We start from the raw sequence: 72,089 nt of genomic DNA, 5'->3' as shown, positions 1-72,089 counted from the left end.
ATTCGCGCTAAGCGCGAATATCTCCAAAAAGTAACACCTGCCCTGAGCAGTTCTTAGCCATGTTATCCAATGGGAGGTGGATAACGTGGCTAAGAGCATTAGCTCGGTAATGTATGAATATCGCTGAGTTTTTAGCGATATTCATGCATTGCGGCCGTTTATTATCGCATTTGTGATAAACCTTGATAATAGCAAGGTTTATCTTCGATAATTTCTGACGATGCTTAGCGGTAAAAAATTCGTTGGTAAGCATCGTTAGCGATAAATATCGCTTAACTTTGGTAATATGCCCCAACGTCTGTTAACGTTCGATTCGAAGGAAATGAGGAAGTGTTGAAAAACATTGTCTGCGCCATCTTGCCTTTTTTGAAATGCCACACTTTTGTCGTGCACGGCAGCCATTTTAGATGTCTTGACCAGACCCACTCTCTGCACGCTGTCGATTCGTAGCATGGCTCCTCACCCTCGCAAGCATCTTCCCCAGGCACTGGTCACCCCCGCTCTCTGTCTTATGCATGGGCAATAAACCTCCCCCCATCTGCGCTGCTCTTCCCTGAGAATCACACTCTGTGCCCGCCCGACACCTCCCTTTCGCCCTATTCACTACCGCACCCTCTGACACTCCTCTTCCTCTGTGTCCGATTGTCCAGGCTATCAGCTAGCCCTGCAGATGTAGTTTATGGCCCCAGCTGTAAAGAATCACCCCTCTTCAAAGGAGTTATAGTAGATCAAGGCCCACACCCGATGAGATCCGTCACACCACACGTGTTCCTACTATCTGAAAACTATCCTGTATTGTGATTGGGGAGGGGACCGAGCCTGAAGCGGAAGATTCCAGGAATGACTCTTTGTACATCAAAGTTTTTACAATTATGTGTCACATTAAAAATATATAGCACTCCAACAAAGTAGTAGGAATATAAAACTTTAATAACATATAAATATATACAACAAAACAAAATCAGTAAAAACATTTAAACAACGAAGAGACCGTGGCAATTTCTTTTGAATTATCCAATAGATTTATTGAAATTGACAGCACCAATAATGAAATATTCTTGTCAGTAGCGGTCTGTTGTGCGAATAGTTCCAAGGCAGCAGAACGCGCTGAAATCTAGATGGCACGAAAGTGATGTCTAGCAAGTTGCCGCCCAGCACATAACGGCGTGGGGCGCCGCGGGGGTGAGTGAGTCCAGTAGGCACCACAGCTATTCTTACCGGCATTGCAGAATTACTGCTGGGGACAATGCCTGTGCTGTAGCAGGGTCACAGCAGAAACAAAAAGGATTCTGTTGAAGATGTTGTTGGTTTTCAATTTGAAAACAGTTCTGGTGTCAACTGCTATGCTAATGTAGTGGTTAATGTTTTGTTTTCTCTAGAAAATGTAAAAGAGGGGGAGGCAGTCCAAAGTTCCGTTAAAAGGGCAAAGGAAAGGATCGGTGGTTTGAACTATCAGTCAAGAAGGGGAGGGGGTGCAACAATTTTTCCTACCGGGTCACACTGTGCTTTCACCGGAAGTGAGGTCTGCAGGATTCTAGTAATTCAAAGTGAGGCTGGCGCCGACGTCCCGCGGATACAGTTTCGTCACTCCACGGGTGATCATGGCAGTCATTCCCCATCGGGGGTCGGAGACTCCCGCGGCTCCTCTAGAATCTTCAAGGTCGTGGAGGACTACGGTGGTGGAGTCAACCAGTGACCGGGCCATTTCTTTATGCTGGGCCCGCTCTTGCCAGGTCGACCGCCATTTTGAGAGTTCGGTAGCTACGGGCGATCGCGGGGTCAAATGAGCGGACGGGCTCCACCCTGCCGGGCAAGACGTTGCAGCATGGCCACAGTGGAAGAACTCTTTTCCGGGCGCCTGGAGCGCTGAGGGTGCAGCTGGGAAGCCTCCACTGGGGAGGCGGGAGAGGCCTGTTCGCACCGTCTCTCCCTCCCAGTGCACCCCACGGCGTCTCGCTTGATATTTGTTATGGCCGGACCAGGCGATGAGGACGAGGGGGGGGGGTCGGAGGCATGTGCAAGACATCCCCCCCCAGGGTTGTTGCAGCAATTATACAAGAAAGAAGAAGTGTCCCGTCCGTCTTCGGGCCGGGCTTCCGGTAGATGTCGGCCGGACGCCCCTGGCTCTGGCCCCATGAACGGGTTTCTTGGTTTATCGGCTGCAGCCGGATCCCGTCGGCCTCGGCCCCCCGACCGTTGGTCGCCGGACCGGAAGAGCATGTGGCGGGACTACCTGCAACTCTCAAGGGCCACCGCGGCCGGACTGGGAGAGAGAGGGGAGGGTCGAGGAGACATTCCCCCCCCCCGCAACTGTTCAGCGTTGTAAAGGCAATCCCCTGGCCGGGTCCCGCTGGTCTCGGCCTCTCCTCCGGCTACACCCTACGTTAGGATCTCCTGGCCGAGGCGTGGCAGCAGGACCTGCCTTATATGGGCTGCTCCCGGCTGGGCGTAGCCGGAACCCTGCCCCACCTTGGAAGTTTCCAGAGTGGGGGCGGATGTTCTACTGACTTGCATTTTCCCTAGTCTATCGATTTTTTTGGCGTGGCAGGCGGTGGGACAGCGAGGGGTGATTTGGTTTCTCTTACTGTTTTTCTGGTCTCTCACCAATGGCATATTTTAACGTTTTCTTGTTTCTAGGACATTAATAGGTTTTATCATTACGTTATGTTATCGTTTCTTTGTTCGTTGTTTAATAAAAGTTCATGTTCATCAGTGGCCTACTGATTTTCGTTTTCCTATTCTTTTCTTTCCAGGTTGTTTCATGCTAAAGTTTCTGTTAACAGGATACAGTGATCACTTCGTTATTATTACATATGTCCTTTTCACTAGGGGTGCTCTCTGGTCGGGCCAGATGACGTATGTCTAGTAAATGGTCCGGGTGAAACAGGTGCATCAATCAGTGGGGAGTAGATAGGCATGACAGATTACAACGGGGGAGAAAGGTCCGCATTACGTACCCTTTCACTACTTGCAAAGATTTTCCTACGTTTATTTGCAAACAGGGAATACCTCCAAAAAGAACTAATTCCCAAACAGTCAATGTTCGGACAATCAATCAATCAATGAGGAATGAAATAGGTACGACGTGTTAAAGGCTTGCGTTACCTACCCTTCACTATCTGCAAAGGGAGAGAGAATATTCCTATTCTTCCTCGTTTGCAGGCAGAGAAGATCCTTAAGAGAACCAACTTCGAACAATTCAATGCTCGATTCAAACAATCAACAAGGGGTACTGTGAACACAAATGAACGCCGCTTATGTACATACGCATTGCTATTTTCAACAGGTTGTTCCTAATGTTTCTATTTTAGCGAGGTCAAAAAGAGATCCCATTAGTGGCCTACTGATTTTGCTCGATTCCTTTTGTTTTTTTACACGGTTTTTCGCTATCTGCAAAGACTAAACAGAGTTTTGCGACTCTGTGCTTGTTTGTAAATAGAGAATGAACCAAAGAGAACAATCAATCAAATGGAGAGAGAAGCAGGCACGACGGATTACAAAGGGGGCAAAGGGCTGCGTTAACTACCCTTCACTATCTGCAAAGAGAGAGTACTCCTAATAGAAATGAGGGGTGGGGGGCAGCATTCAAAGCAGATCAGTGTGCATAAACACGAAAATGTTTTTACTTACCACGTACTTGACATTCGACAGCTTATGATATTTGCTATTAAAAAACCATTGAAATTCACTGAAAAAACCATAGGTTATAGACCATATATAGTTAGGAATTAGCATTTACAAAACCTTGAAAATTCACTGAAAAAACCATAGGTTATAGACCATATATAGTTAGGAATTAGCATTTACAAAACCTTGAAAATTCACTGCAAAAACCATAGGTTAGAGACCATATATAGTTAGCTGGACATTTTATTGACATAAAACCAATGAAATTCCATATATAGTTAGTTGCACTAACTATATATCGCGCACCCGCAATCCACTGCTGATGATGTCACATATTACATCATTCATGACATGGTCAGTGACATCACTGATGACATCACTGATGACATCTCAAATGACATCACTGATGACATCACTGATGACATCTCATTTGACATCAATGACCACATCACTGATGATATCATTCATGTGACAATACAATGCATCTCCTCACATTTTAATATAACCTCTGTTTCACCCAGTGTTAAAAAGAGTATAATTTTTGAAACCATTGACACACCAATACTAGTTACTACATACGCACTCACTGATTGCTACGTCTACACACACCTTCACTCATTCACCCATACAATCATTCATACATACAATCACTCATCTTTACAACACTATCATATGCACTCATACACCTATACAGACACTCACAGTCTGCCACTCATCCATGGAGTTACTTACACACCTAGTCAGTCCTGTAAAGAATCAATGAGACTTCCATTTTCTTGTCTATACAGTTAAACATAGAGCACCTTACATTTTCAAACATGTACTAACACATACTTACTTTCTTATACAATCATTGATACAAGTACAGATTGATCTGCACAGAGTCACACACCTCCCAGCTAGCCACACACACACTCAGTCTCCCATACAAATACTTGGGCAATCAATCAATAACCCATATAGTTACTCATATAGCTACTGATCAACACATGCAGCAGTTTACAGAACAACAGACATAATGATGCACAAATTAAGACAGTTTAGTCACTAACCCATGCACTCAGTGAGACACATTTAATCAGTCACTCATACATTCAGTCATGCACCTACTAAATCCTTCGTCCAGACACTTATACATCCACTCATTGTTCAATATGTAAGACATATTTTAACTTTACAGAATTATACAGTCACTGGATGTTGTCATCAGTGATGTCATCAGTGATGTCATTTGAGATGTCATCAGTGATGTCATCAGTGATGTCATTTGAGATGTCATCAGTGATGTCATCAGTGATGTCACTGACCATGTCATGAATGATGTAATATGTGACATCATCAGCAGTGGATTGCGGGTGCGCGATATATAGTTAGTGCAACTAACTATATATGGAATTTCATTGGTTTTATGTCAATAAAATGTCCAGCTAACTATATATGGTCTCTAACCTATGGTTTTTGCAGTGAATTTTCAAGGTTTTGTAAATGCTAATTCCTAACTATATATGGTCTATAACCTATGTTTTTTTCAGTGAATTTTCAAGGTTTTGTAAATGCTAATTCCTAACTATATATGGTCTATAACCTATGGTTTTTTCAGTGAATATATATATATATATATATTTTCACTGAAAGACAATAGGTTTCTGGGACGTTATAGTTAGAAATTTGCATTTAAAAACCATAGAAATTCACTGAAAAAACTATAGGTTTCAGGGACATTATAGTTAGTTGGACATTTCACTTGTACAAAACCAAAGAAATTCGGCGGTTATAGTTAGTTGAGCTAACTATAACTTATGCCCCTGCAATGCACTGTTCATGACGTCACATATTACATCATTCATGACATGGTCAGTGACATCACTGATGACATCACTGATGGCAGCATCCATTGAATGTGTGTTTCTGTAAAGTGTAAATATGTTATTTACACTTTACAGAAACACACATTCACTGGATGACTATATTGGTCATGTGATCAAGGCTCCTTGGAGACAAAACATTATGGCGACAGAAAAAGCACTAATAAAATAATTAGCATCGGAAACCTGTGGTCCGTGTCCGTACCTGTGTGCTGATGGCGAAGAATGAGCGGCATGGCATAAGCGACGGAGCTTTCCATATATATACATATATATATATATTACCTACTGGCGGTTGCCAGTAGGTAGTTATAGTTAGGACCTATTTTCCACAGGAAATCCGCAACATTCTATTTGGAATAACTTTGGCGCTAGTTGACGAATCTTCGCAAAATTTTCAAAACTAGTGGGTCGCTCCGGTCCGCTCCTATCCTGAAAGTCTTGGGGTTATTCGTGAAGCGGGGGCCGAGAAAAAAGAGGGTTCCAAAACGGGATTTCTCCATGCAATTATCCATTGGAACCGTTCATCGCGGCTACAGCCTGAACTGCTGAATGGAATTACTCCAAATTTGGCAAAGAGGTAGTCCTTGGTTCAGACTCGTGCCTTTTGCTTAAATGGTGTAAATCCGTTCAATAGTTCCTGAGAAAATCACAATTAAAAGTACATATATATCTATGGCCGCGGTGGATCCGCGGATGCTGAGCGCATCCTAAACGCACCGTCCAAATCACGCGCTGAATGCTAATTGGCTGTCAAGTGGTTGTCAACATTCGAAACCAGGAAGTGTTGGCAGCCATTTTGTGCCTTGGTAGAAGCGAGGGTCTAGCAATTAGTGGAATAAGTATTCAAAACTTATAAAGGGGCAGGTTAGAAATATTTTGACCCTCTAGACCTGCTCAGCGGGTCACACAAAGACCCCTAGGGCCCCCAATTTTCTTTTTTTTTTTAAAACAGAGAAATGTACGCTGGGTGCATGGATCTGCTGTTAAAAAAATAAGAAATAAGCCCGGGCTCCTGGTTCCTGTGCTTGTTTAAAAATTAGCTGCCTGGGGGGTCCAAATCCCGCGGTTTAAAATATTAAATTTGATGGGGGTACCTAGGGGCCCTGTATCCGGGGACCGCCATCCATTGGTGCTACAAAATCAACGGGTGGGGAGGCACAAAGGTACTCCCCCAGTAAAATACTTGGGTAGTGGGGGCTTAAATGTAGGCCTGGGCGGTATATTCCGTTCGCGGAATTTGGGTAATTTTGCGTTCCACGGAGAATGCAAAATTGCCCAAAATTCGGCGTTCCGCGAGTTCCTGAAATTTTTAGCTTGATCGCGTTCTCAAATGCGTGTTCGCGAGATATTTCCCCCCTGAGCATGCAAACAACGATTGCGAACAGTAAAAAAGCATCGCGAACAAGCAGTTCTGCGTGTTCGCGGAATTTCTGCGTGTTCGTGGAGATTTTTTACCATTTCGCGGAAATGTGCGTAGCGCGATTATGCAAATTCTGCCCACCCCTACTTAAAGGCCCTCTCAAGCCCCGGGGACTGCTACTCTTTGGGGCTTTCAAATACATTGATGGGGGGGCTCAAAGGTCCCTCTAAGCTCCGGGGATCACCACCCTCTGGGGCTTTTTAAATTGTGGGAGGGGGGTCGCGTGGCTCGCATTCTGGAGCAGTCGAGGGCCCTGGGGAACACTACCCCCCAGGACCGGCTCCTGCTGTGTCTCGGGGTGCATACGGGGTGCGTACCACCAGGACACTGCTGTTTGGTATGGCAGGATGGGAGTCGAGGTTCCCGCTCTGTCATAGCAAACTTGAGGGCATATTAACAAGGGCCATTTCGCCGCATTTAAAAAAAAAAGGCAAACATTATATTGCCTTGTTTATTGTTTAGACGTATATACAAAGTTGGGGACCGTCGGTGGAGCCCCAATGTCTCTATGGTCCTAGCCACCTCCCCGCGTCCTTCTGAAGCCGTCATCACTTTTCTACATGGGGACCTGCTAATATGCAGCTCCCCGTGGGGAAAAGCAATCTGCTTGGCATTTTGAAAGAGTGAGCAGGTTTACCTGTTCTCTCTTTCAAAATCCATACCAAGTTTGCTATGGCAGGGTGGGAGCTTCGGCTCACACCCTGCCATAGCAAATAGCAGTGCACAAAAAAATCTTCCGGTAAGACAACAAAGGATTTTCAAGTACATTATCGCCGTTTTAGCGGCAGTTTGCTGCCGCTAAAGCGGCGATGATTTTAACTCCGTCCTTGTAAATATGCCCCTACGTTTTGGAATGTCGACAATCCCATATTCCTTTTAAATAGCCACAAAGTATTGAGTGAAGTGCATACTGTGAAACGTGAAGCAGCAGTGTGTGATTGAGATCGATAAAGAATTGCTCATTGTTGAGTATAGAGTAGGCAATTGTATATGGGGTTTTGTAACGCCAGTGGCTATTGCTCGCATCCTCTCTTGAGGTTAATTTGAAGAGTTGTGTATTTCTTTTCCTCCTAATGTACACAGTGTTCTGTCGTCTCTGCTTTGTGCTGTGTTATGTAGAGAACTTTGAGTAAAAATGACTGTTTCTGTACAGCCAGCACCTTTGAACACTACCCCCAAACTGCTTCCTGCTTGTTACCATAGTAACAGTTCAAGGAACACTCAACTGAGCTTACAGGTCACAAGTTCAGCACACAATGTTGCTAATCCAAATAGTAAGTGTGCTGTATTTAAAAAAAATGTCCATAGGAACCGTTGATCGCAGCTACAGCCTCTGGTAAAGAGTTGGTAAAGAGTTAGCCTCGGTATTACACTTCTAGTTATAAACTTCATTCTTTTCTTAGTACAACTTTGAGCCCCGTCAGTTATTCTTTTACAAATTAAGGGGTATAATTTTAACGGCTTCCATGTAAACATGCCCCCAAATACTGTGCTAATGTCACATGTGAATTGGGCACGGAAGGGTACAGAGACGTTTTGTAGACTAGGAGACGGCCACCTTCCAGAGAATTATTTACTAATTGTTCGAGGAGTTCGAGGCAACTTAAGTCCGGGAATTGTCATACTCAGGATCTTTATTTTAATATGCAGGGTGTTACTTGGCAGTCTCTGAAGCCTCGGTGGTGCTAGGCAGTGCCTTATTTGTTTTGTAATCAGAAGGACAGTACTTATGCTGTTATAAAGTGATACACTCCTAGAACTCTTGCAGTTGTATAATTACTCAGGATTTATGTGCCTAAGAGTAACTTACATTATTTTTTGTAGGTGCACTGTAATGTTAAATAGTTTTCATTTTAAAATCTTTTCTAAGCAGATGATTATCACATTAAATAATAGTCAAATGTTTTCAGAAAAAGAAGACGTATACACTCATATTCTTTTTAAATGAACTTTTATTAAAACAGAAATAAACAAATAGAAACATAACTTTAATATAAGAGTATAATAAACAGAGAGATGGACTCCAGTGGTAGCAGCGTAGGTAACCTGCAAAACAAAAATGAAACATAAGTCCTTAAAATTAGATTGATGTATTTGAATGAGGTGAGAGATTACATCATTACGAAAGGCAAGATCTTTTTTTTCACATGCACACTGAGGGTAGGGCACCTCACCCTCCCGCAGAATCACCCTCAACAGGAGTCTGTAGGGCAGCGCTGCTTATAGGCTTATGCCTATGTTATGGTATAGATGGTATTTAAAATGAGACAGAGATGTGACTGAATGAGGTCAAAGATCACAGATTAACATAACACTTGGCAATATTGCTTATTTGCATGTGTGCAGTGTGCTTGATACATCCCACCCCTCTCGTAGGCCCGCGCTGAAGAGGTGTCTGTAGGGAAGTGCCTGCTGGCTCAGATCTACAGTATGGTCCAACAGGTCCTTAAAATGATTCAGAGATGAGACAGAATGAGGTGAGAGATCACGTCATTATGCAGGACAATATTGTTTGTTCGCAGCGAGTTTAATTGGAGGCATTGTGTATCTAGGCCGTTCTGCTTACCTTTTGCAAACATTGCTTTTAGCACAGGTCACAACTTGAATTCTGCTTTGATTTATTTATATGCAGTGTGAACAGCAGTGTTCATAACTTGAAAAGAGAAAGAGAAACAGTGTGAAAGAGAGGGAGAGAGAGAAAGAGAGAAAGAAAGACATTGAAAGTGTGAGAGAGAGAAAGTAATAGATGGAGCAAGAGAGGTAATGTTGATACTGGAGAAAATCTTCGGAGCTCACCTGTTTGCCTCCGGTGTGTGTCCAACCAGGTGCCCGTTCATAGTGTACCCTCCAGTTTAGTGATCTGAAAGATAGTATAGAATTAGTAATTGCAGAGTACATACAACTGCACATGTATATTTCTGCGTTACGCCTTTGCACACCTAAGGTACTGTATTACATCAACTACCACTGCAAGGAGGTGTCTGTGTGCTCTTTTCCTCCCAGGGTGCTATACCCCATACACTCCCACTGCATAGCGGTGAGTTCTCATTACTGCGCACCTGGACTGCTGCACCCCATTGACTCCCAGTGTCCGGAGGTGAGTCCCCTTTCCTGCGGATCCAGCCTGTTGCAACCTATCCACTCCCACTGCCCGTAGGTGATTGTACAATCCCACGCACTTAAGTTGCTGCACACTATCCACTCTCTCCGCTCACAGGTGACTTCTCGTTGATTCGACAACAAGCTTCTCTGCTCACCCTGTGCCATTGGCGTGTTTCAAAGAGGGGTCCACCACATGTCAAAGCAACCTTCCTACACGTTGTTACGATGGCCACGCATCATTTTGTGAAACACAATAGGGGTGGGTGGCGGCGGAACGGAATGCATCTTCATTGATAATATGCAAGGCAGGATTCTTTCTGGCACGATGCTCCTATCACAAAAATTAAAGCTCAACAGAAAGCACTTACAGATATAAATAAAGCAGATGCCCGAGTTTAAGCTCAAATTCAGTAACTCATTAATCAGCCCAAAAAATCGTGAGCTTTGTCGAGGCTAGGAACGTGTGCTTTCTTCCCATATCTACCGTCGAAAATTAGCTTGATGGAGGCCTTTGCATCCTTGACGTTCACACGCGCAAACCCCGTGCAGCTTCTGTGACAAGGAGCTTCTTTCTCCTCATCTACTGCTCTGATTGGTCTCTGACCTTTTATAAACACAAGAGAGGCATGTGCACTCGCAAAGAAGCCACGCCCCCGAAATCTCCGAGAGCACTCTAAATTCCGCGTGTTAGCGGAGATTTTTTTGCCGTTTCGCGACATTTTGTGAAAGGCAATTTCGCAAATTCCGTCCACCCCTGAAACACAACCTGTGAGATAAAAAGGAAGATAAGATTGTGCGTCATTTGTTTATCAAAGGAGAGAGGAAGTTAGAGAGTGACTGAAAAGAATATTCGCAGCTCACCTTTCCGTCACAGTGCACCCTGAAGCTCCACATCTAAAATATAGTAACAGAAAGATGCTATGATTGGTAATTGCCACTATCTTAATATGGAGTAGAATAACATCGCCCTTTCACACACCTTCCCTCCCCATTAAAAATTCAACCATTTGTACGGTTCCAACTTGTTTAATGGGATTTGACTTATGAACAATTAGTAGAGCAGTATTGTTTGCCATCCTGTTATAGAAAACAAGTGGTGCGCAGTCATACACATGATTTCAATCATCACGCCCGTGTCTGGGCACGATAATTGAAACCTCATGTGCTATTGGAGTCTATTACGCGCAGCAAGCACGTAATAGATACCAATAGGCCATGGACGGAGCAATGCGCCCGTCTCTGGCCAATTGCGCGCAGTCTTTTAGAATAAGTCGCACACAAAGGCCAATGGTTTAGCACGGAAGGAAACAGACACGCACGAGCGTGTGCGATTTGTAGGTTAGGTTCATATCCCTGTTTTTCCATATAGAAAATGTCTCGCGCTGCGGGAGCAGTGCTGTGAACTCCAACAAAGGCACGAGTTGTACTGCGCACAGCAATGAAGGTGCGAGTGCTAAATGAATTGAGAAAGGAAAGGTTGTCAAAATAAGATGATACATTTTAGTGTACATAGTATAAAAAATAAATACTCATCTAGTTCGCTACGCATGTGGGAGCGACGGACATTTGACTGACTATAAAAACTTTCCTGCTATAGGAAAAAAAATACAAATGCAATAAGGTAGGGTATGTAGGACTATGTACGCCTAAATCGCTGCCTCGCTTTTTTGTATCCAGTCTTCTGTATCGCATCTACTCCCTCTGGTTCGCACCCAGGAATAACTGCTCACCTTTTTGCGTACAAGGCACCTTCTACATCAAGCAGTCCCGATCTGCAACCAAGAAGTCTCACATTTGTTGCTGAGTCTTGATATTGCTATGGCAAAGGACATACTCGTGCAGCCATCATCATCGCAGGTTCCTCACCTGCCCAGTGCTTGCAGTACCACTAACTCAGTGACCAAAGAGGCCACGCACGTGGTGGTGGGCCCCCCTTTTCAGTAGTTTGGGCCTACATGAGGCGTCCGAACCACCAGGTCGGGACATCACAGCGCTTGTGATGGGAGCAACTCTAAAATGGCGTATAGCATGTGCACCCGGTCTTTTTTATTGGTAGGGTCATGTGTGTTGTGATGCCTGTGCTGGATGGGTGTGGTGTGGGTGTATACCAGCCATGAGGGAGTGTGTGTGTGTGTGTGTGTGTGTGCCGTTCTGACAACTAGATCTGGAACTAAGAAATCACTACAATGTAAATCTGGGCCATGTAGCATTGTTGTGTTTTCCTGGAAGTGTAAGTGGAGTGGGCTGGCCTGACGTATGCCAGTGCTGCGCGAGGCTGTGAACAATGACTCCGGAGCTATGGCCGTGGTTTCGTCGTGAGTTATATGAGAAATCAACTGATTCGGGTGTCTGTGTTGTAGTGCTGTCGTCACCCGGGTCTAAAACACAAATGTGTCATTATGTCTGTGAAGTCTCACAACATGGCCAACATGGAAGGTACGGGGAATCACTGATCCTACATTCCTCCATAGTTCTACACATAAAAGATAGTGGACATGACGCATTTCTGCGTATATGAATGTTTGGTGTACATTCAGTGGAGTGTTGTAGCTGGAGTAATACAGGTATATGAAAGCTTTAGGTTGCAGTTTTTGGCACGTGAAGGGCTGCTAATATATATACGTATGTGGTCATTCGGGTATACTGTCGAACTTGGTGCTGGAAATCAGTGTTCGAGCTTCGTAGTCGCGTCCACATTCTGTTATTGTAGACAAATGACGTAATCTACGCTTGCCTGAAAATGTACTGTAGATAGGGTGCTCATGTAAATCGCTGACATAGTTTTGGGTCGACTTTGCGCTATATTAATATGCTACAAAAAAAAGCTCGAGTAATAGCACACACATATACATTTACTATACACTTTGCTTGCAGTATTGTAATGATCCAGTTTCTGAGTTTGCATTTGCAGAATGAGCGAGAGAAAGTTATATAACCGAAGTTTTTGTTACTGCCAGAGGTAAGATGGGTGCATAGGCTGTTTACAGCACAATATAATATGGTAGGGCCCAGGAGCAGCATTTTACAAACATGATGAATACACAGACACAGATAGATAGATGAAGTGGGTACGGGCACATGCGCTCGACTCCATTTTATTACGTTGTTGTTGGTAACAAGTACAATAGTAATCATCATATCATACACAGATATTCCATCATAAACGGTTTATGACTTCTGCTGTACAAAGGTAGGAGCACTACATGTGAAATTATACACAGAAGATTCAATTGTAAAGGGTTCATGAGGTGTGGTGCACTGAGGTAGGGGCGGTTTGTGTGGAGCCTGCGATGATGCGTGCTCCACCCAAACCACACTGGTAGCAATGTCTTTTGCCTACTGAATTGTGCCTTAATAAGGCTACGATGATTTATGGTGCACTGAGTTAGTAGTACCTTTGGCACTTACCGTGTACATACCCTGCGATGATGCGTGGTTGGGGGGGGCACAGTAATTGACTAATGTTTTTTGTCTATTGCATCAATTCGATTTAAAAGTGATAGTATGCCTCATTGATGACATAAAACTGTTCACTCTTCTTTGCGATGATTTATGGTGCACTGAGTTAGTAGTATCTTTGGCGTTGAGCTTTTACGTACCCTGCAATAATGCGTGGTCCAGCGGGGCCGCATTCGGACCAATGTCTTTTGTCTGTTGAATTCTGCATGAATACGGGCATGTGGGGATGACTTATGGTGCACTGAGTTAGTAGTACCTTTGGCACTGAGCGTGTACATTGAGGAATGTTTTTTGTCACATCCATGAAAAAAATCTGAGTACAATTGTTTCTGCCTTATATAAAGCAAGGCTGAATTTTATGCTGTCTGTAGTGTAGATCCAAAGCTGAATTCAAGTTGTTAACCCCGCGATCCACAGTGTAGATGAAAGGCAGTAGTCAGCACAGACATCGAGGAATGCTTTTTGTCACATCCTTTAACAAAATCTGAAGACATATAGTACAATTGTCTCTGCATTAAATACAGAAAGGCTTAATTCAATGTTGTCTGTAGTGTAGCTCCAAATCTGAATTCAAGTTGTGAACCCCGTTGTCCGCAGTGTAGATCGAAGGCAGTAGTAGATACAGACATAAGTCTGCGGTGCTGTGGCGCTGAGTTCGCAATGGGCCTGTATCGAGGAGGCACGTGGGTATGGCGGCAGCCACGTGGCAGGGTGAGGACCTTTGCTGTGGCAGAGTCTTTTGTCTTCGCACAAGTGAACTACGCCCAAGGCGTAGCCTATGTATTTATACTCTTACGCTGGAGTTGCATACGTTGGACCAGCCTACGATGCTTCTGCTTCAAGGGGGGGGACAACACAGCTACATGACCAAGATATTCGTCAGTGTCTGAGATAATATGGTTGTGTCCACTGCGTAGTACACTACACGTATCAATTCTATATCTTCACATGAAAAAGTTTTTGGTTTGTATAGTGAGTTGTGTAGAGCATATCACCGGTAGTCTTGGCATTGTGTAAATTATTGTTGATGTGCGAGTTCCCTCGCTTATACATAGTTGGTTGCCACATCTCTGAACATTCAGTTAGTGTGCTGTTGAGGGGATATATTATTTTGGGAAGGTTTGTTGTCCTGTTTTGCGCTGCCTCTGAGGTAGTAGAGGGGAAGGGGTTCAGGAGGGGTGGTTTTAGTGGGGGTGGCGCTGGGTGTTGTGATTTTGTTGGGTGTCGGAGGTACATAATTAGTACCTCTATCACACATTCGTCTTTAAATATGGGTGTGAGTTGGATGTAATTCACGCAGTACATAGTCGACCTCCTTACACTAGTTAAATGTTAATGTTAATTTGTTAGTGGTAAGTGGAACTATCGCCTGTTTTTTTAGGTAGCATTGCACATTAGTTGTGGTTCTGATTTGTGGCGATTTTGTTGGCGGAAGGTATCAACAAAAGAGTGGTGATATTTGCAGTTTTTACTAGGTTGAGAATGGGATGATAATTAAAATAGACAGAAAAAAACAGATATGCTTAATGAACATTATAATTAGAAATTAGTGTTTAAGAAACCTTTGAAATTCACTGAAAAAAACCATAGGTTTCAGGTATGTTATAGTTAGGAATAATCATTTAAAAAACCTTAGAAATTCACTGAAAAAACAGGTTTCAGGGGTGTTATAGTTAGCTGGACATTTTTACTCATACAAAACCATTGAAATTCCTCCGTTATAGCTAGTTTTACTAACTGTAACTCGCGCACCCGCAATCCACTGCAGATGATGTCACATATTACATCATTCATGACATGGTCAGTGACATCACTAATGACATCACTGGGGACATCTCAAATGACATCACTGATGACATCATCCATTTGACAATCAGATACACCTCATCATACACTAGTATAACATTTTATCACTCACTGTAAAATACAGAGTACCATATTTGAATCCATTGATACACCAATACAAGTTTCTAAAAACCCACTCAGTGATTCCTAGATCTACACACACATCTAATCACTTACCTGTAGATTCACTCATACATGCTATCAATGATCAATAGAACACTATCAAATATACTTTTTTTTTTGGAGTTCAAAAAATCTTTATTGTCGTGACTTAGGCATGGTTGACACAGCTTTTGGCCTACAACCCTGGGGCCGGCCGCAATTTATAGAATCACAGCATCAATAAGTAACACAGCCTGTCAGCTGGCAACCCGGGGGTCCAGCGGCGTACTTGAACAACACAACATTGACATATCCTAGTTGTGTGGGGCCAGCTAAGTGCTACAGTATATTCAACTCCTTTTTCTTGGGGGTGTGTGGTTCCCCCTTTATTTTTGATTTGTAATAGAACATTCAAAACAATAAACTAGGGAACTCCTAGGCAATTCTACACTCTGACATCCTCCGTGCGAGGTACGATATATGTGCGTTAAATACAGGTTTATGTTGTTGAGCATTGTGAATGACATACCAAACCCATTGTTTCAAGGGCTAATCGCATAAGGTCATGCCGATCTATTCCTCCGCTTCATCCCTCTCCATGGTCAATAGATAGTCTGTTAAATAACACCAATAGTTCTTTGAACGTGAGTTTCTGGGCAATTCCTCTTCATAGGTTAGCAGCCTATCCCTACAGTATGTCAAATCTGCTAGCCATGCTTTAGAATCAGGGACTCTTTTTCCTTCCCAGCACCTGGAAACTTGTCGTTTAGCGAGCAGCAGCGCTACAGCACAGAACTTACGTTTACCCTCTTTAACATTGGGCAAGAGACCCAATAGGCAATTTTTCATAGAACACTCCACCTCGACCCTCACCATTTTGCTCAGATTGGTTGTGATCATGCTCCAGTATGCATTGATCTTTTGACAGTACCACGCTAAATGGACAAAATCTGCCCCGTCATATCCACACCGTTTGCACCTGGCATCCTCCCGCAGTCCAAATTTATGCAACCTCTGCGGTGTATGGTATGTTTGATGTAGGTATTTAAGGTGTGTAATGCGCAGGTTGCCGTTTGAAGTAAGTAATTTGAGGAGTGTACAAGCAATAGACCAGTCACGCTCTGTAAGTGCGTCCGGTAACGATTCATTCCATCTCTGCAGGGCCCTGCTAGTGTTATGTGGGAGCTCGTTTTGCGCCACCCTGTATAGTCTGGAGACCAGATGGGATGTGTTGGAAGAGGTGATTATAAATTGTAGTGAGTGTAAAGTGGGTGATTCTTCTGGGTAATTTGGATATAATTCCTGAATTGCCCTTTGTAATCTATAGTGTGTAAACCTGAAAAGCTGGGTTGGGTTGCTGACATATGTTAGATCGTCTGTTGTGCAAAAAGTCCCCTCATGGTATAATTCCCCAAATGTGTCTAGTCCTATACTTTTTAGTATGCCCATTCCAACTTTTTCGTTGGTCACGGATATGCTCGGGTGAAAATGCAGTGGGAGTGCCGGGGCATAGAGCGGTAGCTTGTGTGCCATCCTCCCTAGTGTTGTCCATGCGCGAGCCGTGGTGTCAACCGTGTTGATATCTTTTGAATGTAGCGGCGGTCGTTTATGCAACACTATCGCGTTCAATGGAACCGGTGCTGCATCCCCTTCTTCCACCGCTGTATGTGTAAGATATGGGGTAGGGTGATACCAGTATGCTGCGTATTGGGCCTGTGCGCAGAGATAGTAGAGCCGGAAGTCCGGTACACAAAATCCACCCTTCTCATAGGGTAGTGTAAGTGTGTGTAGGTCTATGCGTGCCGTCTTGCCTGCCCATATAAGCTTAAGCACCAGGGATGTTATATGTGTGAAGACTGCCTTGGGCGGTGTGATTGGGATAATATTGAAGAGATACAACAACTTCGGTAGGATATTCATCTTAACTATAGCAATTCTGTCTCCCAATGATAGTGGTAGCTGTATCCATCTAGCCACCTTCCCTTCCAATTCTGCGAGTACCCTCCCATAGTTAGTCCTGATCACTTCTTTGGGGTCTCGACTGTACCATATACCTAGGTAGCGTGTGGGGTCAGTCTGCCAGTCCAGCAGAAAGTCAGGGGAATGCGGTGTGGTGGAATCAGTGAGAGGAATGATTAGTGATTTTTCCCAGTTGATCTGTGGCCCAGAATGGCGTCCAAATTTGACATATTCGCGCAGTAGTGGGCTAAGATTCTGCTCTGCATCTCTCACGTAGAGTAGCATGTCATCTGCGTATAATGAAATGTGTAGGGGCCTCCCGGGAAAGTGTAGCGCCGAGTGGTTATGTTTCTGCCTAATGATGCACGCGAGTGGTTCTAGGGCTAGTGCAAAGATCAAAGGCGACAATGGAAACCCCTGTCTAGTCCCTCTAGCAATGCTGAAGGGTGCTGATATGTATCCATTTACCCTTACTCTTGCCACTGGGTTTGTGTACAGCAGAGACACCCAGGAGACATACCGAGCTGGAAACCCCATTCTCTGTAATATCGTGTGTACGTAGGACCATTCGATGGAGTCGAATGCTTTGGCCGCGTCAAGCATGACGGCCGCCGCCTTCGTCTGGAGATTGAGATAGTGTGATAGCGCAAATAGTGTCCTCGTGTTGTGAGCCGTGGCACGCATTGGTATAAACCCAGCCTGATCAGGAAGTATCAGGTTCGTCATTAGGGGTTGCAAGCGTTCGGCTAGGAGTTTCGCTAATATTTTAGAGTCGACGTTTAAGAGGGATAGAGGACGATACGATTCACATAGTTCTGGTTGTTTACCAGGCTTTAGGAGGGTTACACTATCAAATATACTTATACACCTATATCGACATTACACACGAGCACACATCCTATTCACTTATGCAGTCATCCTACTCACTTATGCAAACAATGGATCATACTTACATATACTCTGGTACATACTTATACAAACACCACTTCATTTATTCATATAGATAGTAACTGTGTTATGAAATCACTATTACACGTATACAGTTATCCATACAGCCACTCATACAATCACTGAGTCTTATGTATACTTATTTATATACAACAAATGTCACATACACTGCCTTTTATTTTTCTAGTTTGTTGGACATGTACCATTGAGAGATACCTCCAGTAAGCGCCAGGCCTGTAAGCATGGTACGAACACAAAAGAAGTACAGTTGCCCTTAATGCACAAACCGTGGAGGATTCCTCAGTTTTTTTAAATGCAGAAGCGACCTTGTGGTATATGTGCTGCAATACATGTGCCCCTTGGTATATGTTGGTAGCACTATCCACATGGCCCACGTTAGGATCCTCCAACATCTCAGAGCAATCAGCAACAAGGACCAATCATATCTGGTTGCTCACCACATTAATAAAGTACATGGTGGCAGAAGTGAGGAACTAACATATTTTGTAATTGACTTGGAGGAGAGGGGGAAATCAGGAAAGAAAATTATGACAATTAGAATCCCAGTACATTTTAATGTTTGATTATAAGAAACCGAATGGTTTAAATTCTGATGAGGATCTACATGTACATTTGGGATGATGAATAACAGAACCAATATTGAGTGAGTGTGAAGAACAGTGATAAGATTGGATAAAAGGGAAAAAACAAGAGAAAGAGAGACTCAAAGAGATCCAAGATTCGCACTCCCTAAGAGCCGAATTTGAACCACATTGTAGATTTTATTGGAAGTAATTGCTTTATATTTGCACTTGCACTTTGATCGATATGATAGCTGCTATTGCAACTTTGCAAAAAGCTTGATTGTTTCTGCATCTTTGCTCTTTCATGTAGGCTGCTATTTTATGTTTGCATATTTCTAGGAAAGCACTTGCACCTATGAATACCAAAAAGCCACCAGAGGCAATGAGCTACTAACACATATGCTGTTATTGTGAATTTTGCATAATTTTGTAAGCTGCTATTGCATTTTTGCACACTTCCACTTTGATTCTGAATGTGCATCCCTGCGCGAAGAGAAAGAATTATAATTAAAATACATTGAGAAACCAGCAGAGTTGAGAGGAGGCAAAATGAATAGAGAAAAATGAATTGAGTCGCTAGCAACACCGTCGCTACTTGCCAATTCCTACACATGCATAGGAGACAAGGCAGATAATAACAAAAACATAAGGACCACCATAAACAATGCACTAGATATCATACAGCTGGCACACACAGGCTTGAGGCTGTGCCACAAAGTGGTACAATAAAGTTGAGTTCAAATGAAAAAATGACAAACAATTGCACTAAGAATCATAGGAACAGAAAAACACAATAAAAAATGGAAAATTAGAAAAGAAAAAAGATAAATTTAATTGTAACACATTTTGTGTAATACATAATGTATTTTGTTACGGGGCATTTTGCGATCCGGTGGAGTATGTTTTCTATGTCCATTGGGCCATGTGATGTTACGCAAAAAGCGTTTTGTAAAAATGGCTCCTTATGTGATCAGGGCAGGGGATCCTGCAGAAACGCGCCATAGCCCCAAGCAAAATGGATTAAAGGTTTTCATACCTCAAGTTGGTGATTGCAGTGTTGTCATTCCGGTGCAGGAGTAGGAGGGTGAGATTTTGTTCGCTGATATATATTAAGCCTGGGCAAAGCACTATGCTACCTCATGTAGTTTGTGAAGTCTATGCTACTTTGCACTACGCAAATTGCACGTAGAACTGTGCAAACAGGCGTAGCGAAGTGCCGCGACCATTTTTTGCTTGCTCGCGGTCCTCAACATCAAGTTGCCGATCGCGAGCATGGAAAATAAACCTCCCGCGAGCTTCTCAATGCGGGGAGGTAAGGTTTGTCATTGTGAGTGGTCGCGTATGCTCGCGACTGCTCGCGATGAGAAACGACCAGTTCGCGCTGAGAAAGCTGTTGCTCAAGTAAAAATCTCTTCGAGCAGCAGTAAAAGACAGCTCGCACGGTGCAAGATGCCGTTTTCAATGATTGCACAGGGCAGACAAGCATCCGGCACTATGCATTCATCGCGAACAGCACACTACGCAGTTCGCATAGTGCTACACGTAGCTCGCATAGTGAGAAGTGCACTTCGCGTAGTTATGCGTAGCGCTACTTTGCAAACTACGCCCAGGGTTAATATATATACATATATATATATATGTATATATATATATATATATATATATATATATATATATATATATATATATATATACATATATATATATATATATATACATATATATATTAAATTAACTGAAAAAACCATAGGTTTCACACCAGTTATAGTTAGCTGGAAATTTTACTCGCATAAAACCATTGAAATTCCCACGTTATAGTTAGTTGGACTCACTATAATTCACTGCTGATTACGTCACATATTACATCACTCATGACATGGTCAGTGACATCACTGATGACACCATCCAGTGAATGTGTGTCTTTTAAAAAAATAAATATGTGTTATATATGTATATGTAAAAGTTGATGGAAGAATAAATGTTTAAATAAGTGTTTACATGGATGTTTTTTTTTAATTGATTGGTTAACTGGTTTATTAAGTGTATCTTAGTAAATACATATATTAGTGAGTAATGTTTAAATATTTAAATATATGTATCAGTGTTTCACTTTGTGTATAAGTGGCTGCATGGGTTGGTGAGTAGTTACATGTGAATGTATATAGGTTATTAGATTTTTTTTGTTTTAGTATCTGTATGATTGTCTGTATGGTTTGGTGGGGGTATTACTTAGCACTTAGATGCATGAATGACTGACTCTCTGTTTGTATGTGTTTTGAAAACAGCATATGTGCAGGACTGTATGGGTGGATGAGTGTGTATATGTGTGTGTTAGTGAGTGAATGACTGTCTCCCTAGTGTGATTATCAGTAACTACATATGTTTTAATCTAGTATATGTGAATATTAATGTACATAAGTGAGTATATGTGAGAGTAAGAGATTGTAAGAGTTCCTGTTTAAATAAATATGTTTTTCTATAAGTGATTGTTTAAGAGAGTAAGTATGTGTAAGTTTCCTTAGAAGTAAGGTGGTAGTGTCTGTATAGCTGTATATGCAAATAAATGGATGTTCAATAGTTTATTTGCATGTGTGAGTATGTTTGTGAGTAACTTTTGGATGACTGTCGGTGTGTAACAGGATGTATAGGTGTATCACTACATATGATGATTGAGTATATGTATGAGTGACTATATAGAACTGTTGGTGAATGAGTGGATGTGTATATAGATGGTGGAATTACTGAATTGGTTGTTGTAACTGGTATGGGTATCTCGATTTTTTTGAAAATTTTTGTTTCTTTTTTTGAATATGTGTTTCAAGGGTTACATTACAGTGAAAGAAGGTCTGTAACTCTGTCACAAGGATGGTGTCATCAGTGATGTCATGAGTGATGTCACTGACCATGTCATGAGTGATGTAATATGTGACGTCATCAGCAGTGCATTGCACGCGCAAGTTATAGTGAGTCCAACTAACTATAACGTGGAAATTTCAATGGTTTTATGCGAGTAAAATTTCCAGCTAACTATAACTGGTGTGAAACCTATGGTTTTTTCAGTGAATTTAATAGGTTTTTTAAATGCTAATACCTAACTATAACTGGTGTGAAACCTATAGTTTTTTCAGTGAATTTCAAAGGTTTTTTAATAGCAAATCTCTATAGGTATGAAATGTAATATTTTTTATAATGAATTTTATATTGTATATTTATATAATACTTTTTTTTATGTATTTATTTTTTTTGCCCCGGAGCGCTCCCGGGGCGCGTACCAATGTGCTCACCGGTAAGCGCAGTCATGCCGCGCCCCGTTGCGCGTACCAGTGAGCGTCCCGTTAGCGCTATTGCCGCGAACGAAAACATCATCCTGACGTATCGCGTAGCCGCGTGATGCGTCTTATGACGCATGGCGTCAGCGCACCCGGAAGCGCCCAAGCGCATACGATCGCGCTACGAAAGTGCCCCCGGGCGCGCCCCGACGCGCTTACGCTACGCGCCCCCGGGCGCGCCCCGGGGCGCGTAGCGTAAGCGTGTCGGGTCATGTGACCTGAAAATAACACTTTTCATTGGTTCAGAACACTTTTGGTTTCCAAATGATGAAAGCCCGGTTCATGTGACCTGAAAATAACACTTTTCATTGGTTCAGAACAGTTTTGTTTTCCAAATGATGAAAGCCCCCACCTTTTTTCCTCAGAGAAGTGTGGCTCACTGGTTAGAGGAGGCAGACCTGGAAGCAGAGGTCAGCCCGGGACCAGGGTTCAATTCCCGGCTAGGCGGGGTCTTGAGTCCTAAAATGTCCATGGACTCGACAATTCTCGCTCCGGTGCCTACTCGGTTCACGGGTTCACACTCTGCGACTCTGGGCAATAGCTTGCTTAATCTCCACAACAGCCCCTCGCGGCGGGATGCCTGGCTTTCACCTTGCGGATACCCTGCTGGGGTTATCTCACAGGGGAATACCAGGACGGGTTCCCTAAGCAAGCGCTTAGAAACCGCTTGGTGATTTGCGCTATATAAATTCCTGTACATTTACATTTACATTTACATTTACATTTACATTTGCATTCTCACTTTGTTCTTTGAGTGAGGAAGACCTGTTTTTATTGATTGAAAAATGGCTACAGTAGCAGCAACAGCTGGAGCATCTGCACCACCACCACCACCACCACCACCACAAGGACCACCACAACACCACATTGGTGGTGAAGAAGAAGAGGAGGAGGAGGAGGAGGAGAGGAGGACTTTCCTGCCTGAAGACAATCCCACTTACAAACCGAGAGAGCACATTGTGTGGGAGTTTTTTAAATTCCCAAGAGGCCACAAGAAAGTAAATGCGGCAAAAGTAACTTGTCTAATCTGTGGCTGTGAACTTTCCAGGGGGAACCCTACCAAAAAATATTCTTTTGGTAATCACACCATGATTCGCCACATGCAACGCAGGCATCCGAACAACTATTCTGCGGCAGAGGTGAGAGAACTGGCCAGAAACCTTCCCCAAACATCTTCCAGAACCTCAACAAGTAAAGAACCCACTCCATCGGGTCCAGAGACAAGGGATATGATCCCAAACATTCAAACCAAGTTTGGTAGATACAAAATTGTTTGTATATATTGTGGAAAAACAATTACCTATGGTGAGCAAAGTATTAATCTCATCAACGTTGCTGGTGATAACCACAAGTGCCCAAAGAAACCTTATTTTTTTCCTGATTTTTTTTTGCTCCAGTTGAGCCGTTTACAATTCCTTGTTTTTTGTTTCTCCCCATAAAAAATACAAAAAAATATAAAAGTGTTCAGAAAAGCCAAAAAAAGTAAAAAATGTTCAAAAAAACAATAAAAAAATATAAAACAACAAAAAGAATAAAAAACAGTTCTTTTTAGAACTACCTCCAATTTATAAAAAAATGCAAAATTTTTAAAAAACTCTGTCATTCTTTCTTTTTTCCCCATGGTACGCTCCCCGATAAGCTCCCCGGTGCGCGTACCGGGCGCTCCCCGCGAAGCCCTTTTATGGCCCCCACATCAAACCTATGGGGTCAGGGGGGGTCTACCCTGCCCCCTTTTGGTCATTTCCCCCTTTGTTTTTGCCACCTCTTGTGTCTCGATCCTACCGAGACACAAGATGGCGGCCGCTCCGGACTGTTTGGAATGTTGACAGACACCCGAGAGCCAATCAGCTTTCCGCTCGCGAACTCGCGTAGCGCGCCGGTACGCGCCCCGGTATATATATATATATATATATGTGATCAAGGCCATGGACCGCCGAAACGTGTAATGGCGGACAGTCTGTGAAAAAAATATTTTCAGCACGTACGATGGTGGTCCGTGTACGTTGCATCCAATGTTATAGCCTATGAATATATATATTACCTACTGGCTGTCGCCAGTAGGTAGTTATAGTTATGACCTCGTTTCTATTCAAAAAGCGTTTTTTGTTTTGCCAATGTGGACTCGTGAAAGCGAACAAGGGAAGAGGCTGCCACCGGAGACCGGCTCCGGTATACTCCCGTATCAACCTTGAAAATGGGCTGAAATGGGGCACTATGTCTCAAAAGCACAAAGGACAATACATTTTTAAAACATAAAGCCCTGCAACGGACTACAAGATCCAGCATGCCGTAAATCAAACCCGCCCACTAGAGGACAACCCATTAAAGGTTTAAAAATGAAAAGGCAATTGTTGTAGACCTCGGAGCAGGGATCCAGTGTGCGGCATACCTTGAGAAAGTTGAAGGTTCAACGAAACGCGTCAGACTGCCAAACAGTGAAATGAAAATAAAGTGCACGTGAGCAATGTGAAGTGCGACTCCAATTTCTTCATTCTTGGAGAAGTATTTATCATATTTCGACGGCGTGGTTCAGCTGTGGGAGCAGCGCACAGTTAGTAAGAGCGCCACACCTTCCCGAGAGGAACCGAACATGTGGACTCGTGAAAGCGCACAAGGCAAGAGGCTGCCACCGGAGACCGGCTCCGGTATAACTCCCGTATCAACCTTGAAAATGGGCTGAAATGGGGCACTATGTCTCAAAAGCACGAAGGACAATACATTTTAAAACATAAAGCCCTGCAACGGACTACAAGATCCAGCATGCCGTAAATCAAACCCACCCACTAGAGGACAACCCATTGAAGGTTTAAAAATGAAAAGGCAATTGTTGTAGACCTCGGAGCAGGGATCCAGTGTGCGGCATACCTTGAGAAAGTTGAAGGTTCAACGAAACGCGTCGGACTGCCAAACAGTGAAATGAAAATAAAGTGCACGTGAGCAATGTGAAGTACGACTCCAATTTCTTCATTCTTGGAGAAGCATTTATCATATATATATATATATATGTATATGTGATCAAGGCCATGGACCGCCGAAACGTGTAATGGCGGACAGTCTGTGAAAAAAATATTTTCAGCACGTACGATGTTGGTCCGTGTACGTTACATCCAATGTTATAGCCTATGAATGTATATATTACCTACTGGCTGTCGCCAGTAGGTAGTTATAGTTATGACCTCGTTTCTATTCAAAAAGCGTGTTTTGTTTTGCCAATATCTTTTGTGCCGGTTGGTGAAACTTCGCAAAATTTTTAAAACTAATGGGGCGCTCTGGTCAGTCCCTGTCTGGAAAGTTTCAGGGTGATTCGTCAAGCGGAGTACGAGAAAAAAGGGGGGCCCAAAACACGTTTTCCCCATGTTCATTTCCATAGGAAATTTTAGACACGGCTACAGCCCGAACTGCTGAACGGAATTATACCAAATTTGGCAAAAAGGTAGGTCTTGGTTCAGAAAGTGACCTTTTTTTAAATGGTGTAAATCCATTCCTTAGCCTCTGTGAAATTTAAAACATAAAAATATCGATATCTGAGCACCGAGGAGGAGTCGCGACTCCTCCCAAGCACATGCTGACTTCTGAATGGCTGCCAACACTCCATACCACGAAATGTCGGCAGCCATCTTGTGACTCAGTAAAACTGAGTAACAACAAAACAGTGAGAAAAACATTAAAAAGCAAGAAAAGGGGGCAGGGTCGAAACACCCTGACCTCCTAGGCCTGCTGAGGGGGTCCCAAAAAAGCATTACAAATAAATCTGTAGAATTCGCACTGGGTGTGCAAATCTTGCAGAGAAAATTTAAAAAACGGCATGGTCAGTGACATCACTGATGACATCACTGATGATATCTCAAATGACATCACTGATGACATCATCCAGGTGATAATCTGATGCACCTCCTCACACCCTAAAATAACCGTTGATACACCTACTCTAAAATACAGACCACCATTTTTGAAACCACAGACACACCAATACCAGTTACTACATACCCACACACTGATTCCTAGGTCTACACATACGTCCACTCATTCTCTCATACAGGCACTCATACAGGCAGTCACTTATCAATTCAGCACAATCACATGCACTCATACACCTAAACAGACACTCACACATCAACACTAATCCATAGATTTACTCACACACCTAGTCAATCATGCAAAGAATCATTCACACTCCCATTTACTCACCTATACAGTTATGCACACACCACCTCAATTATTCATACAGATACTAACACATACTTTCTCTCTTATACAATCACTAATACAAGCACACACTCATCCATACAACCACTCTCACAATCAGTTACTCTCACATATAGTGATGTATGTGCCTCAACCCTCACATTAACTGCCTTTCACATATATAATTACTCACACATGTACTACTGAGACAATCATTCAGTCGCCAACACACCATACACACACTCACCCACCCCTACAGCCCTTCACAGATGCACTCTTGATCCCATATGAGTGAATTATGCCCTCACACATCTATGCACACATCCCACACGCACCCACACAGACACTCATGCGCCCTCAGACAATCAATCAATAACCCATATAGACACTCATGTAGCTACTCCCCATCCCATGCAGCCGCTTACATCACAACTGACAGACTAATACAGACATTCACACAGTTTAGTCACTAACCCATGCGTTCAGTGAGACACGATTAATCACTCACTTATACAGTCAGTCACGCACCTACTAAATCATCTATTCAGACACTTACACACCGACTCATTCTTCAATACACCTTGGCGTTATATATATGACGTTTGTGCACGCCAGCATTTTCCAAACCTCTGAAGAAGTGATCAGTCATGAAACACGTCAGGCTGGATTAAGAAAGAAAACAAGCTGTGTCCCTTCGTTTTCTCCAACAGCAAGCTTTCATTAAATTTTGAGCAATATTCCTCCTGTGTGGGCTCCTTCTGTTGTTTGTGGAGGCAACGAGTTTTGGATTTATAACGGCCAGCCTTAGGCCTTAGAAGTAACCCTGCTGCAATATACAGACCCGAGGCATCGCAAACCTGCGTTGCCGTGGTTTCTACGGGACAGGAGTGGCCAATGAGAGCGGGAACGAGTCTGCTGGATGAAGCAAGGTTTTACAGCACCCCACTTGGGAACATTGTGTTTATTTGGTGCAGCATGTCACAACAGCTCACTGGAGCAGGAGCGGTAGCACTACCTATACCAGAATGCCGTGCGAACGGCCACACCCACCTGTGCTGGTATTTGAACTGATTCTGAGTGCCCCGCAAGACGTTTGTGCACGCCAGCATTTTCCAAGCCTCTGAAGAAGTGATCAGTCATGAAACGCGTCAGGCTGGATCAAGAAAGAAAACAAGCTGTGTCCCTTCGTTTTCTCCAACAGCTAGCTTTCATTAAATTTTGAGCAATATTCCTCCTGTGTGGGCTCCTTCTGTTGTTTGTGGAGGCAACGAGTTTTGGATATATATATATATTCACTGAAAAAAACCATAGGTTTCAGTGGTGTTATAGTTAGCTGGACATTTCACTCACACAAAACCACTGAAATTCTTCTGTTAAAATTAGTTGTACTAACTGTAACTCGCGCGCCCGGAATCCACTGCTGATGATGTCACACATTAGATCATTCATGACATGGTCAGTGACATCACTGATGACATCACCGATGACATCATCCAGTGAATGTGGTTTAGTTTGTTATTTAAATATGTATTATATATATATATATATATAGCAATCAGCATTGAAGAATGAGTGGATATATAAATATCTGGATGGAGGATTTAGTAGCAGTGTGATTGACTATTTACTTGACTAATTTATAGTGTCTCACTAAATATATTGGATAGTGACTAAACTGTGTGAAAATGCTGTATCTCTTTGTCAGTTGTTGTGTAAACTGCTGTACCAGTTGGTTACTAGCTATGTGAAAGTCTAGAAGCATCTTGATTCGGGGGGAAGATGGCGGCCGGTCAGTGAGCTCGGTCGGGAGCTCTGTGCTGTTCTCTCGCTGACAATGGCGCATTCAATCGGCAAATCGAGATAATGTAAGGATTCTTATCCTCACCTAAATTTTTTCGGCTTCTTAGGATTTCCGCTTATCTGCCTGCTTGCTATGCGGATTAATGCTCATTCATAGTAAAAAATAAATATTTCAGACTTTAAGCTGCAGCGGTAGTTCAAACATCCTGGACACCCGACACCCGACAGCCGACGCAGCCTGTGTTCTCATCGCCCCGTCCTAACCCTCCATCCTCTCACAGCAAGTACAAAGCTGTTTCAGAAATGAGTAAAATCGGCTGGGTCACTCAAACAAAGACTCGATCTCAACATACGTCCCTACCTGCTGCCTTTGTGGGCAGTTGTGAGAGTCGAGCACCGTCGCTGCAGCCGAACTCTCTGCTCCGAACTCTCTTTGACCGGTGGGAGGTGGCCCCTGAAGCTACCAGGAACTGCCGGAGGGCCGCCAGGAGAATCACTGTCTTCTTCCAGGGCAAGGGCAGAATCAGTAGCCCATTCAGCGTTGACATCACAGGACTCCACCGCGGTCCCGAGCTCGGGTCTGCTGTGGCAAGGCTCGGTTTAGATCTGGAGGGACGAGTTGCAGAGATCCCTGTTGAATCCCGCCTGACTGTGGGCGCAGAAAAGAAAGGCGCTGGGAGCTCCACCTTTCAACACATGAACCGGGTAAGTGAGGGGGTGATTCTGAAGACGGGGGACGGCTCAAGAGGGGTAGTTAGGGCTCTGACAAAGGCAAACGAAGGTGAAAGGGGGATTATCGAAAATCATAATAAGCAGATTAATTCTTCCGGCACCAGAGTGCCTCCTTGCACCCTAATCGAAGGGGGGGGCTCAGCGGCAACTGAAAAATCACTTGAAATCTCGGAGGTGACAGGGCAGACTTCAGATTGCACAGGAAGATCAACGTACTGCCTAAGGAACAGACAATTCCTAAAAACTAACCCAGTTACGAATATAAAACTCCCAGTTCCTCCTCGAAGCACTAAAAGAAAACCTAAGAAACCCACTAAAGTACAGTCTAAGGCTGGAAAGACATTTAGAAAAACAGGGGGTCTTGCAGATTTACGGGAGGGGCCGGATGTCACAAAGATCAAAGTAACTCCCTCACTAAGATCCTTCTTCAAATTACAAGAGCAGAAACAGTAGAAAGAGAAGAGGAAGGAACGCGACGCAAATCATACACAAGGGACTTCTGGTCTTGACCGCAAAGTAGGAGTACCCCCTTTTCCTACGCACAGTCTACCCAAACCCTCAATCAGCTTGATGATGTCTACCTTGCCTCTAACAGAAGACGCATCCTCAGACACCCAAGGCCTTCTCACTACCCAAACCGAGGTCCAAAACTCAACCTCAGACCTAACTCCAACCCTGACGAGATCTCCCACTGAAGCATTACTAGAAAAAAAGATGGAGGAAATGAGGTCCAGATTTGAGATCTCAGAGGGAAATCAAGGTAAGATCCAGGAAGCCTGTGAACTCTTAGACGCGAAACTAAACGCCCTAGGAGATAGAGTTACTGCAGTAGAGGTTGAAGTAGTTTCAATAAGCAGGAGAGTGGAATCCAACCAAAAGGAAATTAGAACATTGAAAGAAGCAGACAAAACCTTTGCTGATAAGCTGGAAACGTTGGAGAATCATTCCAGACGTAACAACCTCAGAGTTTTAAATGTTCCGGAAGGCAGAGAAGGTACGGACATTAAAAAATTTATCATCTCACTTCTAGAGGAGTTCTTCCCATGGTGTAAAGATCTAGGACTTGAAGAGGACATACAGCGGGTACACAGAGACCCCTTTGGTAAAAGCAAGGAAAGGAAGAATCCGAGGAAAGTCCTGGTTAACTTCCTAACTTATTCCATCAAAGAAAGACTCCTAAGCGAAGCATTAAAAAGTGGCTCCTATAATAAGGACAACTGGTCCTTCAGGATACAATCAGATATCTCCAAAGCTACTCAAGACAGGCAGTGGGAGTTGGGGCAGATGATGCCGGAGCTGAAAGCGTTGGGCGCTACAGTCCAGATGAAATTTCCGGCTTCTCTACGGATAATGTGGAGAAATAAAATGCATAACATAAAAGACACCAAAGAAGCCGAAATATTCCTAGAACAAATACGTGCAGATGAGGAATTAGATTGCGCCCTATTTCTCTTCTTAAACGTTATTAAGCACGGAGCTCAAAGAGGGCTTCCAACAAGCCCAAGGAAGAAGAAAGGAAGGTTTCCCCAGGGAAGGGGGGGCTTTTTTTAATCTAACTTTTTTATTTATACACTACTGAAATAATGAAGCAAAAAATTTAAAAAATTATGCAAGGGATTCGGGAGCAAATTAGGGGAAAAAAAGAAAATATTGTCCTCAGCAACAATCAGAATAAACAGAAGGAGAACTCGGAGCCCCTCAAAAACAAAAAACAAAAACACTCTTAAAATAAATAAAGATCATACCCAAGTCAAAATTATCTCCTGGAACGTTAATGGTCTAAGAAGCAAAAGTAGAAAAAGGAGAATATTAGAGTTCCTAGAAACAGTAGATAGCGAGATTATAATACTCCAGGAAACACACTTGCTAAAAAAAGAGTGGGAAGACATCGTGAAAAAGCTACACTGGGTTGACTCATATATCTGTACTAATCAGGAGTGCGTCATCAAAGGCATTGCCATCCTTTTCAAAAAGTCGCTGAATGTAAAAGTGGAAGCGTCTGAAACGGACCCAAAGGGGAGATGGGCCCTGGCCAAAGTAAGGATTCGAAACAATGCCCTAACTGTGGTAGGGTATTATGGTCCAAATATGGATGATCCGGTCCCGCTGCAAACTCTGTACTCACACCTACTCTCGGTCTCTTCACCAATAGTCTTAGGCGGAGACTTTAATATAATTCTTGACCCAAAAACAGACCGCCTCCCTATAAGAAGACAAACAACTTTGCCAAAAATGAGAGTCTGGTTGGGGGTATATAAAAGAGATCTGAATTTAGTGGATATTTGGAAACTAAAAGGGGACAATCCGAACAATTTTACCTTTAGAAATAAAAAACTTGGAATTAAATCAAGAATTGACTTTTTCCTTTTGGATCATAGTCTAATTGAAAAAACAGTCAAAGTAGAACACATCCCTGCCCATCTCTCAGACCACTGAGCAGTCCTGATTACCGTGAAACTAGAGCCCAACAAGGACAGTACAAGATGGACTCTGGACCGCACAATCCTTCTAGACCCCCAGATTATCGACCAGCTAAAAATACGGACCAACATCTTCTTTGAGGAAAATAAGGAAGGTACCTCGGTACAGATTACTTGGGATGCTTATAAAGCAGTGATAAGGGGACATATTCTTAGCCTAGTGGCATATAAATCAAAGGGTATAAAACAATCAATATTAATCTTGGAAGATAAGATCAAAAACCTGGATTTACAATTAGCCGCAGCTACCTCCTCCGCTCATAAAGAGCAGTTAGAGGCGGACAGAACGAGTCAAAAAGATAGTCTAGCAGAAATATTAGAAAACAAAGTGAGAGAAAAATGGGAAGCTAGCAAATTAGCTCACTATGAATATGGGGAGGGATGTGGCAAACTGCTTGCTTGGAAAACCAAGACAGAACAAACCAGGAATAAAGTTGTTTGTATCGACCCTAGAAATCCTGCAGATAATGGAGCTGACCAAACGGTAATAAAACAAGAGTTCCTCACTTTTTTCTCATATCTTTACAACGAAGATTGTCACCCAAATTTGGAAGAAATAGAACACTTCCTGGACCCACTAAACCTCCCCACTTTACCACTGGATCTGAGAGAAGAACTAAATGCGGAAGTCTCGACTCAGGAAGTAGAGGAAGTATTAAAAAATCGTAAGAATGGCAAAGCAGCTGGTCCAGATGCCCTACCTAATGAATTCTACTCTAAAATATCGGAGGCCTTGCTCTCACCCTTAACATCACTGCTAAATAAAATATTCATGGACAAACCTGACCTCCCAGACTCCTGGAACGAAGCCTTAATAACCTTCCTCCTAAAACAGGGTAAAAGCCCAAGAAAATGCAAATCATACCGACCAATCTCGATCCTGAATTGTGATTATAAAATCTTTACTCAGATTATGGCGAAGAGATTAGGGAAAATAGCCGGGCTTTTAATAAATAACAATCAGAAGGGCTTCATACCGGGAAGACAATTACAAGACCTAACGCAAGAACAGTTTGCCGCCATAGATATAGCTTCCAACGAGAAACTCCCTCTATCAATAATCACTATCGACGCCGCAAAAGCGTTCGATAGAGTTAACTGGGTATACCTAAGTAAAGCTCTGAAAAGGTTTAACCTAGGGGAAAACATCCTCAACATGGTGGCAAAAATATATACCTCTCCTAGAGCCCAAATCCTAATTAATGGCAGTCTTACCTCTAATATACAGATAAAGAGAGGAACCAGGCAGGGATGCCCCCTCTCGCCCCTACTTTTTAACTTCTATATAGAACCAATGGCGGAACATCTTAGGTTAGATCCTCTAATCTCATCCTTTTCTTTTCAAGACTGGTCCAAAAAGATCGCTCTCTATGCAGACGATCTGATGATCTTTACAGACAACCTCAGTGGGTCGCTAACTACAGCTGAAGAGGCCTTAACCAGGTTCGGGAGTATTGCCGGTTATCAAATCAATCAAGATAAGACAGAAACAATGAGCTGGAATGACAACACCACTAGCCCCTATAATAAGGATAAAATTAGATACCTCGGTATAGACCTATTTAAAGACCTAGATAAAGTTACCAACATAAACCTCCAAAGAATAGATAAGGAAGTCAAAAGGTTATTGAAAGTTTGGGGGGGGTCTCCCTTTGACGCTTCTAGGCAAATCGAACTTAATTAAAATGTCAATTTTACCAAAATTTACCTTTGCCTTCGGTGCCATCCCTCTCGAATTCAAAAAAGAAACACAAAAAAAAATCCAGAGTGAAATCTCAAGTTTCATCTGGTCCTCAAAAAATCCCAGAATTGCCTGGAATAAGATAAGAAGAAAAAAATCCAGGGGGGAATCGCAAGCCCCGATCTATATGAGTACTGTAGAGCCTTTCAATTTAAATCAAACAGAAAGCTCCTAAACACTTGTGAATGCTATCCATTGTACTTTCAAACAATGACTAATAATACCAGCCACTTCTTATACAAATTTGGACACCCTAAATTCTTCAAAAAAATTAAAATCAAGATGCTGAAGTCTGCGGCCAAATTGTGGTTTGGCTTAAGATGTACCTTAAATATTCCCTATTACAGCGACCTTGCCCCCATATGGGACTCTCCCGGCACTCCAGAGTGTCTCAAAGATAAATTAGCTCTCCCGATAAAATCAGCAGGATTAACCAAGTGGGGTCATCTGATGTCTCAAAACAATCTCATGGAGTGGAACATCTTATCCTCCAAAACTACGGGCTCACTATCTAAATTCAAGTATTATCAGCTCTCTAGTTGGACCAAATCTCTAAAAGAAGTTAGAGCGGGAAACCCAACCCCGGAAAGTGAAATGCAGAAAACAGATACCATTCACAAAGAAATCGCGTTTTTGTACTGGGCTTTGATCCTAGCAGGAGAGGAAGAATTCCGGATACCGGAGAGAGTATGGGGGAAAGACCTGCCGACGCTGGAGTTAAACAACCAATGGCAAGTATCTATGAGTAAATGCTGGTCAATTGTGACATCAGCTGCCCTAAAGAGAAACCATCTGTTCACCTCCCATAGAGCCTACTAGACTCCTAAAAAGTTATCGAAATTTGCTGGGTCGACAGTGAAAGTCTGCCCTAAATGCGGGTTGGAAAGAGCAAACGACCTACACATGCTTCAGCAGTGCCCCCTTCTCGACGGCTTCTGGAATGATGTGGGTAAGACTCTTGATGGGGTGTTAGGAAGACATCTAAATGTAAGTATTGCCTTAATTATCTTTGGGGTAAGGAGTTCAAATGCACTAGATAAACTTTCTATTGCTCAGGAAAATCTCCTTTTCCTATTTATTCTGTTGGCAAGGAGAGAAATATGTGTAAAATGGGTAAGTTCGGCCCCTCCAACTCAAAGTGAATGGTTAACATCTATATTAAGAATATATAGACTCGATAAAAGAAAAGCCCCTAGAAAAAAATGTAAGTTCTGGGACATTTGGGAAAACTACCAGCAAGGTGTAAACTAATCCGCTTGGAGGTAAACTTGAAGGGATATTGTCCCAGTGGTTGGCACGATAAATGTTTGTAAAAGTCCAATGATTATGTGTAAGCAACGGAAAGGCAGGAGAAGGCCTGCATGAGTAGCCATAATGGCTAGCTCCCCCCCTCGTATCCAATCCTTCCACAAAGTAATGGAAATAAGGGGACCCACCTCTCTTCTAAAAACGTTCCAGGGGAACTGTCCAATTACATACAATCTATCACAGGACAGTGAAGTCTAAGAATTAAAGAGAGATTGGGGCCCCGACAACTCCTTACTAATGATATTGCACTAATGAGGACTAAAGAAAAAAAAATAATCACTGATGACATCACTGATGACATCATCCAGTGAATGTGGTTTAGTTTGTTATTTAAATATGTATTATATATATACATATATATATAGCAATCAGCATTGAAGAATGAGTGGATATATAAATATCTGGATGGAGGATTTAGTAGCAGTGTGATTGACTATTTACTTGACTAATTTATAGTGTCTCACTAAATATATTGTGGTCCCCAGGGCCATTGAGGGCTCCTGACCGAGGGCCCCGTAGCCCACCTCCCTTTGTGAAAATAGCCCCCAGGGAGTTGGTGGTCCCCGGGGCTCGGAGATCCATACCTGACCTCCCATATTACATTTTTAGTGCCCAAGGGCAGTGGCGGTCCCCGGGGTATGTGGAGGGGCTCGAGCCCATCCACACATTTTTAATAAATATTAAAAATAGAAGCCCCCGGGAGTGGCTGTTCCGGGGCTGCAGGGGGGCTCTGTGCCCCTGCGAATAATTCAGAAAAGCACCGGGTGGCGGTCCCTTGGGTTTGGGGGGCCTTGGAGCCTCCCACAAATTAAAAAATACCCCCAGGGGGCTGGCAGTCCCCGGGGCTGTGGGAGGGCCGCGTGCCCTCCCACATATCAGAAAGATAGTCCCAAGGAGGTGGCGGTCCCCAGTGCTGCAGGGGCCCCCGCGGGCCCCCACTAATATTTTTAGGCAATGGCCCCAGGACCTGGCCCACCAAGGGGCCACAATTAAATGAAGCGCGGGAGCCCACACTTCCCTTTTTTTCCAGTGGGATTCGCGACCCCACTGCAAATTTTGCCAAATTCCTCTTTTAAAAATGCTTTTTTTGGCCCTGGGGGTCCTTGTGGGACCCGCTGAGCAGGCCTAGGGGGCCAGGGTGTTTTTACCCTGCCCCCTTTTCTTTTTTTCACTTTATTTTACAGTTTTCTTGTGACTCAGTTCTACCCAGTCATAAGATGGCCGCCAACACTTCCTGGTTTGGAGAGTTGGCAGCCAATTACAGTGAAGCTTGTGCTCGGGAGGGCCCACGACTCCACCGTGTTCCTAGATATCAAAGCTTTTTCTTTTTTAAATTTCTCAGGAACTACTGAATGGATTTACACCATTTAAAAAAAAAGTTTCTTTCTGAACCAAGACGTACCTTTTTGCTAAATTTGGTGTAATTCCTTTCAGCAGTTCTGGCTGCAGCTGTGTCTAAAGTTTCCAATGGAAAATTACATGGGGAAAACACGTTTTGGGACCCCCCTTATTTCTCAGCACCCACTTGTCGAATCACCCGAAACTTTCAAGACAGGAACTGACTGAGAGGGGGCAATACACCTGAGAAGGGTTTTTAGTTCAGGGATTAATTCGGCGCTCAGCAGTTAAACGCTATTAAGTGTAATGTCAAAAACATATAGATGCAATACGGTGCTAACTAGGCAAGGGGATAAGCCCTTTAACCCCTTGATTGAGTATGGAAAAATCCACACCAAGCAAACAACAACAAATGCCTAAGCACACAAGAGAAAATCAAGTTCATGTGAATAGCCAATTTAATGACGTAAGAAGTCTCATTCAGATGGGAGGAAAAAGTCTTAAGGTAATTTGAATTCAAAGTTCAATCAAGTAGATTCTTTTTATTCCTTTTCAACAGTAAGGGCACGTGGAACAAGCCAGCCGACACGTGTTTCGTCGCAGTAATGCTCCGCGACTTCTTCAGGCCACTTAGCCGGTGATAATTCCAACCCGGCCGGGCTTTGTGTAGGGCAGATAAGGTAATCAGGATACCAGTATATAGAAGGATGAACACAATATGTAGCTGATACTTAAAGTTGTGATCAATAAGGGTTTTGTGCCAGTTGTGTTGAAAACGAATGAGTCGTGGGGGCGTCTTCTACGCTGTGTATCTAATACAAACAAATCCGGGTTCAGAGTGTGCAATCTTGTGAAGGTTTATGACAGAAGAGCAGCCTCACGACTCCCCACTCGGTACCAAGTAGCGGACCGTTTAGAAGACTCGTCCACGACTCATTCGTTTTCAACGCAACTGGCACAAAACCATTATTGATGGTATTGATCAATGCAGAGTACCTCATCTGTGCTACTTGGCCAGTATCCACTTGGCTACTAGGGCTGTTTGAGTGAGCTGTACTGGCGCACCGCTGTAGTTAGCCAAATCAATTTGGTCTGGGTCCATATCCTCATGCAAGGCTGAAGCAGAACGACAGATCGAGTTCCATTGGCTTGTCTTGGCAGGAACGTATCTAAGCGTCTTTAACTCTGATGGCAGTATCCTTAGTGAAATTAGGAACACCATGCAAACATGACGAGGGCTCCATCCTACAGTGAAAAACTGCATTCTAAGTGGCAAAGGAGGGACTTCTCGAACGCCACAGGCCCAGTCTCAGAAAAGAGGCCTGTGGTTCGATATACACATACAATATGCGAAGGCCATATGTAGTGGACACCTTGATTGTAACACACCAGAATGATTTGACATGGGCATAGTTTGGAAGGCCAAGAACCAACCTCTTTGGAGCTTCATCCGTTCAGCTGATGCTATGTATTTAAGCGCATTCCTGAAAAGTAGTAAAATGTTTAATGTTGGAGTACGCCAAGAGTGAAAGGTTATGGTGGGCGCGTTTTTATTATCCTGTGTGTTGTGAACTGAGCGATTAGACATGTTTGTTGAGGTTGTGTCCTAAGGGTTGTGAAGGCTACCTTGAGTTTTCCTTTTTGTGTAAACGAAAGTGTATGGCAGCATATGTTTTTGTTGTGGCAGTGCGTGGAATGCCGATGGTTTCGGTATGAAGCGCTTTCGTGATGCCTGGTTGAATCTATGCTGTGCAGGACCGGTTTTGGGCATGGGCCCCGGCCCGGGGTGCCTACAGTTAAAGGGTCGCACATGTAGCTCACTTCTCAATAACGCTTTTACTCCAGGCCGCCAGTTTAGTTCATTACCTCTGGAGCGCAGGCTGTATATAAAATCTTGTTTTCATTAGCCCCCCTCGTCTTCCCTTTATCCCACTCCCCATTCTTTCTCCCTCGTGCTCTCATCTCCAGTTTAGCAACTGAATTGCCAATTAAGGTGAGGCGACAAGAGATCAGTTTGTGTTAACAGGCTGGTTACTGGTCTGAGGTATTCACGCAGCCAGGACGTGACCAGTGAGCTTAAAAGGCCCCGCACCAAGATCACCAACAGGAGGGGGTAGATGTGGAAGTGGGGGAGGGGTGCAATCAATGGCATCTCCAAAATTAATTTCGCCTGGAGGAAGGCCGGCCCAGGCTGTGGCTGTATTTCGGGAGCGAGTGGGCTCTGTCAGCAGACCTCTGAAGCCCTCATTAGGACACCGGCTGAGTCATAAAGAAATGTGCTTTCTCGTAGCATGAGAACAGAGGAAAATATTCATATATGTGTGAATTATGATAGTATGTGCTACCAGTACAGAGACCCTGTACACTGAAAATGTAAACAGTATTTGTAAATAGTACAAATCCAGAAGGAAGGGCATACGTGTGAAGATTATTTTGTGTGCAATTTTCGACATGCCTTCAAGCCTCTAAAAATAAAAAATAAAACGTTGCGACGATGATGCATTTATGCGACTTAAAACATCCTAAAGATTCCTGTTAATTATGAAAATGGTGAACTATGCACTGATGGAAAAGGTGAACCTTCCATTGACTGGATATAATTCTCACCATTTGTGACTTTTATTTAAAATATTTGGGAGAAACATTGCAGAAATATCTCAACCCAGAGCTGACATGCATAGGAGAAAGCTTTCCTAATCATGGAAAAAGTGGGAAAATAATGTAATTTCTCAGCAATCGAGAGTATTGCCAAGTGGGGCTTATGGATATCAAACTGAGTGTGAAGTACATCGCCTAAAGGGGAAGCATTAGTATCAGGCCTTGTGTCAACCACCTCATCTTAGTGATGCAAGCATGGGCCGTCCCTACTTAGTGCAGCATAAGTTATTAATGCACAGTTCAGGGCCTCATTTATGAGGCCCTTTGCGCCGCCGGAACCTCACTTTTTGTGACGTTCCGTCGCGCAGGAGCCTGCTTCATATTTACCAGGCAGTACTTAGCCACCTTTTTTGGCTTAATGCTGCATCGTAAATATCGCCCCCTTTAACACAGTTTTCTGCTTTAAAAGGGCGTGCATTAAGTGTTGCTGGGGGTGTTCCCATCAACATCCATGACTTTTTGACACTGCCCCAGATTAACGAGAAATTGTAACTCTGAGGCAGCGCCAAAAACGTACCCCTCCCCAGTGGAGGTGTAAGGGAGGCACAACGAGGAGAAATTTCTTTATTTCTCCTCGATTTTTCGTTTTTCTATGTGTGCTGCATTTTGCAGCACACATAAAAAGAGGAAAACGTCTCTGATGATTGTTTATATGCTGGAAGGTTTCCTTTCCTGCACAAAGATAATCATCCCTGTGACGCAGGCAGCCTGGCACCATGGTGCAAAGGTGCCTGCGTTTGCGCATAGCAGCCCATTGTGCGCCGGCGTGGGGGAAAAGGACAGGAATGCAGCGTATCTGTAAGATGCAGCGCATTCCTGCTTTTTTCTTTTGCCGTAGGGCAGCGCAGCAGAAAGGCCTGTGGCCTACGGCAAAACCTCAAGAATGAGGGCCTTATTTATAAGGTTTTGCAGAAGGGCAGTGCCATGGATGTTGCTGGGAATGCCCCCAGCAACACCCATTGCATGCCCCTTTAATGCAGAAAACTGAGTTAAAGGGAATGATATTTACAAGACAGCATTAAGCCGAAAATGTTTCTTAGTGCTGCTTCGTAAATATGGAAAAGGCTCCTGCTCCATGGAACGTCACAAAAAGTGGTGTTCCGGAAGTGCAAGGGACCTCAGTGTACACACCTTTTTTAGGTATCATTAATGTGAGGATTTTATTTTATCCTACTTGTGGGCGAGAAGATGTAAAAAGGGTGCTGGTCTCCTTCGAAGAGGTCTTAAACAGTCAGACCTCAATAGAATAAGAATCAAACATTATTGTTTTAACCCTCAAATTCAACATTGACTGAAAGACAATCATTTGTAAGTATCCCTGGTAATATATTAAATACAAAATCATAAAAGCTTTAAAAATATTATAATTACTGTACTCATTTATGAGAGGCTGGACTTGATTCGGCGATGATATACTCAGTCTTATGCAACTATTACATACGATGCTAATACTATTCTTGCTTTGTAACTTCCCATACTCCAGTAATGACTCTCAGCAGAAGGGCATTTACAGTTTGTAATAAAAACAGTTGTGAACATTTTGGTCAAGTAACAGATTAACGTAAGGTTGTAATTTTAAGTGGTTGAGCAAAATCCACAATTATATTAAATTTACTTAAGTGAGAGCAATGATCTCATCACGTTTCATCCTGAAGTCAGGGAATAGAGTTAACAAGGTCAAGTTCAGTTGTCTTGGGGATCAGTCCTCGAGGCTTGACCAAGAGAGTCCAAATAATTGCAGAGCAAGAGAGAATGTTTCATGGAAAGGATTGATCGCCCCCTTCTGCTCAAAGATCTCAACCTCAGCTGAGTGCCACAGCCTCCCCCCCAGCCCCAACGAAGCACTGCAGCAAGACCCAAAGCCTCAGCAGTGGCCAGCCTGAATTCTAGTCCCTTAGCTTGAATCGGAAATGAACAGTCCCAAGAGCAGGATTTCCTTTGTTTAATTGTAAAAGTAACTTGGATTACTTCTATTGTATTAGTCAAAGTAGGGTACGTTTTAGTTTTATGAATACAAATGGAATGCTTAAAAGGATTAAAACCTTTAACATGACAAAAAATTCCTTGGTACATTGTTACAAAATATGAGGGTTTTCACTATGGTCATAAGAAAAGATTCTATCTTGTTAGGGATTTGTTTGTGCATATTTTATTTTTCCTCCTAAACACCAAGGTTTTACTCTTTAGAATGGTAATACGCAAGAAGTGAGTAGTCGCATAGGATTGTAGTTCAACTAAGCATTTATGGAGGGCTTTAGTAGTTAAGCCAACTAGAGCGAGATGATCAGCATATAATAAGCGAGGCAATGGGCGAAGACCAAGCCTAGGTGCATCTCTTGCTATCTGAATCACCCTGGAAGGCACATCTTAAATTAATAAGGTAAATGGGAGTGGGGCCAGCAAATAACCTTGTTTAAATGTTTTTTGTTGGGATCCTCTGCAAGAGGCCAGATTCTCTTCCCAGGTTTACCTGATACCAAGTAAAAGTGTTCAATGCTTTGATTAACTTCAAGAGTCCATGGGAAATCTTGAGTGCCACTAGATTATTCTACAGTCAGTCTATCACTTCTGTCAATGACTGTTGAGAAATCAATGAATGTAGACTAGATTGATTGACCCCTTAGCAGCCCATATTTAACTAATGCCTGCACTGTGGCTATATTATCAAGTGTTGAGCGGTTTGATTTAAAGCTTGGCTGATAGAATTGTATTGTAATTATATTTATGTAGCACTTAGTACACCTAGTGAAGCGTTGTTGCGCTTTCCTACAAGTAGCATTCTGCTCCGGAACCCAAAAGTATTTGGGGCACACGCATAATTGCTTTTTGCAGTCGCCAAGAGGCAGATTGTGTGAATCTGCCCCTTTGCGACCGCAATTTCTGCATTTGACGTGCATCATCCTAAATACAAAAATCGCTATTTAAGTCTTCGCAAAATTTGCGATTACTTAAATTCCGATTGCATTTAGAGAATCGCAAATTGCAATTCCCTAAATGCAATGCAACAAAAATAAAAAATAGCGAATTCACTTTTATGATACACGAATTACCATCAACTTAAAGTTGATGGTAATTTGCGAAATCTTTGAAAAATACACAAATGTGCATTTTTCAAAGTTCTATGTTGCACATAAACATGCCCTTGGGGTATGTGTGTGTGCAACATGTTTTTTAATTGCACTTTCAGGGGTGCATCAGGGTGTCCTTTTGGCCCCCGTTGCACCCTTGAAATTCCATGCAAAATTTGCGAGTACCTATTTGGTACTCGCAAATTGCGTATGCAGCTCCCATTAATTCCTTATTTGCAATTCGCAATTTGCGAGTCGCAAATAAGGAATCACAACTATTTTGCGATTCCTACATGCATAAGGAATTTCGATTCCTAAATTGCAATTTCTTAAAAATCGCAATTCCTAAGTTCAATGCATATTGCCCTTTTGTGTTGGATTAGTATAGGAAAATATGAGATAATTTGAGCGGTGGACACGTGAGTCTGTTAGTTAGATTGCATAGGATAATGGAGGGATAGAAGAGGGAAGAGTCTAGAAAGTGTTATTTGGGAGAAAATAGTAGTAAGATGAGGTTTGGGATGTGTATAAAAGAGAGATGGGGGAGGCAAGAGTCTCTAGAAAGCGATTAGGGATATCATAGTAGTAAAATGAGTTTTGAGATGAGTCGAAGGAGGGATACATGAGGGAAGAATTTAGAAAGGGTTGTTTGGGAAATCCTAGTAGTAAAATGAGGTTTGGTGTGAGCCAGCAGGAAGAGAGGAGGAAAGAGTCTAGAAAAGCCTATTTTGGGGATCATAGTAGTAGAATGAGGTTTGGGTTAAGTCAGAGATTGGACATAGAGGATATATTGACAGAAGTATAGGGTGAGACAGTGTAGTGCATTAGAGAGAGAGTAAGTTTTTTTTCTTCTACAGGAGGAGTAAAGTAATACATATATAGACAGATGACTACATATAAAGGATATAAATGTACAAGAAAGATAATATATTGAGATTTAAAGCTGTATTGTATAAACACAGACTTTCAAGTGTTGCTGTAATTAAAGAAAATGTATGTGTGTATTTATTCTTTAGCCATTACCCAGGACTGGAAGTATACCAGGACACATTTTGGAAACAGTTTTCCTGCAGAGCCTATAATCAGGGCTGTTTCTCTAGAGCATGGGTGCTCATAGTACGGCCCGCGGGCCAACAGCGGCCCGGCAAGCCTTCCCTGGCGGCCCGCGGACCGTCCAAACATCGTACCCGTGTTTTAATATATATATATTTTTTAAGTGTGTCAGCAAACACCCCTGAGGCAGCGCGACTCAAGAGACTCTGCTGCTCTGTGGAGGCGGGCGATTCCCGCCATAGTCAGAGTGGAGCTGCAGGGGCCCAAGAGGTGAACAAAGGCTCATTAACATGTGAATGGTCTTCTAAAGACCTGTGAAGTGCTCGGGTGCGGCTATGTATGTGTGTGTGCCCGTAAGCTGTCTCAGCCAGGGCACACACAGGCAGAGTGAGATGAAGAGGGTGACAGAGGGAGAGGGAGGAGGTAGAGGGGGAGAGAGACAGAGGGAGAGCGCGGGAGGGAGACAGAGAGAGAGCGAGGGAGAGGCAGACAGAGGGAGAGCGAGGGAGGGCGAGGGAGGGCGAGGGAGGGCGAGCGAGGGAGGGAGAGCGAGCGAGGGAGAGCGAGCGAGGGAGACAGAGGGAGAGGCAGACAGAGGGAGAGCGCGAGAGAGCGAGGGAGGGAGACAGAGGCAGAGAGAGGGAGAGCGAGACAGAGGCAGAGAGAGGGAGAGCGAGGGAGATCACGAGAGAGCGAGGGAGAGTGAGGGAGACAGAGGGAGAGCAAGGGAGGGAGACAGAGGCAGACAGAGGGAGAGCGACGGAGAGCGAGGAAGAGCAATGGAGACAGAGGCAGACAGAGGGAGAGCAAGGGAGGGCGAAGGAGGGAGACAGAGGCAGACAGAGGTAGAGCAAGGGAGAGCAAGGGAGTGCAAGGGAGAGCGAGGGAGAGCAAGGGAGAGTAAGGGAGAGCGAGGGAGGCAGACAGAGGCAGAGCAAGGGAGAGCGAGGCAGAGCGAGGGAAAGCGAGGGAGCGAGACAGAGGCAGACAGAGGGAGAGCGAGGGAGATCGCGGGAGAGCGAGGGAGGGAGGGAGACAGAGGCAGACAGAGGGAGAGCAAGGGATGGAGACAGAGGCAGACAGAGGGAGAGCGAGGGAGGGAGACAGAGGCAGACAGAGGGAGAGCGAGGGAGAGCAAGGGAGACAGAGGCAGACAGAGGGAGAGCGAGGGAGGGAGACAGAGGCAGACAGAGGGAGAGCGAGGGAGAGCAAGGGAGAGCGAGGGAGGGAGACAGAGGCAGACAGAGGGAGAGCGAGGGAGAGCAAGGGAGAGCAAGGGAGGGAGACAGAGGCAGACAGAGGGAGAGCGAGGGAGAGCAAGGGAGAGCGAGGGAGAGCAAGGGAGAGTAAGGGAGAGCGAGGGAGGCAGACAGAGGCAGAGCAAGGGAGAGCGAGGGAGAGTGAGGGAGAGCAAGGGAGGCAGACAGAGTGAGAGCGAGGGAGGGAGACCGGGAGAGGGAGGAGACAGAGGAGCGAGGGAGAGTGAGGGAGGGGGAGGAGACAGAGGAGCGAGGGAGAGCGAGGGAGACAGAGCGAGGGAGGGAGACAGAGCAAGGGAGGGAGACAGAGCGACGGAGGGCGACAGAGCGAGGGAGGGAGACAGAGGTAGGAAGACAGAGCGAGGGAGGGAGGGAGACAGAGCGAGGGAGGGAGGGAGACAGAGCGAGGGAGGGAGACAGAGCGAGGGAGGGAGGGAGACAGAGCGAGGGAGGGAGACAGACCGAGGGAGGGAGGGAGACCTCAGAGTGAGGGAGACCTCAGAGTGAGGGAGGGGGAAGGGGAGAGAGGGAGACAGAGGGAAGGAGGGAGAGGGAAGTAAAGAGAGGGAAGGATAGAGATGGAGAGGGAAATAGAGTGAGGGAGAGGGAAACAGAGAGAGGGAGAGGGTAACAGGGAGAGGGAAACAGAGAGAGAGGGAGACAGTCAGAATGAGTGAGACAGAGAGAGAGAGAGGGAGTGAGACAGTCGGAGTGAGTGAGACAGAGGGAGACAGAGACAGAGGGAGAGAGAGGTAGAGAGAGGGAGGAAGAGGGAGGTAGAGAGGGAAGGAGACAGAGAGAGAGACTGAAAAGGAACGAGAGAGAGAGAGAGAGAGAGAGAGAGAGAGAGAGAGAGAGAGAGAGATGTGTGTATGCCGGGTCTGGTGGCTAAGGGGACGAAGGCGTCCGCTACAGGGACCAGTGATCAACCTCATGGTACCAGTTTTTTTTGTTGCTCTATCAATCAATCAATCAGTGACACTTATAAAGCGCGCTACATACCCGTAGGGTCTCAAGGCGCTGGGGGGGGGGGGGGTGCCGCTACTGCTCGAACAGCCAGGTCTTCAGCTTCTTCCTGAAGGAGAGGTGGTCTTGGGTCAGCCCCGCCGCCTCCCCCACTGACCCCACCCCTACCGGTGCGGCCCTCGGACACAAACCAAACTGTAAATTTGGCCCCCGAGAGAAAGTTTGTGAGTACCCATGCTCTAGAGCCACTGGTTAATTTGCATGGGCCCTTTTTCCAGACTGGAAGAATAAAGTTGCCAGTCCAGAAATGTGGCTTAGTGCGTTTTTCATAGCAATAACAAAACAGAGGTCCCCGTAGATTTGCCTAATGTATGCTTTCATTCTTTATCACACTAATCGTGATTGTGTTCCAGAGCCCATGAGTGTCTGGCTTCATGAATATAGTTATCTATCTGTTTTGGAGAAGGAGGCTCATAGACTCATAGACAGAGTTGGAGGTTCTAGGTCTTAAGTCAGGTAGTGGCCCAACATCTGTCTCAATAGCATCATAAAAGTCAGATAGGAAATCTCTCCACTTCTGAATAGTCAGGGGTAGATTAGGGGCCTAGGTGCCATTCCATAATTGTCTGGAAATATTTGAAGCTGCTAAATATAAATTATACCAGAGTTGTTCGGCATAGTGTTTTTGAGGGTAGCCCAGTACTTAGTTCTTGCCATATTCTAATTAGTCTTGCTCGACTAGTGTCAAATTGTAAGTACTGCCTTTCAATTAGCCCCCTTATATGAGTCTATAATTGCTGCTCAACCCAATCCTTAGTCCTAATTTGTTGACCTTGTGGTGTACTATGCTGTGCTGATACGTTCCTTATATAGATTTCCAAAGTGACTCGTATACTTTAATTATTCTATCCTGAAACCTACTAGCGTTATCAACTGCTTTAATTAACATTCTCTGGAGAAGTGAGATGTTTTTTGGATTCCAGTGCAATCGGCTGCATGAATTCTCTATCCCACCTAAACCATCTTTTAGATTCTACCCTGAAATTATTTCAGGTTAAAGAATTTATTTAGCCAATAATATTTGATGTTTGCTCAGCTTGTTCTCCTGAATATGGATGTCGAACATGTAAGGGAAAATTTCATAGGAGGAAATAGCAGTGTCAATTATGGAAGCACCTTGGGTCCCTTTATGAGTCGAATTTACTGGAAGATCAGTGTCCAGACTGCCATTCACAATCACTCAGCCCACTTCCCTCTGATGTCCGAATATCTTTTTTTTACCTGTTTTATCTGATCTGAGGCACTGGAAGAAATTAGCAACTGGGACATTCCATGCTTCTGGCCTCTCAGTATCTCTGACTATTTACATGCAATCATCATCACACAAAGACTTTTGAGATGTAGGTTGTGAAATTGATACTTGCCTTCCATATGGGAGTACGAATACAACTGTTGCTGACCATGGCCTGGGGAGATAGACTAAACCCTGGAGGAACAGTATTCCCAATTGACTAAAGTCTGGTCTAGATATCCCCCTAGGGTTTACCTGAACTGGTGGGGTGGTGTAACTAACATATTTCCCTCTATTCTTCGGTCATGAAAAAAAACCACAGATTTCCAGATCAAAGTAGGCATAACATTAAACAGCAGTACAACCCTCGACCACATAGCATATGAATCTTGTTGGAAATTAACTACTTCAATATCACTGAAGTGTATTGTTTTCAATTAATATATTCATTGTTCTTAATCACAGACGTCAGACCTTGCATCTTTAGAGAACCAAAGTCCAGCATGGACAGAATATTAAAAATTCTGAGAGCCAGCAGCTTTAAAAGGGAATATTCGAAGTTACGTTTCGGTTCAGCAGTATATAGGGAATTCGTTCATCTGTGGAAATGGAATACATATGACGAAGATCACTGAAACAAACAAACTGATTTATTGATTATCAATAAGACTTTCTGGTGACCAGTAATAAATATCCTGGGAATTAGACCCCTGGAAGGGCACTGCAAGTATCCTCGTCCAATCAATCAAGCTAATCAATCAATCAATCAGTCAGTTAATAAATCAATCAGTCAATCAAAGACAGAATGCTTTATTTAACCAAAGATCTCAGAACAGTTTCTTTGCCCATACTTGCAAAGAAACCATACTCCATAGTGAAGACACGGGTGTTGTAAATTCAGTAATTGGTTTCTTTTTAAAGAGTAATCTAAATGAAGCTGTGGTGAAAATAATATAATTATGCCCAAAGATACAGGAGAGTATTTAATCCCTCTTGCAAGTAAGGGCAACATCTGGTTTTTACTCATAAAGGTATACATAAATGTAAATGTAGTATACTTGTAAAGCGCACAGCTGCCCCAGCAACGGGGCGTCCCGGCGCTGTATAACTCTGGGGAACCCGTCCTGGCTTTCCCTGTGGGATGGTCTCTGCTGGGAGTCCCCAAGGTGGAGCCAGGCATCCCCGGAATTGGTGGGGCCGTTGTGGAGATTAGGCAAGCTAATGCCCAGAGTTGCCGAGTGTGATCCCTGATTAGAGTAAGCACCGAAGCGAGAATTATCGAGTCCGCTGACCAAGGTCCACGACCCTGCCGCGTCGGGAATCGAACCCTGGTCCCGGGCCGACTTCTGCTCTCGGGTCTGCCGCCTCTAACCAGTGAGCCACACTACTCCACATGTCTGCATCCAACCACTTTAGTGACTCCACAGTGGCAAGAACACACTAGGAACTAGCCATGTACGTTACACATAGATTCTGAACAATGTATAGGAGCTTAAATAATACATCTCTTTTAATGTTTTAATACAAAATCCCAATGAACATCAGCCTTGATTGCCCAAGGTAGTCTAGATTAGAGGGAAGAAATGTTAAATGTCTAGCTAAGACAACTTCAACAACATTATGTATTTTGATTCAAATTGAAAGGGTCATTTCCCATGCTTCTATTTGTTATTTTAGATGTGTGTATCATTTTGGATATAGGGATCATTATTTGTCTACTTATATGTCCTAGGTGCTAGGTGTTGCACGCCTCTATCCTCTGCTGGAAGCACCAGAAGTACTCAGGCTTCCAGGCTCTCCCAGCCAATCAGGAAGCTGTAGGAGCAACGCAGTGATATGCCTGATCATCCTGTTTGGACGCTCAGGCAGTGCCTGGGGTGGCTGGGCATGTTCTCCAAGGAGAACATGCCAAGTGTGCATGACGGATTGTCCAGCCATAGAGGACTAGCCAAACAGTCATGTGCACTTAGAGGAGTGCAAACCAATTCTCCCCTGCCCTGGCTTCTGGGAGCCGGCCCCACCCCAACGCCTGAAAGAAAAATAAAATGATTTTAACGTCTTGTTAATATCATTTTCATTTTTTCATTGCTGCAATAGCAGTGGGGCGACGCTCCTCAGCCTTAGGGGAGGACCAGCCACTGCAAGTATGTACAATATCTTAAACTCGTCTGGAAAAGTGTTTGTGGAAATGTTCAGGAGAACATCAGACTGCATCTTGCTAATAATGACTGGTAGTCATGCGACTTCAATTTTGGTGATTGAGTCGATGTCTGACTATTATTGCTAATTCTACTTTAGGTTTGTCTTGTCAATTCAGTGCAAGGCCAAGGTATCCTGGGGAGATTACCTCACGGAGGACTAGTGCCATGTCACCTCTGTGTATCACTAATAACATATTTTGTCTCTTCTTCACATTGACTGTACGTAGGTTATGTGAGAACGATAGTGTCTAAAGAGCATAGTGGGGCAAGAGGGTGCAGAAGGTGGTTGAGGTGAGTTTGAGTTTGATGCATTTATGGAGTACGATAGGTGAGGTTTGGAGAATGTGATTGTGTCGGAGAGTGAAGTCTTTTAGTTGGGAATATAGAGTACCTGTTTGTGGTGAAATCTATGTTGTCTTAGAAGTCATTTTCCTGCTCTAGGAAATCTGTGTTAATAGCTTCCTCCATCCTCATTCTAGATTTGCTGTTTTGAGATAGCCCGTACATGGCAAGATTGGACCCTACCTGAGCAGTGATAACCTAGGGGCATATTATCAAGGGGGTTTATCTCCCTATTACCTATATGTCGCTAACACCAGTTAGCGACAGCTAGTAGGAGATAGCGACCATCTTGGGCTCCACTTTGCATGTCAGTGATATTTATCACTAATGACATGCAAAGTTGGCGTGCCAAGATGTTAGCGACTGGAAACAGACGCTAACATCGCTATCTCCTATTACCAACTTTTGGAGATATTCGCGCTAAACGCGAATATCTCCAAAAGCTAACACCTGCCCTGAGCAGTTCTTAGCCATGTTATCCAATGGGATGTGGATAGCATGGCTAAGAGCATTAGCTCGGTAATGCATGAATATCGCTGACTTTTCAGCGATATTCATGCATTGCAGCAGTTTTTATCGCATTTGCGATAAACCTTGGTAATACCAAGGTTTATCTGCGATAAAAATCGCCGCAGCTCAGCGGTAACTTTTTGTCTCTAACCAAGCAATAGCGATAATTATCGCTATTGCTTGGTAATATGCCCCCTAGTTCCCTAGGCACTAAGCATTGCTGCAGTGCTAAGGTCTATTCTTGTCTTCTAGAGGACCGAAAGATATTGTGTAAAAAATCTGTGGAGGAGTGTACGAATGAGTGCTTCGATTCAAAGCAAATGCCTGTACATGCAGGTGCTCAGGGCAGAGAACCATCACGACTAGCAGAGAGTGAAGTCTAAAAGGTCAGCAAACATGAAAGGGGTGTTAGATCGCCCCTTGCCCTTAAAGACAGTAGGAACTGAATTTAAAGAGTTTGTACTGGACTGTCCTATGTGACATGTAACCTATTGTCCCCTGGATCTCCGGTGTACTTGCCTGTACTGCTCTGTCTCTGTGTCTTTCTATTTCTCCATGCCCCAGTATCCATGACTCAATGTCTGTTTCTGTTTCCTATTGTCTGTGTTAATGTCTTCCCACACCATATGTTGTATCTTCTTGCTTCAGTAGCTGTGCCTTTCTGTCTGTTGTTTGTGACTTTTGGCCAAGTGTATGGATCTCCCAGCATCAGTATTTGTGTCCTGGCCCCAGGGTATGTGTCACAGGCCCATTGTGCCTGTGTCTCGTGAAATAGTACCTGTCTTCCTGTTCCAGGATCCATGTTCTTCCCCTCACTGTCTGAGGCCTCCTGCCTCCTTTTCTGTCTTCTCCTTATCTATTTCTCCATGCTCCATTATTTATGACTCCCTGCTCCTGTGTCATTCTCTTTCAACACCAATGTCTGTGTCTTCCTGCCAAACGTATGTGTCTCCCCATCCTACTATATATCTTACTTCCCAAGTGTCTACCTCTTCTTGCCTGCATCTCCCGCTCCAGTGTCTGTCTACCAGCTCCAATGTCTGTGTCCTCCATCCCCATGAATGTGTTTATCTGCCTTAGTGTATCTTTTCCATTCTTAGTGCCGGTTTCTAGTTGCTTCTGTGTCTGTTCCTCTGTGCTACAGCATATTTCCCTATCCTAGTGTCTTTGTCTCCCTCGCATAGTGTCTTTGTCTTTCTGCCTCAGAGTCTGTCTCTCTGCCCTAATGTCTGTCTCTTTGCCCTTGTGTATGCCTCCCTACCCTGAAATGTGTCTCCTGCCTTAATGTCAGTGTCTTCCTGCTCCAATGACCTTGTTTTCATGTTTAAGTGTCTATGTCTTCCAGTCCTGTTCTCTGTGTCTGTCTGCCTCAGTGGCTGTGCATTGTTGTCTCCAGTGACTCTGGCTACCTTCCAGTGTCTGTATTCACCTGTCACTGTCTCTGTTTCACTGTCCCAGGTTATGTAACTCCCGTTATCGTATCAGTTGTAGAGGCAGACGAAGCAGAGTGTAGTTGTGAAATTTCACCTCTCTGGGACACGCAAATCCTACTTTGCCCGAGATGTTGCTAAACATGTCTAGCACTGTATCCTGGGCAGGACATTATGAACCTGAAAATGCTGGAGAGAGCCCCTGCAAACACACCCAACGGAGGCGAAAGCCATGGAAAGGGGTAACAGGATAGTGTGGGTTGGTTAGGCATAGGGATGCCGAGCTGGCATGTATAGTTTGAGTTGCTGTAGGGTAGGGGGTGGGATAGACACTTCTTTATGCAGATTGGAAAACAAAACAGCAACACTCCGTGCCATTTGGAACTGTAGTGTCCGGCATGTGTTAAACTTGGTGTTAGCAGAGGTGTGATGCTCTACTGCCACTCCCCCCACACCCCGGGTTTATTTGAGCCCCAATGTCATCTATACCAAAAATCACACCATTTGAACTATCAGACACTCCATCCTCACAAGCCTAAAAATGGACACTATCGTTCGAGGGCCTAGAAATGTAGTCTGTGGCAACTGATGTACTGGAAGTCAGGAAACAAACCTAGGGGCATATTATCAAGAACTGCGTTAAATTATTGCCGCTTTAGCAGCAGGAAACTGCTGCTAAAGCAGCGAAAATGGGCTTGAAAATATGCCCTTGTGAATTCCCATAGAAGCCTATGTTCACACCAGAACCTGGGCTGCTATGGGAATTCACAAGGGCGTATTATCCAGCCCATTATCACCGCTTTAGTGGCAGTTTCCTGCCGCTAAAGAGGCGATCATTTTATTGCTGGCCTTGATAGTATGGCCCCATGTTGTTAGATCTTGCGGGGAAAGGCATTTTTAAAACTGTCAAAGACATTAGCTGAAGCAAGACACCACACAATATACCACTGCGATCAATGTCCTTAATGCATTCTTGACCCCTCAATGAGACTTTGAAAGGTTTCTGCCATGCAAAGCAAAACAGAGGCAGATAGCCTATTCACCAGACTGAAAGAACGAGCAAGTTCATGTTTCCTCCATCTTGAAATGGAGGAGATCAGAGCACAGATCAATCAGGGATGTGCATCCACAAAGTTATACAGACAAAATTTGAAAGAACTCAGGATATCGTTCCTCGGCATTCTAACTTTAGGTTGATCACCAGAACTATCTAGCTCAAGGACTTTGCACATTGAAGGAGCCCTTAATAAGTCATTCAAAACAGAACCCATAAACCTGGCCACTAGAGCGACTACAAGACCAAACCCACAAATAAGACCTTAAGGGGAAAGTCCTGGGGGCATTGTGACAACACTTTTCTATGAATGCCCTTCCCAAAGGGAGAAATGTGTGACCTGTGGCAAAATAAATCACTTTGCAAGAAGACTCCCACATCTAAGACAGTCAACATCATTGAGAACCCAATGATTGTCTTTCCTAATGATGACATGATGACCAGGAAGAAGATTAAATAATCAATGTTGTATCCGCCATGGAACAAGAAAAGAAACCCAGTAGCTCTCAACCTAAATGCTAAGTAAAATTAGGGATTTAAACAATAACTGCTCTGATTGACACAGGAGCCTATGTTAATCACATACAATTGACCAGTTTGACGACTTCAGATCCAAACCAAACCCACAAACGTCAAGGTACTCCCTTAGGGCAATAGGGCTGCTTTTGCAACCCCTGGCCTCAGAGGTGGCAAATTAAGTTCCAGAAACACAGGGGCAGCTGGGGCTCCACTCTCTGTGGGCCCGATTCACATAGTTAGACGTACACTTTTGTGTAACTTTACTACTTTTCAATATTCACAAAGGTAAACTTACACCAAAAGTCTAACTTTACTACTTTTCGGTATTCAAAAAGATACATTACTACTAGTAATGTTAGGTTTTTGGTCTAAGCTTCCCTTTGTGAATATCAAAAATAGTAATGTTAGACTTTTTGTTTAAGTTGACCTTTGTTACACAAAATTGTAAGTTTACCTTTGTGAATTGGGCCCACCATTTTCTGTTAATTTTTTATTATACTATTAGTGAATAATTAAAATATATTAGTCATGAATAGTATAAAAAGTGGAGTACAAAAGCTGGAATTTGCCCTTCCACTGCAGATGAGGTAAGTAAAACATATTTTTCAATGTATGTTGTGTGCATGCTTGCTGGTGAGAGTGTGTTTATGTGTGAGAGCGTATATATTTGTGAACTTGTGTGCATATGTAAGCATGTGTGTTTGAGTGAAAGTGGAGCTCAAAGGGTGTGTGATGTCACTTCTGCTACCCCTTGCATTTTGGTGAATTGACGTCCACGCACAGGGGCCTGGAAGATGAGAAGGGTTCCAGGCAGCCCTCTGGTTTACTGCTCTTGCAAAGCGTAAGCTGACCATCGATTCTTTTGTTTACCTTTACAAGCTTCACACTTGGTACGGCAGCATTCCATGCAGCATTGCACACCTTTACATACAGTGTGATCTTTTTGTGCCATGCGTGTTACTGTTCGGGCTGGTGCTGATGTCACTGCTGATGGACGTGTAAGTGCCAGTGGGCGCGTTGTGGAAAGTTCTCCCAGTGCAGCTGCCTGCTGCAATTACGTCTCTGCAAGGTGCACCTTCTGGTTCTGGTACAGCTCTATAGGCATCCCGTTGTAAGAGCTCATTAAAGTCAAGTGCCTGAGAATAATATATGACCTTTGCACATGTGTGGCTGCTGGAGTGATTTTGGTCCTAGAATGAGTCAGGCCTCCTTTGTCAGACTTAAAATAAACCTAAGCCTCAGTGAATGTAGAAACATTCTTAGTGCATCACTTTATGAGGCAGCACATAGTAGAGCGGGCAGAGCTTACGAGGGGAATCATTATGCCACGCCACTTCATCAAGTGTGTAAAAGGCTGCTTTATTGGGAGCAAGCTGGGCAACATCTAACACTCCAGCCACCTGCACGTGCTAGCATACCCTCAACAAAACTCTGACATTTATTACTTACTCACCCTCCACCCCCAAACATTTTCCTCCCAGCAATTCCCAGCTCTCTTTCCTTCTCAGCCATGATATCACTACAAGTTATGTTATCATTTTCATATTTTCTACATTACTGTCCATCCACTGTTTCCTTGATTGTCTGGCCTCCCAGGTCCTGGACCAGGCCCTCCTCATTGATTCATTGTTCCAGCTCTCTTCCCTATTTTTTTGCTCCATGTTTTCCATGCTCGTACCGCTCTCCATTTTTGCCCTTCCCACCACTCCAGATAAACCCTGCCCTGAGGTGTTCTTTCTCTCCCCTTATCAACTCCTCCAAACACTCCACTACCTACTCCTTCAACTTCTCAACATAAAGTCTGTTCCCTAATACCGACAGGTGCACCTCATCATGTCTAAACGGTGCTGGATTTTCGTACACAATCTCCTCATGCCTAATAACTTGAATCACATATTCTCTACTAAACCCCCAATCTCTCTTCTGAACTGTTTCTTGGCCTATTTTTTTTTTTACCTCAGATGGTTTCCTTGCCCCCCTCGCCACACCTTTATAGCCAACAGCTGTTGGCTACAACATATCATCCCTTCTCATCTCTCGTTCAAGTAGGCTACATCTTTCTTCATCATCTTGATCAATTCCAAACCAGTGGCTTGGACTAAATCATTCCCACTCAGGTGCAATATTACCTAGTCCGATGCAGTCACTGCTTCTCAATTCCAAAAGTGCCAACAATACCTACTCTCATCTCATTCCTCCCAGTCTAAACCATCATACCCCTGCCATGTCACTTTGTATTCCTAGTTGCTGTCTGGAGAATTGTTACTCAGCCTGGAGCCTGTCCATTTCAAAATTGAATGCCTTCATATCCAAATCTCCTTCGAGCCCCGACCTCTCCCCCATTATTTAGGTTGAGCCTAGAGGCAGCGCGCATGCACTGCTAGGCGGGTGATGCGGTATTCCCTCTGTGGACTTTCAACTTGCCCACCACACACCCACAGCTTTTCATTGGTTGGTTGGTCTGTCTTTACAAATTTCTTTGCTTTTGTTGGTGAATAGTGTACATTTGTCTCACCCTGTAGCTGTTTTGTTCTCACCCTGGTGATTGCCTCTGCTACATGGATCCTTTGACTTTGGGTCATATGTTTTGTTTAGGTGTACTACTTTTTCTTTCATCCCTCTCCTCACTGGCACCCGGCACTGCTTGCACTTCACTTAATCTCCCCATGCCTTTCCCCCAACAACACAATCTTCCCCCCTCAGCTTGTTTTGTTGCCCATCGCATCCCCACCCCTCCATCCTGCTCTCTCTGCTCTGCCTCCCCCTTTCTTCCAATCAGGCAGCAGACTCCAGCCTGCACCGACCTCAAAACAGACCAGTGGCGCTCGCATCCCCTTCCTCTTGTCATTGCTGCCATCCTTCCTCGGTTGTTCTTTGTTTTTTTTCAAATATTCGGTGCAGTCTGGAGAGGAGCTCTGAACTCTTACAGCATGTGCCTCAGCCCCAGTGTAATGTGGTCGCTTCTGAGTTCAAAATTGCATAATTGTAAATATTTTACTGTATGGCAACAATGTTTGCAAGATTTCAAGATACATTCCTCTGCTTTCTACTACCAAGTTGAATGCAATAACCATGGCTCAATGATTAATTTTTGATTTTATTGTCGATTAACTGTTTGATGATGTTGATTACCGAGCTTTACCAGGAAGGGGTAAAATGCTTGGCTCAAAATAGACAACATAGACTTAGCCTGACACATGGAGTTTTTTAATTAATTGTTTAATCATTTGATGTATTATTTTTAGTAATTTTGTTTTATTTTAATTTAGGGAGTTTTTTTCTGCAATGAAATGTATGGTCCTGATGATGGTCTACATGACGACTGTACATTAGACCAAAACGTCGACACCTCCATCATCTCCTAAAGTGTTGCGTTGTCACCAACATTCGACCACTGTTTATTATTTATTTTTGGGTGTTTGTTACATTGACCGGGAGTTAATGTTTTAGCTGTGAACTGAAGGAGTGTGATTATCTATACCTCTGTTCTCAGTTTTTGCTTTGATTCATTTCTATGTACCCGTCTCCCAAGATGTAAATTCACTGTCTCATTACTGAATACAGAATAATAATTTTTTCAGAAATATAAATTCTCTCCGTGTGTTCCTTTTTATTTTTTATTTTCCTTCCTTTGATTGATTCCAGTCAATGACATAGTGTGATACTCTGTAGATACACCTGAGTTTGTTACGCATGTACGACTCATAACTAAGACTCTTTGTTCCTAAACAAGTCACTTGTAGCACACTGTGACTTTAAATATTCAGTGCCCAAGCCTACAAGGGTTGATTGGGTTTCCCCTGCCTCTAACCCAGTGTAATGCAGCATCCTGTGGGCAAGGGAAGTATCTCTGACGTGACAAAGCACACTGCAGCAGTCAATTAGAGCCACCCATGCTCCAATAGCCTGAAGAACATTAAAGGTCACACCATGTAGCCTGCTTAAAGGATAAAATGGGCATTGCCAGTTATTGTTGCTATAAAGAATGTCATCTCTGTGTACGGCACGGGTTACACAAACATCAGTTGCATATTTACCCACAGAGGGTGTTGCATCTCCAGCACATGCACAAATTGCTCTCCCCTTGAGATCAGCCTTTACAATGGTTGCTACTCCTTTAGAACGCACAATTATTATGCGTTCCAAAACAGCACAGGACATCTTGTTTTCAAATGCTGCAGCCCAGTTTAATAGTGTGGTACGCTGGTTTCGTGCACCACAAGTTTGTCCCAAGGGTAGGAGACTTGCATAGTGGGCTGATCACGTGCGATTAAGCCCTTGCCATCAATAGACCAATAATACCCCACTTATTCTTTTCCCCCACAAACAAACCAGGCAAGTAATTGGTCTTCACTGCGTAGTCTTTATTAAACTTCAAATAAACGCAATCTTTATTTGTTGATGCACTGTCAACTCTTGACCATCTTTTTATTAAAATCTAAACCAACACACATTGATAAAAGCAATAGGCTTGCGAAGTATACATTTAAGCCATAGTGTAGTGTAGTTCCTATCTTCCCAATAGGCTCTGCGCATTGGAATAATACCTACAGCAGTAAAGGCCTAGGCCAGACGTTAACTAGGTCTACTACTGTCGATACTAGACTTAAGTTTTGGGTTTGCCAGCGTAGCTCAGAGTTCGCTAGAAACTTTCTCGAATGTTCAGGAAAGAATTAACTCCCCTGATTAGACAAGAAGGGATTTAGTTTCTGACAACCATAGAACATGACAACTTTGCTCTCCCCTAATCAAGAGTCAATCACAAGAGTCGTGTGAGCACAAGGCAATTATTTTACTCAGTCAGTACGTGCATTCTTAGTCTCATCAGATTGTAGAGAAAAGGAAGAGACGGGCGTGTTCAATAAAAAGGTGTTATTTATTGATCAGTCTCTTTTCTCGTACAAGAGAAATGGATCGATATTATTGCAATACTTATAGTTAAGTAAAGTGCATACATTAAAAGCAATAGTATAAAATAATACTGTAAAAACATTGATATGGTTTCTGAGCCATATGATGTTTAAAATGATTAAAATATATTTACATACACATATACATTTGACTAAACGTACTCAACTGGTGTTTCTAAATACGCCTACCCTGTGTACCTGACCTAAGTCTAATGCGTGGGCGGGAATAGAAAGTTACAGTTTAAGTTAAGTTTGTTTTTGCCAAGTGAATAACTAAAGAATTCTCTGTGAGGGGTTATTCAGTTCTGTACCTGGAAGTTAGGATGAATGAGGAATGGTATCTCTTTCTCTGCTCTCGATATTCCAGGCTGCCTGCGAGGGCTGCCCGAAAGCGCCGGTGCTGGGTTTCTCGGCAGGAGATAGCAGCGCGTCTCTCAGCGCGTCAGGAAGGCGGGGCTGCTGCCAGCTGGGTCTGCTCTGCTCTTGGCTTCGGCAAGTATGGCTGCTCCGTCTCGTCACCACGCGTGTGTTTGCATAGGGCAAGATCGGCAATATTTATACCTTAAAGGTGCCGAGATTGACGTAAGGATGGACATAGATACGTCAATAAAGATGTCATACGACTTGCTCGTTAGCACATTCTTTACTAAAGTTCTCTGTGAAATCAAAACAATGGCCGCACGGATTTTCCAGGTTGTCATAGGTTTGATTTGTTATGAGAACGTCGTATGCCTTATCAGGGGCTGGAGGAATGTCGCTTGTCTAATTAGATCTCAAGCGTTATGACCTAATCAGATAACACGTTCCTGTGCCGTAGTGTGACTGCGTCAGATAACGGTATCTGCATCATGGGGGCTTTTCTTGCCTCATGGGCTGACTGTTAGTTAACTTGATAGTTAGTTTAACCAGAATAGGGTCAGGAATAGGGGGATCGATTCAGAACCTATAGGAATACATGACACCCACTCCACGCTAACTATGGTCATATTTACTAATCTATGCATAGTATAACATAGTACAACATACTATAGAGTATAGTGTATACCTTACCACCCCAAAATACATAAATGCATTTTGAAATTTTCAAATATACTGAAAAATTGCAGTCATATATATTGTATGCACTTAAGCTATGAATTAAACGCTAAAGTAAACACGCATTTGTATTCATTATTGCTTATTTGGTATATGAGAAATACACATGAAATGGCTCTTAATATGGCTATACAGAAAGGAAGTTCGAGACCATTTCATCACATAAGAAAATATTTGTGAACATACCAGCGGGCAACTAAAGTTTATAAAGTATCTAAAAATAGAAATCTTAGTTCTCTAGGAATAGTTTCTTACTTTAAGCAGAAGATAAGTGTCCCGAAAATTTGTAAAAAATAATTTGGGGCTGCTAAAAAATTGCTGTCCGTGAACTGGTGGGAAAAATTGTTCATGTGACTTTATTTTTAAAGTTGAAGGCCGAATTCAGGGAACGCCGTGTGCGAGCTTGCTCAAAAGTCTCTATTTCTGTTCTGGAGAGAACATCATATCATTAAGGCTTTCGAAAAAACTGTCAACAGCTTCATGGGAAAGTTCCACTAAGTCGGAAATAGGTGTAACCATGCATTCGTGCGCATGATTGTCTCCATTGACATTCTGATTCGCATTGCTGACAGAAGGTCGTACCTGTTCGATGCTGCTTTCATCTTGAACTTCACTACTCTTCAATCGTAGTGGTGAAGATTCCACGAATGCCGTCATCAGGATTGGCAGCATTTGAGGGCAGCACAAAGCGTGAACCTTGGTAGGAACCAACAATGTATCTGCATCCACTGGCGCATCCGATTGTAGCGTCAGACAGGTGTCTAACACGCATTCTTCTCCGCATAGCAGACACCTCAATACAGGTAAAACACACCTTTGCCACATTGGTCGAAATGATAGAAACCAAGTCATGTTCAGGTCTCTAAGCCGGGAGAGTCCCAGGATTTTTGATATCCGGTCCCGGTATCCAATGGCTAGGATTGTATCTTCCATTGTCGCGAGAGTTTGGTCTGTGACATGGGTTGCCATAACGAAAAATAAGGACTAAGAATAGGATTCCTGCAATTAGTCCCAGGATCAGGGGAAGTCCGCCAAAAATCGAATGGACAAAATCTGGAAAAATACCCAGTATGGCTTTGAATGGTGTTAATGCCATCGAAAATACTGTCTTAAATACCTTTGAGACCCCAGTGGTATCAGAAATATTTAAGATTTCGCTCAGGATTTCCGCGAAATGTACGGGGGAATTAGTTGATAATAATGTATGTATCTCTGCAGTCGTCCTTGCGACTTGTAGATCATACGTTTCTTTTGATGACGTGAGCCTTGTAGGCGTCTGAAGAAGCACTGTTTTCATTCTGCTTAAAGTATCTATTCGAATAGAAGTAATTTTCAAATTGGGCCATGCCCTTGCCTCCCTGTCTGGAAAGGAGCTGGGGAACAAAGAACGTCCACAGCACTTGACCTTCGCAGTCGTAGTGACTAGATAAGGAGTCCCGGGCATAAGACTACAACATCTGCGGTCTACAATAAGAATGTAACTCCCATTATAGAGTCTTTGAAAGAATGGTTCTATTTCAGTTGCAGGTGCGCCTTGCTGGTGACATGAAAGGTTGTATGAATTCCCTTCACAGGCTCCATGCAAACTAATTCCGTTACACAGAAGCGTGCCGCTTAGTGACATAGCACAATTGTTGCCACTAAGAAACACTTTCTGTCCTTTATTACTGACACATGCATGTGAATAGGGCAGGTTCCAAGTTGTTTTAAGGTACCCCTTTCCCAATTTCTCGTACATGCCAGCCTGTATATATTTTTGGCAGTATTGAAACCTGAAGGTTGAGATTGGAATATTTATGATTCCGTGTATTATCCATTCACTGACAGGTCGTTCTGACATTGTCATTGGTAATCTTTCTAGTTTTTCAATGCTCAAGATTGTATAATCAGCACCCTTTTGTGCCATACCGATTTGTCTATCAGTAAGGTTAAAGATTTGGAATAGTGACGTTGTGTTGATTAAACGCCAAGGCACATAGCCTGAACGCAGATTTTGTAACGTCCAGCCAAGCTGTACAATAGAACGCAATTGTGACTGACCATGTTGTAATAACAGTAAGTCTTGCGATAATATATCGATTGCTGAAGACACAATGCTGTCCAATGAAAAAATTCTGGAGGACAGAGTCATTAACCCATTGTCCACTACAGAAAGTGATTTTTCCAAATTAATACGGTCAATTTCCCGTATTCTCTCTGCTGTCTCAATTTGAGTAACCTTCCAGGCCTCATTGTATGCTGCATATACAGAGGCTGCTATGAAACGCTTCTGACGCTGTTTGCGTGGTCCCATTATGAAATCACGCAAGTCAGCACCATCAGTAAGTAAAGTTAGGTGTTGCTTAATTTCAGGCAGTGTGGAAGTTTGTAGCCATTGAAGGCATAATTTGCCCACACTGTAGGTTGTTATTATCCCTGGGTGATGTCTTTGGGGATATCTAGGGTCTGGCCTGGTCATTCTGAACCCCTGTGTTTTATTCAGGAATCTGTCTTGACAGTTATTTGTATCTGTGGGCCAGATCAACCATTGTTTCCAATCAGGATGTGTTCTGTTTTGGTTTAATATATGGTTTACGTCTATCTCTTCATCTGTATCCGAGCTATTGCTAAACATTATTGGTTTTGGAATAGACGGTTTATTTAAATCTTTGATTTTGGCTAAGCCAAGACAGGTGGTTTGTTGAACAGTGTCATTTAAAAAAATCATTTGTTCTGGGATCATGCAGGCTCTAAACAAAGCTTCTTTACCCTGTACTTGCCAATCTTTTGTACCCCAAACACTTTTCAATTCAACATTTTTGTCCCAATAATCAAATCCAAAAGTATTCATTTTTTCGAAGAATGAATCTGAATATATCAATTTTGTGTTGGTTATCATGGTTTTGGTTCCTGTCTTGTTTGACAATTTAAAATAAAATGTTTCAGCATTACTTGTGTTAAAACCTGAAAAATATGAATATTTGTCGTAAACGGTTCTTGAGCTCCCTTTTGGAGGCGTAGCACAATGTTCCCATTGATTATAATTTAAAACATTTCTAGGTTGTGCAGATCTATGTAAAAAGTGATTACCATAGTGGTTATAGCAATACATACTATCATAATTTGTAGAACCTTGCAAATAATCATGTTTGGTAAATTTAGAAGACATTACTAAATCAGACATCATATTATTAATGCTTTCGAAGTCCCAATCATCAGCAAACGAGTTCGGTTTTGCAAAGTCACTCAAGGAGATCTTAATTTGGTGTGGATATTTCAGGATCTCGACCGGACCATAAATTTCATAGTCAGTGTTGTCCCAGGCTACCCCACCAGGTATCTGATTGGCTGTGAAGTTGGCTGAAGAAAGTTCTCTTTTCTCGACGTGTGAAGATGTGTGTGGTTTGAGGACCAAGTTGATGTTCTGACTTGCTGTGTCCATTTTAGCATATTTTCCCTCAATGAAGCGTCCCAAAGTTAATACCATGATGAGCCAAAGTATGAGGATAAATGCACCAAAACCCACCCAAAATTCAATCCATGGAGAAATCAGATATGTATCTTTCAGTTGTTTCAAAAGTTCCTTAGCTTTGTCTTTAAAGGATCTTGATGATGGCTGTGTCTTTGATTCACTGAGGCTTTCAGAGGAATCAGTGAAGTTGATGAAGTAGCCGGATGCAGTTCTGTCAATTGTTCCAATTGCTTCAGGATTTTTGTTTCTTGCATTTTCACTTGGTACTTCATTATAGATTGGTGTGTCTCTGCTAAATGTTTTTATTTGGGTTTTCAGAGGTCTGAGTTCTATTGCATTGTTGCATAGTCCTTGTTGTTCTTCTGTAGGCGTTTCGAATGTGATGAGCCTCTTCGTTAGGACCTCTGTACTGGTAGCAAACCTTGGTGTTCTGCTACTTATTGGGAGTCCACTTGGCCTACTGTTTGTTATCGGCCACATGTTGTGGTTTTACCAGGTCGATGGATACAACTCGGTTCTCCTTTTTTCCAGCAAGTGGCGGTAGTACAACTGATCTTGTCCCGTTGACAGACAAGACAGGAACTGCTTTTCTGTAAGAAGGCCCAAATTCCTTCTTTACCGCGATCTTCTCCCTGACTAGATCCCCGACTTTTGGAATCCAGACAGGTCTTGCTGGGACAGGTGGTGATTCTTCAGTGGTCGTTGGCTGTTGTTTCAACTGTATGTTGCTCAGGTCTTTTCTTGTTTTGTTTAAGTCCTGCAAAATAGCCAAACGGTCTTTGACATCAAAGCTTTTTTCTTTAACCACTGAAGTCTGACTGTCGAGGTCAGAGATAATCATTCTAGTTCCAAATAATAATTCGTACAGACTGAATCCCTTCAGAGAATTTCTTGGCAAGTTATTTAGACTACGTTGGACACTTATTAGATGTTTGACCCACCCAGCTCCCGAACCTAATATCCTTTCCATTATAGATTGCTTTCTGCCTTGGTTTTTTCTTTACACCATCCTGTACCCTCAGGAAGGAAGTGAGAAGATTCCCGCTGGGCTGTGCTCATTTGGCCATGTTTCCCCCCTGGCTGGTGTGCCTGAGTGAAAACAATGGTCGAACGTAGCATGCTCTTAGCGTATATGCCATTTAGACTCGCAAATCTTTGTATAATAGTCCGGACGTCAGCCGAGTGCTGGTGATCTACATTATAAGTGGAAACTAGCCTGTATATGTTAATCGCAAGCCATTCTTTTTACTGGTGATGTTATCTGCAGTCAGATTCCACCGTATTATATTTTTTCTCTCCCCACTGCGATTTCTGTTGCAGTATGGGCAGTTTTTTACAAACCTGGTATGGTGTAGGCTCATGCCTGGCCACCAGTACCGTGATTGTAATTCTTCCAGAGAATCTTTTAGTTTGAGGTGTCTGAGACCCTCGCCCATATGTGCGTCTGCGATTAACAAGCTTCTCCTGTCCATGTTTGGAATCACTCTATCCCCCACTCCAGGGATTCGAGCAAAAGGGACGGAGTTTGCATCGATTATGTATGTGTAATTGAGTGGATAGTTGATCGGTAACGCTGAGCAGTCGCCTTTTGATGACGTTTTCACCGCCAGCACTGTTTCACCGTCAATGTATTTTAATGTACGCTTTTTTCGAACTACGGGAGCCGATTTAGTGGCTGCCGCTGCGGCTGTTTCAGCCAATGAATTCCCTACAACGTGAACGCCATCACGCTGATGACTCAGTGAGTGAGTCACGTGAGTCTTTGGTAGTTCTTTTTGTAAAAGAGCTATTTGTTCCCAGAGCAGTTTCTGCTTTATTGGTGCATCTGTGTCATCTTTGTAACCGTTTTGAATCCATGTCTGCAAATCGCTGTTATATGATTTGACGCAGTAATATGAATCTGACACTATAAGTGTCGGGAATTCGCGATCCGCATTATCTAGCGCCATTTTCAATGCTATTATTTCAGTTTGTTGTTCTGAATTAGTTTCAACTGAGTGTGTTTTTGTTAATAGAGGTCTTAGTTTACCTCCGCGCCACACTTCGTTTGTAATCTCACATGTGGGGTTGTATGCTTGTTCTCCCCAAACGGAGGGTTGAGCATGTCCGTCTGTATAGATTACACAGGCGTAATGTCGTAGAGGCAGAATGTCGGATGGCAGAGGATATGTTTTTTCATATTTTAGATTTTTTAATTCTTCTAGTTCTGGATCAAAGTAGTAGTATACTTTGTCCGTTTCGATTGAATTCACCCATTGTATCCATTCCGGATTCAATGTTGTTGTTGGTAAATTACACGGTGTTGTTAATGCCTCAAAGGCTGATTCAGCTGTTCTGACTGTGATATGTCTACCGTCAGCTATGTCTTTTTCTCTAGCTATTGCGGTTTGAACTGCGCGAATGATTTTTTCTGTATTACTGAATTTCTGTTCAGCTTCCGTGTACAAGTGGGATTTGAATGCAATTGGTACCTTTTCTCCCTCATTAGAGGTCAGGTATGTGAATCCGCATCTCCCTGGGATGACTCGAATCACAAGATTGCGTGTGTTATCACGTGTTTCTAATTTTGTTTTAATTAGCATGTCTGTTTGTAAGGATCTCAAAATTTCTGTGTGTGTTTGAGTCCAACTGGATCTTTTAAAGTCTGGTTTAATTAGATCATAAAGGGGTTTGACCCTTTCTGCGTAATTTGCAATGTATGTTCTTCCGAAATTTAGGAAGCCTAGAATTGACTGTAGGTTTTTTAGTGTTTTAGGAGGTTGGATTACGGCACATTTCTCTAGGAAATTGTCAGCCAGGCTTTTACCTTCACTTGATAACTCATATCCTAAGAATAGGACCGTCAGATGGGCAATTCTGGACTTTTTAAAGTTGAATTTGTAACCCTCTGCAGCGAACCCAAGTATTATGGTGTTCACTCTTTTCAAGTGAGTCTCCAAGTCATCATCTGTTAAGTAAATGTCATCGACATAAGATAATGCTTCATCATCATATATTTGTAGTAATTCTGTTACTCTCGCTGAGAATACCCCCGGGCTGTTCTTGTACCCCTGGGCTAACCGACAGAATTGTTTTTGAGTGCCATTTACTGAGAATGCAGTTAAGTATCTGCTCTCTGGTGCTATGTTTTGACAAAAGAATCCATTGGAGATGTCCAAGGTTGTTTTGTATTTTTTGCGCACTATGTTATTCATTAGTGCAGCACTGTGTGAGTTTTGCACTGCAAAAGTTTTGCAACATGTGTTAAGGTGTCGGTAATCCAAAACTAGACGATATGAACTGTCTGGTTTGGAGACCGGAAACAAAGGATTGTTCATTTGTGAGGTGCAAGTTTCAATCACCCCCTGGTATTCTAGCTGATCTAGTATTTCATTTACCTGTTTTTTAGCTTCTTGCTTAATTGGGTACTGCCTTTGTGCAGTAGGTTGTGATTTTAACTGGATTTTGTGAGGAGGAGAATCCTCATCCCATCCTACATGATTCTTATATAAAGCAGGTGCTAGAGCCACTGCCCACTTTCTGGCAAGTGTATATTTTTTATGAATCGGGATTTGATTTGAGAAGGCAGGCATAATTACTTCTTCGCCATGAGGGCACTCCCTGACAAACTCTGGTGGCCAGTCTTTTTCAGCTAGAAGGATATCATAGCCCTTGGAGAGATTATCCCAAAATAGTCCCCTTATTTTCCTAGTCTTATCTCCCTCTATACGTAATGTTATCTCGTATATCTTGTGGGGTTTGCTAACTCTGGTGTCTGCAGTTTCCACTTGAAGATATTCATTTGTGTCCACTGTCTCCAGATGATTCATAAGGACTTTGCGAGCTATGCTCACCTCTGCTGCACTGTCTAGCATTGTCTGAGCCCACTCTCCGTTTTTCAGTTGTGTCCTCAGTATTCTCGGCATTGTTAACTACCTTGATACTTGCTACCTTCTTTTTTGGAAATTGTAATTTCTTTTTTAGTTGAGCAGGTTCCTTGTCTTTGGACTTGGCGTGCTCTTCTCTTTGTTCTGATCGTCCTCTTCTTTCCGATTTCTGCGAGGAATTCTGAAAAGATTGAGAGGGACGTGTATCAATGTCTTGATATCTATCAGGTTTTTTAATATTATCCCTATTTCTAAGGTTATATCTTTTCCCAGAGGGGTCACTCTGGGGTGACCTGTGTCTCTGGTTCGGAGATTTCTCCCTTCGCCTAGGAGACCTTCCTCTGGACTGGAATTTCTTTTCTTTAGGATTGGATTGTTTATTTCCATCCCAGTTCTTTTTTGGTGAATTATTATTAAAAAATATTTTTTCTGGACTTTCAGTCAGTTGCGGTTTTACTGGTATTCCACCTAAACTATCTCTACCTAGTTCTTCATAGGATTTTTCTATGATTCTGGCAATTTCAGCTGGTTGGTCCGCTATATCTGTCTCTTTTAACCTCTGGCGGATCGCCACGTTTGCTGCTCACCTTTTATATTGGCTAATAATATAGCCGAGACCTGCTTGAAGTCTTTTAGTAATTTCATACCAAGAGTTAAAGCAGGTTCTGGACCATATTCGTCTTGAATTTGTTTTAGCACATCTGGTATCACCGAAATGGATGGAACACCGTGCGTTTTTGTGTAGATGGAAGCAAAGACTGTACCCCAAGTGTCACAGTCCTCTATGTGTGGTGCGATTCCCATTGGGAGACATATAGTCAGAATCCTGTGTTTTTCTAGCGGGGTGGTGTCAGGAAACACCGCCTCTATTTGGGTGATTTTCTGTGCCAACCAGAATGGTATTTGTTCCCGTTTAGCCGGAACTTTACCTAGGCAGGATTGGATGTTCTGTGGTGTAATTTTATTTGTGTTCCCCTGGTGAGGGGTCAGCTGTGGAAGTTTAATCGCTGGCTGAATTGTTGAAGTCCGCATTACATATTGGACTAATTGTCTATGAATTTTTAGTAATTGTTTTAGCTGTATTAACAGCTCTCCTGTAGACATCCCTTCGATGTCTGGGTGTGGTGTGTATCCGGCTAAGACCGGCCACGTTGCTCCTGGTCTACCTAAAGGACCGAGCCTGGTGATGTGATTATTGTGTTTTAGGGCGCCATCAAATAAGAGCAAATGCTCTTGAAATTTGAGTGGTACTTCCACCTCCTCGAAAGGAGTGTACTCATTAGGAGGTTCCTCTATTTTGTAATAGTGGAAGTACTTTGTTACAGCATTAGCTGCTGGAAAATGTATCCATGAATAATATACCTCTGTCTGCCGATATTCGTGTGCCTCAATTACGAATATGACTGTGCCACCTCTAGGTGTCAGTCCATTTTCTATAAGTTTTAGGGTTATAGATCTCCTTTTGATGACCGGGATGAGTATTATATCCCCGTCTGCAGCCTGCATGGTAGCATCAGCTGCTGCGAGTTCAGTTGCTAATCTAACTGCCTCTCTTTCTTCATCACTTTCTGACATTTTACTGTTAGAAAGGTTATTCTTTTTGTTTGCAGATCAGGTTTCTTATGGAAACAGAGATTAGATGCACAATGTTTTGGAACAGTGTATCCTTCAACGTTGACTATACCAAGAACCATACATAGGAGTTCCCTCCTGCGAGGTTTTGGAGGATATTACCTTTCACCCACTCCAGACGTCTTTGGAGTATGTGGGAAAAGGGGTCTGAGTGAGAAAGCACGACTGAGTTACTCTAAATGTCTTACGTTAGTTTTATCGCCCTTTCCAAACGCGTTGGGCGCCATGTAGTGTAGTTCCTATCTTCCCAATAGGCTCTGCGCATTGGAATAATACCTACAGCAGTAAAGGCCTAGGCCAGACGTTAACTAGGTCTACTACTGTCGATACTAGACTTAAGTTTTGGGTTTGCCAGCGTAGCTCAGAGTTCGCTAGAAACTTTCTCGAATGTTCAGGAAAGAATTAACTCCCCTGATTAGACAAGAAGGGATTTAGTTTCTGACAACCATAGAACATGACAACTTTGCTCTCCCCTAATCAAGAGTCAATCTCAAGAGTCGTGTGAGCACAAGGCAATTATTTTACTCAGTCAGTACGTGCATTCTTAGTCTCATCAGATTGTAGAGAAAAGGAAGAGACGGGCGTGTTCAATAAAAAGGTGTTATTTATTGATCAGTCTCTTTTCTCGTACAAGAGAAATGGATCGATATTATTGCAATACTTATAGTTAAGTAAAGTGCATACATTAAAAGCAATAGTATAAAATAATACTGTAAAAACATTGATATGGTTTCTGAGCCATATGATGTTTAAAATGATTAAAATATATTTACATACACATATACATTTGACTAAACGTACTCAACTGGTGTTTCTAAATACGCCTACCCCGTGTACCTGACCTAAGTCTAATGCGTGGGCGGGAATAGAAAGTTACAGTTTAAGTTAAGTTTGTTTTTGCCAAGTGAATAACTAAAGAATTCTCTGTGAGGGGTTATTCAGTTCTGTACCTGGAAGTTAGGATGAATGAGGAATGGTATCTCTTTCTCTGCTCTCGATATTCCAGGCTGCCTGCGAGGGCTGCCCGAAAGCGCCGGTGCTGGGTTTCTCGGCAGGAGATAGCAGCGCGTCTCTCAGCGCGTCAGGAAGGCGGGGCTGCTGCCAGCGGGGTCTGCTCTGCTCTTGGCTTCGGCAAGTATGGCTGCTCCGTCTCGTCACCACGCGTGTGTTTGCATAGGGCAAGATCGGCAATATTTATACCTTAAAGGTGCCGAGATTGACGTAAGGATGGACATAGATACGTCAATAAAGATGTCATACGACTTGCTCGTTAGCACATTCTTTACTAAAGTTCTCTGTGAAATCAAAACAATGGCCGCACGGATTTTCCACGTTGTCATAGGTTTGATTTGTTATGAGAACGTCGTATGCCTTATCAGGGGCTGGAGGAATGTCGCTTGTCTAATTAGATCTCAAGCGTTATGACCTAATCAGATAACACGTTCCTGTGCCGTAGTGTGACTGCGTCAGATAACGGTATCTGCATCATGGGGGCTTTTCTTGCCTCATGGGCTGACTGTTAGTTAACTTGATAGTTAGTTTAACCAGAATAGGGTCAGGAATAGGGGGATCGATTCAGAACCTATAGGAATACATGACAATAGGTTGAGAATGTATTTACATTTCTGGATCTCCAGAGCCACACTTGATGCGTGTTGCGCCAGTCGGCCACAACTAATTCTTTACAGCACCCCTTTGGGATAACTGCCCGTCATCTATCCCCTGGACGCGGCCACCAGGCCACGGCTTGGCGCCTTTCGTGCGCGCCAGCTCTCACAAAGTTGCTTACTACAAGCGCCAGCACCTCGGGTAGGGCCATAGAGTCCAGGACCACCAGCAGGTCAGCCCCCTCTCCCGCCAGCCCGGAGCCCCCATTGACTGCCCGCCCTCTTCGTTCGAGGATCAGACAGTCCCCGCCAAACAGGAGTCCCCGCCATTTCTCTTGCCCAGGACCCCACCACATCGCCAACTTTCCTCTAATGTCAGGAATGGGTGGGTGGGCAACTTGCTTGTGACTCTGATCCACAAGGCACCGCGGTGAGAGGACAAAGAGGGCTTCCTCCTCATGCCCCACGCTTTTATCATTTTCCCTTGGGAGCGGTCACCGGCGCTCCTTAGTGACGCCCTTAGTGACCTATCGTTTTTCCTGGCGATGCCCCCTCCCACTCTCCCTGCAGACCGGAAGTTTTACCTGGTTTCCCGAACGAAATACCACTAAGGGCCCCCACCTCTAGCTGTGGGTGGTGCGTACCATATCTTACACTTCGGCAGTGGTTTCCATTGCCACTGCACAAGGCCGTCGGGCCTTCCCTTCAAGTGTCTGCCTGACAAATATATAGTTTTCAGAGTGGTGGCCTTGGAAGGGACTTGTTGTCATAACAGTTCGGGATAACGTAATTCAAAAGTGACTAAGCGCATGCAAACACAACACCAGCCGAACTCACTACCATGCATGATGTGAGCAGACTAGCCAGTTAATGAAGGTGAGTCATTAGCGCCAGTGTGCTCCACCTTCCACAGCTTCATGCAGGCATGTCCAATTGGCTTTGGGTGCTGCTGGGAAATCAGGGGCCAGAATCTTTACCTGTGCACCACAGTCATCGTTGTCATTGTGCAAGCTTCCCTCAGACAGAATGTGGAGTAGCTTACATGCATTCTCCCACAAGCGGTTTTTGAAAGCATTGATAGCAACAGTGCAAGTTGCCCTCGCACAGCACGACACACGACGTAGTTCTGTAATACACAAAGAGGCGTAGCTATACTCTAGCCCCATAACATGGGTGACATCACCAACCAGCCCTTTCTTTTTAGCCAACTGCACTGCAATCATGGCCCTTAGTTTTGTTTTATGGATATTAAATGTGGGCTCAAACCTAAGCTTGCTTTTGACAAAAAAGTCAGCACTGGCTGAAGCGGTCACACTTAATATGTGGGCAGCGTAGCAGTAGTACACGAAGCTCAGACTTATAAAAACTTCTCTTCGTAAAACCATTCCATCTCACCAACAGGGTTAATTGGTTATACATAGAATAGCCACAACGATCAATGACAATGTACTAACAGATTTGCTCATTTTTCCCCGTTATTCCTCTTTTACGGTCTAAACTCATAGAAATGGCCCTTTAGCCATAGAAAATAGCAGAAGTAAAGAATTAAATGGTCCAGCACTCCCGGCTCCTCGCATTCTCTTTTTGTTATACATTAGGTATGAACTCACTGGCCCTCTTAAAAGTACTTCCGTGAAATGACAGGAGCACTGCCCGTATTGTTCAACTGCTTGAAGGATTGCTAGTTGTCTTTAAATCAATCAATGTTTTACAAAGAGAAAAATCTGCTTTCAGCCATTTAATAGGCCGATATCCAATACACAATAAAGGTAGAAATTTAGCGTCTACATTCCACCTGTTTCTCCCATCTTCTTTTTAATAATTCGTTTTAACAATTGGAGCTGACCCGAGCAAATGTGGGAGGCTAAGAAAATAAATAGCACGCAGTTGGTCTGTATTTCCAAGGGTCTTCAGAAGTGTGGCACTGTCTCAAATCACCTTTGCATTATTGAGTTCATGTTTAGCATAACAATGATAATTATTTGCCTGTTGTAGCTATACTTGTCATGATGGTGCCCACCCATCATGTCACCAACCCTGGGTGTGTGGCCGTCCACCAGTGGCACATGAAGTAGTAGATGTTGTAGGACCCTGAAAAATACGCTACATGGCTGAACACTTATAAGATCCCAAAGGTGAGACCTATTGGCTTTGCCAATGCTTGTTTTTCTTTACCTGTGGAGCAAAAACACAATACTTAAAACTTTACTGGCTCCCCATGCTCTCCACTTTTATTTATTGCCACATGCAATTAATCTTACACCTACCAAGTCCATTTACCGATTTTCACTAATTCCCAAGCGGAAACATTCCATCGCCGACACTACACTGAAAAAGTTTGCCCCATAATCCATGTCCTCCAAAGCGGCTTTCTTTAAACATTTCCTCATTACTCTCTATACTTGTTTCCTAGTCACTGGTGTCCCATTCTCATGCACAAAAAAATGCACCTTCAACACAACCTTTTTTATCTAAATACAGCCCTATATTGCTTACCGGATAAATGCCCTTGCCCTTATCCCTGAACTCCTAAGCCTTACTACATACCCCGTGCCCTTTCTAATCAGTTTTGCTCCAACTAATCTTAATGCCCACCATCTCATGACAGGTTGACAGGTCTTCCATCAGCACCAGCATATGGCTTGTCGTCCACACAAGCTCCAATATTCCGAATGCTGCAATGAAAAAAGCCATAAATAGTGCCCTAAGCAATTCTTCCTCCAAAGTGGATGTGTACATGAATCTCACATGGGGCACCGGCCCTTTCTTCAATGTTTTCCTTCTCGGTCGTCTAATCTTCCAACATACTTCATCCCCCCCACCCCCCCCACTCCCCCATTAGTCATATCCCCAGAAGAATTTCCAATAGAATGCAATTCCGAACATTTTTCTTTTTTTAGTCACCAGGGCTAGTCCATTCTTAACCTGGCCCAATAAGAGGTTAACCAGGTAATTCCTGTATTCTTCTAACCCCTTCCCCATGCGCCCCTTCCATCCAGAGACCTGCTGCATCAATTGCGCCCTCCCCATCCTGTATATTCCACGTGTAGATTCTGCTACTGAATTTTCAGCCAGCTGCAAAGCTCTCACAGCTCGACCTTCCATAAATCCTGTGGCATTTGTAGGCCTCTCTCGTCTGTATCTGAAGTCAAATCACAGAACCTCCTCCACTGCAAGCAAGATAAAGCGTCAGCTGTCCCATTGTGCACTTCTACAATATGTCTTCCTCTGAACAAAACATTCCATTCCAGACTCATCAGCACCAACTCTCTCACCAGTCTCAGTACAAGTTCATCTTTTGTCATCATTCTATTTTTACTTATATACTGCTGCTTTCTGGTAGATTACAA

The sequence above is a fragment of the Lissotriton helveticus genome, chromosome 3_1 (genome assembly GCF_964261635.1).
Source record: "Lissotriton helveticus chromosome 3_1, aLisHel1.1, whole genome shotgun sequence".
In the NCBI taxonomy this organism is placed as follows: Eukaryota; Metazoa; Chordata; class Amphibia; order Caudata; family Salamandridae; genus Lissotriton; species Lissotriton helveticus.
Note: the sequence above shows the minus strand (reverse complement) of the source record.